The sequence below is a fragment of the Lithobates pipiens genome, unplaced genomic scaffold (genome assembly GCF_037356315.1).
Source record: "Lithobates pipiens isolate NorthernLeopardFrog02 unplaced genomic scaffold, aLitPip1_a1.2 Scaffold_23, whole genome shotgun sequence".
Lineage (NCBI taxonomy): Eukaryota > Metazoa > Chordata > Amphibia > Anura > Ranidae > Lithobates > Lithobates pipiens.
The window spans coordinates 48,547,089-48,619,177 of record NW_027507785.1 but is presented as its reverse complement, the minus strand read 5'-3'; the positions used below and the strand labels follow the sequence as shown (position 1 = coordinate 48,619,177).

The following is a 72,089-nucleotide window of genomic DNA, read 5'->3' as shown; positions in this document are numbered from 1 at the left end:
TGGGGGAACCGTGCGGAAAACTGTGGAGCAGAGACACCCCACACGATCGCACCTTCCGACAACAAAATCCATGGGATTTTTTCCGAAGGATGTTGGCTCAAACTTGTCTTGCATACACACAATGTTGTCAGAAATTCCGAATGCCAAGAGCGCGGCGACGTACGACGAGCTGAGAAAATTTAAGTTCCATAGCCAGTGCGGCTCTTCTACTCGATTCCGTGCATGCACGTCGGAATCGTGTACACGCGATCGGAATTTCCGAAAAACTGATTTTGTTGTCGGAAAAATTGGAGATCCAGAGCTCAAATTTTGTGTGTCGAAAAAATTCCAATGGAAAATTGTCCGATGGAGCCTACACACGGTCGGAATTTCCGACAACGAGCTCCGATCGCACAATTCCCAATCGGAGAATCCGACCGTGTGTACGGGGCATTTAGAATGATGTTGCTGAGTGGCAGGTGGTTGTCTTACCACCCAAGAAAACGCAGATAGCATTTTCACAATTTATATTGCAAATTGGCCAATTAATCCATCACAGTCCTGTATTCCCATCATGCATCGTCAGCTCGCACTCTCTCAGTTCTCCAGCGCTGTGCCGCCTTCCCCTTTCGTGTTTCCAGTATATAGATATATAGAGAAGCTCCGTTACCTACAGGATCCACAGGAACTGACAGATGAGCTGCACATTCACCGGCCATAACCCACAGAGCAGTGTCTGCTTCCCACTTTGGACCAACTTCATTTAAAGGGGCCAAAAATGCGTAAGAAAAAAATATATAAAAAGTTACAATCAAAGTTGTTTATAAAATTTACAAACGCAAATGTTATTTTTATGTGTTTTTATTGCAATTTGTTTATTTGCTACAATGTATTGTACATATACAGGGCCTTGAAAAAGTATTCATACCCCTTGAAATTTTCCACAGTTTGTTGTCATGTTACAACCAAAAACGTCAATGTATTTTATTGGGATTTTAAGGCTCCATGCACACTGAAGCTCAAAAAAGCTATTTCTGGACGCCAGATTGCTGGCAGAAAACGCTGGTTGAAAAACCTGCTTTTAAGGCTCCATGCACACTGAAGCTGATAAACTGCAGTTTATTGGAGTTTGGGCGTTTTTTGTAAAAGCCCATAAACTCCACTCTATGTTAGCCTATGTGTCCATGCACACATGGACGTTTTTCAGCTTTAATGAGCAGTGGAGTTTATGGGCTTTTTTCTGAACGCCAGAAATTCGCGTTCAAAGTGCCGTTTTTCAGCGGCAAAAAACGACAAACGCTCATTAACGCTCATTAACGCTCATTAACGCTCGTTCATTAGTGTTCGGCATTCTATTTTTCAATGCATTGTGGGATTTTTGGAGTGTCCTCTGTGTATTTTTATAAAAAACGCCCATTAACGCTAACGCTGTAAAACGCTCATTAACGCTCATTAACGCTAGTATAAAACGCTGTTAAAAGCAGGTTTTTCAACCAGCGTTTTCTGCCAGCAATCTGGCGTCCAGAAATAGCTTTTTTGAGCTTCAGTGTGCATGGAGCTTTAATGAGCAGTGGAGTTTATGGGCTTTTTTCTGAACGCCAGAAATTCGCGTTCAAAGTACCGTTTTTCACCGCCCAAAAACGACAAACGCTCATAAACGCTAACGCTAATAAACGCTCATAAACGCTCATAAACGCTCATAAACGCTAGTACAAAACGCTGTTAAAAGCAAGTTTTTCAACCAGCGTTTTCTGCCAGCAATCTGGCGTCCAGAAAAAGCTTTTTTGAGCTTCAGTGTGCATGGAGCCTTATGTGATAGACCAACACAAAGTGGCACATAATTGTGAAGTGGAAGGAAAATGATAAATGGGTGTATCACAGTAAAGAGTGCTGCGCTATCTTCCAAAGACAAAGGCAAAGTGCTAAATATATAATATATAAAAAATAAAAAAAAAGTGAGTGCAATCAAAAAAAATGCGTGTTAGATAAAATCATCCCAAGAAGAAAAAAAATATCCAACCATATAGTGGACAATCTATAATCTAGCCAAAACAGCATCCAAGTGCAATGTGCTAATTAAAAGAAAGAAAGAAAAAGAAAAAGAAAAAAAGGGGGGTAAAATCCCTTTTAAAAATGTAAAATTTATTATAAAATATTATAAATAAATAAATAAAAAATATAATATCTATAAGATATAAATAAAAAATATAAAAAAATTAAATAAAAAATATATATATTTGGGGGTCAATCTACATACAAACCCCAGCATAAATACATATAAAAAAAACTGATAAATCCGCGTTGAATTAGATAATTATTGATGTCCCTAATTATAACGGACAATAAGTGAATATATTACACCATAATATGAATCCTCTGTGTCACAAAGGAAGAAAATATTAAATATAAAAATGAATATAAAAAATAAAAATTAAATATTCAAAATTTTTTGCATCTAAATATGTGAAAAGTGTGGGGGGCATTTGTACGGCGCCCCCCCTGAGTCAATACCTTTCACTGCAATTACAGCTGCAAGTCTTTTTGGGGGTGTCTCTACCAGCTTTGCACATCTAGAGAGGAACATTTCTGCCCATTCTTCTTCTTTGCAAAATATGTCAAGCTCTGTCAGATTGGATGGAGAGTGTCTGTGAACAGCAATTTTCAAGTCTTGCCACAGATTCTCCATTGGATTTAGGTCTGGACTGTGACTGGGCCATTCTAACACATGAATATGCTTTGATCTAAACCATTCCATTTCTGTATGTTTGGGGTTGTTGTCCTACTGAAAGGTGAACCTCCACGGGTTGTTTTTTTTGTCGGAATATTGGAAGACGCCACTATTGAATGCTGAACATTTTATTATGGATAGGAAAGGAAGGAGATTACATTCAAAGCAAGCAAAGTCCTTTCTTGTATTAGGAGAGGTATGGACTCCAGAGAGAGAGATCATTTTGCCCCCCTATACAAATCATTAGTAAGACCTCATCTGGAATATGCAGTTCAGTTTTGGGCTCCAGTTCTCATAAAGGATATCTGGGAACTGGAGAAAGTGCAGAGAAGGGCAACCAAACTGATAAGAGGCATGGAGGAGCTCAGCTATGAGGAAAGATTAGAGGAACTGAATTTATTCTCTCTTGAGAAGAGGAGATTAAGGGGGGGAGATGATCACCATGTATAAATACATAAGGGGGGGGATATGATCTCCATGTATAAATACATAAGGGGGATATGATCTCCATGTATAAATACATAAGGGGGGGGATATGATCTCCATGTATAAATACATAAGGGGGGGGTATGATCTCCATGTATAAATACATAAGGGGGATATGATCTCCATGTATAAATACATAAGGGGGATATGATCTCCATGTATAAATACATAAGGGGGGGGATATGATCTCCATGTATAAATACATAAGGGGGGGTATGATCTCCATGTATAAATACATAAGGGGGATATGATCTCCATGTATAAATACATAAGGGGGATATGATCTCCATGTATAAATACATAAGGGGGGGATATGATCTCCATGTATAAATACATAAGGGGGGGTATTATCTCCATGTATAAATACATAAGGGGGGATATGATCACCATGTATAAATATATAAGGGGTCCATATAGTGAACTTGGTGTTGAGTTATTCACTTTACGGTCAAGGGGACAAGGGGACACTCTATACATCTAGAGGAAAAGATATTTTATCTCCAAATATGGAAAGGTTTCTTCACAGTAAGAGCTGTGAAAATGTGGAATAGACTCCCTCCAGAGGTAGTTCTGGCCAGCTCAGTAGATTGCTTTAAGAAAGTCCTGGATTCTTTCCTAAGTGTACAGAATATAACTGGGTACTGACATTTATAGGTAAAGTTGATCCGGGGAAAATCCGATTGCCTCTCTGGGATCAGGAAGGATTTTTTTCCCCTGCTGTAGAAAAAACTGGATCATGCTCTGCTGGGGTTGTTCCTCTGGATCAACTGTGGGTATAGGATTGTGTATATGGGATTGGATGATATTTTTTATTTTATTTATTTATTTTTATGGTTGAACTAGATTGACTTTGTTTTGACTTGTGTCTTTTTTCACCCTAACTGACTAGGTAACAATAAACATAACACCCCCATAATCTGGATAGTAAGTTATAATAATAAACCCAACAAAAATACCTGAAGCACCAACTTTAAAAAGGAATCTATCATAGCGCTGCCTTAGGCTTGATTCACACTAACGCGTTTTTTGATGCATTTTGCAGAAATGCAGGGAAATTTTTTAACATGAGTTCCTATGGAACATGTTCACATCATTTTGTGCCTCTGCGTTTTTGGAAAGGGTCGGGGACTTTTTTTTCATGCAAAATGCAGCGTTTTGCATGTAATAGAAGTCAATGGACCCGCATCCAAAACCCAAGTACCTCGTTCTTACCACGTTCTTACCATGTTTTTACCGCGATTTTGCCGGAATTTTTGTTTTCATTTTTTTACACTGTATATAGCACCCTGTAAAAAAAAATAAAAAAAAATAAAAAACATGGCAAAAATGCGGTAAAAACGCGCGTCCAAAAACGCCGCAAGCACCGCAAAAAGCACTGCAGAAACGCTCAAAAGCAACATGCATAGATGTGAATCGAGCCTTAGAGGTGGACCACTGCTATGTTCTACCTTCTATCAAGAGGTTTATCTAGATATACAGAGACCACCCCATAAAAGGTCCATTTAGTCCAACCAATAGAAAAAATAAATAAATTATTAGAAAACCTCAATTTACACATTTCTATACCCACAGCTGTTGAAGGCACCCCCCCCCCCCCCATATAGCATGGTATGATTTGCCCCCGCAGGGAAAATGAATTCTTCCTGATCCATTGAGGCAATGGGATATTCCCTCGATCAACCATCTCTGGTGTTATTACCTATAAATATTAGTATCCTGTTATATTTTGTAGATTTAGGAATGCATCCAGCTATTTTTAAAACAATCTTCTGAGCTGGCTAGAACTAGTTCTTGGGGGAGTCAATTCCACATTTTCACAGCTCTTACTGTGAAGAAGCCTTTCTAATTGTGGAGGTGAAATCACTTTTTCTGCAGACTTAAAGCGGGGTTCCACCCTAAAGTGGAACTTCCGCTGATCGGAACCCTCCCCCCCTCCGGTGTCACAATTGGCACCTTTCAGGGGGGAGGGGGGTGCAGATACCTGTCAAAGACAGGTATTTACACCCACTTCCGGGCATAGACTCCCACGGGAGTCTATGCCTCTTCCTGTCCCTGCGCGCTGTCTACTGGGACACACACGGGTCCCAGAGACAGCGCGGACAATTCCAATTGCGCTGCGCGACTCGCGCATGCGCAGTATTGAACCGGGAAGTGAAGCCGCAGCGCTTCACTTCCTGATTCCCTCACCTAGAATGGTGGCGGCAGCAGCCGAGAGCCGAGTGAATGATCCGCCTCGGCTGCCGGCATCGCTGGACACCGGGACAGGTGAGTGTCTATTTATTAAAAGTCAGCAGCTGCAGTATTTGTAGCTGCTGGCTTTTAATATTTTTTTCCGCAGTGCAGTCCCGCTTTAAAGAGGTGCCACCTTGTCCTCTGTAATTATGAAAGTGAATAACTCCACATCCAGTTCACTATATGGACCACTCACCGTATGTATTTATACATGGAGATCATAAACCCCTCCAATGTATTTATGCATGGAGATCATATCCCCCCTTTATGTATTTATACATGGAGATCATATCCCCCCCTTTATGTATTTATACATGGAGATCATATCCCCCTTATATATTTATACATGGAGATCATATCCCCCCTTATGTATTTATACATGGAGATCATATCCCCCTTATGTATTTATACATGGAGATCATATCCCCCCCTTATGTATTTATACATGGAGATCATATCCCCCCCTTATATATTTATACATGGAGATCATATCCCCCTTATATATTTATACATGGAGATCATATCCCCCCTTATGTATTTATACATGGAGATCATATCCCCCTTATGTATTTATACATGGAGATCATATCCCCCCCTTATGTATTTATACATGGAGATCATATCCCCTCCCCTTATGTATTTATACATGGAGATCATATCCCCCCCTTATGTATTTATACATGGAGATCATATCCCCTCCCCTTATGTATTTATACATGGAGATCATATCCCCCCCCCCTTATGTATTTATACATGGAGATCATATCCCCCTTATATATTTATACATGGAGATCATATCCGCTCTTATATATTTATACATGGAGATCATATCCCCCTTATATATTTATACATGGAGATCATATCCCCCCCTTATGTATTTATACATGGAGATCATATCCCCCTTATATATTTATACATGGAGATCATATCCCCTCTTATATATTTATACATGGAGATCATATCCCCTCTTATATATTTATACATGGAGATCATATCCCCCCTTATGTATTTATACATGGAGATCATATGCCCTCCCCTTATGTATTTATACATGGAGATCATACCCCCCTTATATATTTATACATGGTGATCATATACTCCCTTATGTACAGTATCTCACAAAAGTGAGTACACCCCTCACATTTTTGTAAATATTTTATTATGTATTTTCATGTGACACCACTCAAGAAATTCTAATGCAATATTCCCAGCACACAGATTCCTGTAGAGATGGCTGAATTTATAAATGGGTGCTAAAGCAACCAACGGCTGGAGCTGTGTGTAGTCAGTGAAAGTAATGTCACCAGCACACCAGGATCTCCAAAAATGGTTCCAGCGATCACATCATTACAGCAGAAAGCGACGTTTTGGAGCCACGCAGGGCCCCTTCATCAAGTATGCATTGTTGCATGCCTGATGAAGGGGTCCTATGTGGCTCAGAAACATTGCTTTCTGCTGTAATGATGTGATCGCTGATTAAAGCTTTGGACCCATTTTTGGAAATCCTAATGTGCTGTTACTTTCTCTGACAACACTGAAGAAATGACACTTGTCTACAATGTAAAGTAGTGAGTGTACAGCTTGTATAACAGTGTAAATTTCCTGTCCGCTCAAAATAACTCAACACACAGCCATTAATGTCTAAACCGCTGGCAACAAAAGTCAGTACACCCCTAAGAAAAATTGAAAAAATTTCCAAATGGGGCCCAATTAGCCATTTTCCCTCCCCGGTGTCAGGTGACTCATTAGTGTTACAAGGTCTCAGGTGTGAATGGGGAGCAGGTGTGTCAAATTTGGTGTTATCGCTCTCACTCACTCATACTGGTCACTGGAAGTTCACCATGGCACCTCATGGCAAAGAACTCTCTGAGGATCTGAAAAAAAGAATTGTTGCTCTACATAAAGATGGCCTAGGCTATAAGAAGATTGGCAAGACCCTGAAACTGAGCTGCAGCACGGTGGCCAAGACCATACAGTGGTATAACAGGACAGGTTCCACTCAGAACAGGCCTCGGCATGGTCCACCAAAGAAGTTGAGGTCACGTGCTCAGCGTCATATCCAGAGGTTGTCTTTGGGAAATAGACATATGAGTGCTGCCAGCATTGCTGCAGAGGTTGAAGGGGTGGGGGAGTCAGCCTGTCAATGCTCAGACCATACGCCACACACTGCATCAAATTGGTCTGCATGGCTGTCGTCCCAGAAGGAAGCCTCTACTAAAGATGATGCACAAGAAAGACCACAAACAGTTTGTTGAAGGCAAGTAGAATAAGGAGATGGATTACTGGAACCATGTCCTGTGGTCTGATGAGACCAAGATAAACGTATTTGGTGTCAGATGGTGACAAGCGTGTGTGGGGGCAACCAGGTGAGGAGGACAAAGACAAGTGTGTCTTGCCTACAGTGAAGCATGGTGGTGGGGGTGTCATGGTCTGGGGCTGCATGAGTGCTGCCAGCACTGGGGGGCTACAGATCATTGAGGGGACCATGAATGCCAACATGTACTGTGACATACTGAAGCAGAGCATGATCCCCTCCCTTCAGAGACTGGACCGCAGGGTAGTATTCCCACATTTTTTTTACATGAAAGGATTTTGCTGGCTTTAGAATCTGCTGGCATTGCACACTATTATTAAATCTATTATCTACCAGGACACCCAGATCCTTCTCCACCATTAACTCCCCCAGCTGTTCTCCTCCTAGTATGTGTGATCCATGCATGTTTTGCGCAGGACTTTACATTTATCAACATTAAACCTTATTTGCTACATAGTTTCCCAATTTCACAGTCCACTCATGTCGGCTTGTAAGTTGGCTTTTACAAGGACATACAGCAATTCCACTGTATAGCTTGGTATCATATTCAAACACTAAAAAAATATTTTTAGTCACCCAAAATGGTTAACAGGCACAATCTGTGAGAGCGGTATTGTTGTGAGTGTCTACAGGTAAAAACCGGATCAATAATCAGGTAGTAGAGAGGAGAATGAATAGTAACCAGTGCTGTGAAGACTGAGGGAAGCAGTTAGGGAAGCAGGAACACACAGGAGCAGTGATAGAAGCAGGGGCACACAGGAGCAGTTGGAGAAGCAGGGGCACACAGGAAAAGTGAGGGTAGCAGGGGCACACAGGAAAAGTGAGGGAAGCAGGGGCACACAGGAGCAGTGATAGAAGCAGGGGCACACAGGAGCAGTGGGAGAAGCAGGGGCACACAGGAGCAGTGAGGGTAGCAGGGGCACACAGGAAAAGTGAGGGAAGCAGGGGCACACAGGAGCAGTGAGGAAAGAAGTGGCACACAGGAGCAGTGAGGGAAGCAGTGGCACACAGGAGCAGTGAGGGAAGCAGTGGCACACAGGAGCAGTAGGGAAAGCAGGAGCACACAGGAGCAGTGAGAGAAGCAGGGGCACACAGAAGCAGTGAGGGTAGCAGGGGCACACAGGGAAAGTGAGGGAAGCAGGGGCACACAGGGAAAGTGAGGGAAGCAGGGGCCCACAGGTACAGTGAGGAAAGCAGGGGCACACAGGAGCAGTGAGGGAAGCAGGGACACACAGGAGCAGTAGGGAAAGCAGGGGCAAACAGGAGCAGTGAGAGAGAAGCAGGAGCACACAGGAACAGTGAGAGAAGCAGGGGCACACAGGAGCAGTGAGGGAATCAGGGGCACACAGTAGCAGTGACAGAAGCAGGGGCAAACAGTAACAGAGAGGGAAGCAGGGGCACACAGGAAAAGTGAGGTGTAGCAGGGGCGCACAGGCGCAGTGACAGAAGCAGGGGCACACAGTAACAGAGAGGGAAGCATCGGTACACAACAATAATGAGAATAACAGGAGCACACACAGGAACAGTGAGGAATGCATCAGCACACAGGAGTAGTGCGGGAAGCAGGAACAAACAGAAGCAGTGAGAGAAGCTGGATCACTCAGTTGCAGTGAGAGGAGCAGGAAGAAGCAGGTGCAGGGAAATCAGCAGGAGCACACAGGTCCACTGATTGAAGCAAGAGCACACAGGAGCAGTGAGGAATGAATCAGCACACAGCAGTAATGAGAGAAACAGGATCACATAGGAGTATTTAGAGAAGCAGATGCACACAGGAGCAGTAAAACAAGCAGGGACACACAGGAGCAGTGAGAGAAACAGGAGCACCAGTAAGAGGATCACAAGCATACAGGACCAGTGAGACAAGCAAGACACACAGGCATATGGAGAGAATATTTAGCAATCACAGACCTGCATTATAATGAAGAATCTCCAAAAACAGAGATCACCGGGAAGTGGTCTGATCAGAGAGTGGACCAGAAGCCTACGTGACATCTCATAAGGTGACCACAAAGAAGAACTTTCCATGCCAGTCACTTCGCCCATCTCAGAGACCTGCCAGTAATGCCAAATATTCAGAGCAACATGAACCCCATCACTGGACTGATCTGTATGCTGGGGGCCCTGCCAGGTCTGAGGGAAAAGATCTATCAATCTATCTATCTATCTATCTATCGCTATCATTCTACGTATATCTAGTACAGATCTTTGTACAGTAATTTCTCCTCTATAGTCTTATCACACTCATCTGTCTTTTCTCTCTGTCAGGATTTCTATCACAGACAATCCATGTATGGCAGACTCCAGTAATAAGGGCCACAGAGGGCGACTCCATAACCTTACCGTGTGACTACAGAATCATCGGAGAGAACGCTTCCACTGGGTCCTTCAAGTGGTACAAATACATAACAAAATTTCGGTCAGAGGTCTATGAGAATCATAAAAATTTCTCCGGAAGACTCTCCAGAGTGGACCAAGATCAGTTCATCCATGGACGATCGGCCGCCATCACCCTGCACCCGGTGGAGTTGTCAGACTCCGGGATGTATTCCTGTGAAGTTATATTTCAGATCGGCCAACAAATATCCGGAGAAGGAAATGGGACGTTGCTCAATGTGACAGCAGGTGAGATCTGTATTTAATGTCCTGGTTGTGTAATTATCAATATCTGATCAATAAAGAGACAGTGAGATGACCCTTCAGAAGATATCAGATATCAAATGTAGATTTTTATAGTAAAAAAAAAAATTACATTAATTAAACCCAATACACAGTCTTCATATTGCTGTAGTAGAACTCCCATTTGACTCCACCACAGATATGAGACGTGGAATGTGTGAGTGACTCTTCCAGATGTCCACGGACATTTTGCCAATATAAGGCCAAGTATAATTATTATGGGACCCAATGTCAGAGTACTGTACTGGCAGTGGCGTCGCTAGGGGGTGGCTTTTGGGGCTATAGCCCCAAATCTGGGACCCATAACCCAGAGTCTCTGCAGAGGTCCTCAAGGGGAGGCTCTCTGGGGACCCTGATGCAAGGGGGAGGCTCTCTGCAGACCCTGATTTTAAGGGAGAGGCTCTCTGGGGATGCTGATTTTAAGGGAGAGGCTCACTGGGGACCCTGATTTAAGGGGGGCTCTCTGGGAACCCTGATATGAGGAGTAGGCTCTCTGGGGACACTTATGTAAGGGGGGCTCTCTGGGGACCCTGATGTAAGGAGGAGACTCTCTGGGGACCCTGATGTAAGGGGGGCTCTCTGGGGACCCTGATTTAAGGGGGGATCTCTGGGGACCCTGATTTAAGGGAGAGGCTCACTGTGGACCCTGATTTAAGGGGGGATCTCTGGGGACCCTAATGTAAGGGGGGCTCTCTGGGAACCCCGATGTGAGGAGGAGGCACTCTGGGGACACTGATGTAAGGGGGGCTCTCTGGGGACACTGATGTAAGGGGGCTCTCTGGGGACCCTGATGTAAGGGGGGCTCTCTGGGAACCCTGATGTGAGGGGGCTCTCTGGGGACCCTGATGTAAGGAGGAGGCACTCTGGGGACCCTGATGTAAGGGGGGCTCTCTGGGGACTCTGATCTAAGGGGGGCTCTCTGAGGACACTGATGTAAGGGGGGGCTCTCGGGACCCTGATGTAAGGGGGGCTCTCTGGGGACCCTGATGTAAGGGGGGCTCTCTGGGGACCCTGATGTAAGGGGGGCTCTCTGGGGACCCTGATGTAAGGGGGGCTCTCTGGGGACCCTGATGTAAGGGGGGCTCTCTGGGGACCCTGATGTAAGGGGGGCTCTCTGGGGACCCTGATGTAAGGGGGGCTCTCTGGGGACACTGATGTAAGGAGGAGGCACTCTGGGGACCCTGATGTAAGGAGGAGGCTCTCTGGGGACCCTGATGTAAGGAGGAGGCTCTCAGGGGACCCTGATGTAAGGGGGGCTCTCTGGGGACACTGATGTAAGGGGGGCTCTCTGGGGACACTGATGTAAGGGGGGCTCTCTGGGGACCCTGATGTAAGGGGGGCTCTCTGGGGATATATACACACATGTATATTACTGTATATACATGTGTATGCCCGCCCAAGCGTATGACTTTTTTTTTTACTACCCCGCTATGGGCTCTAGCCCCAGCTCTTTTTTAGACCTAGCAACGCCCCTGTGTACTTGTTCTGGATGGAGTGTGGAAGTGTTTGCTTCTCTGTCAGGATTCCATTACAGGTGACACGGGGGGTCCCCAATGGGATCAAAGACAGCAAAAAAAAAAAAAATTGGGAAAGGTGAGAACCTCCGTCAGTCAGATTTTGTTTTACTTTCTGTCTTCCTGTCCCAGTGACCCACCCCCCCCCCCCCATGTCTAATTTTTTGCCCCGGTGTCACACAGATAGAAATTTGAGTGAAAATCTCCCCAATGGAGTCAGCAATAAAAACCCAATGGAAGTTCTGACCAATCCTCACTCCATCCAACACTGAACAAAAATATTTAGATGGTGTTGGGCCATATACTAAATATCACACCAATATCCCTCAATGTGAACATTCTCGTACGACAAAGGCTTTTTTTTGTTGTTGTTGTTTATTGTTTCTGATCATGCGCAGTCTCTTTTCTGATCTTTCTTGCATGAAAATCGTACGAAAACGGTACACATTAAATGAAAATCGTTCATTCTGTTCCCGTACGAGAAAAATTTGGGAGTTTGTCCCTTTTCATACGAAAAGTCAGAATCGGTTGTGGAAAAGTTGTGTGCACTCAATAGGTAAATCGTACGTAAATTCCCCGGACAAAAATTTTCACCCAATTTTCTTAAAGCGGAAATTCAGTAATTTTTTCTTCTTTCCATCTATTAAACCTTCTGCCCTTCTTGTTGTTTTAACTTTGGATAGTAAAACATTTTTTTTTTCCAGTAAATTCCTTATACAGCCCACTTCTTGTTTCTTGTCTGGTAAAAAGCCTAGGCTTAGGACAACATGCATGGCTCTCTCTCGTGAGAGTTTTCCTGGAAGGGAGGGGGAGATGAGTCATAAGAAGACCAATAAGAGCTGCAGAGCTGGAGGCGTGTCTCTCTGTGTGTCTGTGTAAATCCAGGAAGTGAACGGGCAGCAGCTTCAGCTGCCCACAGTTAAAATGGATGCAGCCAGACTCAGTGGAGGGTGTTTTCTGCAGCATATTTGGCAAGTACAGAATCACAGTATATATAAAATAATATGCAAAGTGGTTGGAGGGAAGCTTCAGAATGACAGCAATATTTTTATTACAAATTATGTAAGCAGACTGCAGTTCCTCATTAACTGCTTGCCGACTAGCCGCCATTGTTACAGCTCTCCTGCGCTGTATGGTGCTCCGCACAGGTGCGATATTATTATTATTATTATAATACAGGTTTTATATAGCGCCAACAGTTTACTCAGCGCTTTACAACATGAGGGCAGACATTACAGTTACATTACAATTTGGTACAAGAGGAATCAGAGGGCCCTGCTCGTTAGAGCTTACAATCTAAGTGTGCCCGTGGGTCGGGTGGGCTCTATGTCCGCCAGCGACCCACGGCTGCCTATTACAGAGGCGGAACGGGGAACTGCCTTTGTAAACAAGGCGATTCCCCGTTCTGACAGGTGACATGACAGGGATCTACTGTTCCCAGTGATTGGGAACAGTGATCATTGTCTTGTCCCTGGCAGCCCATCCCCCCTACAGTTAGAACACTCCTAGGGAAAACATTTAACCCCTTGATCACCCTCTAGTGTTAATCCCTTCCCTGCCAGTGATATTTACACAGTAATCAGTGGCTATTTATAGCACTGATCGCTGTATAAATGTCAATGGTACCAAAAAAGTGTCAAAAGTGTCAGATGTCGCATTCCCGCTAAAAATAATAGCTCACTGCCATTACTAGTAAAAAATAAAAAATAATAATAATAATAAAAATGGCATAAATATATTCCCTATTTCGCAGACGTATATCTTTTGCCCAAACTATGCAATATAAGCCTATTGCGATTTTTTTTTTTTTTACCAAAAATATGTAGAAGAATATATATCAGCCGAAACTGATGAATAAATTCGTTTTTTTATTTATTTTGGATATGTACTATAGCAAAAAGTAAAAAAAAATGTTTTCAAAATGGTCGCAAAGGCATAATGAGCTAGTATGCATAGCATACTAACTCATTATGAATAACTTACCTGAGAACGAAGCCCCCGAAGCGGTCCTCCGTCTTCCTCTTCGCCGCTGCCATGTATCCCGGAGCGACTTCCGGGTGATTCGCTGGAGCCGAATGATGACGTCACTCCCGCGCATGCGCACTGGAGCGACATTTGTGGCATATCGCCGCGATCTGCAGCCTACCCAGTGCACCTGCGCGCCGCTGTCTACGGCGCATGTGGCATGTGGCTGTCTTCGGGTAAATATATCCTAAACCGTATAGGTTTTGGAGATATTTCTTGGACCTACAGGTAAGCCTTAATCTAGGCTTACCTGTAGGTCAAAGTGGTTTGTAAGGGTTTACAACCAATTTAAGTGAACAAGTCCCCAAGTGCCATTATTGATCAACCCCACTATGTATAATAACACATTTCCAGGCCCCCCTTTTTGTTCTATACAGTTCACTTCTACTTATAAAATGACAGACCGGAGCAAGAAGAAGACATCCCAGGTCTATCCAAGACTAATCCAAGAGTCTGCTCAGGATTTGTTGATAGGTAAACTTAGTAAGAGCCACCAGAGCCACCAGTGATTGGGGTGATCTATCGTTTGTCCAGACACCTTGTAGACGAATGGTTCCCTGATGTTTCTGAAGCTTTTTGATAGAGGATTTTAGGAATACTCAGATCTCTTCTTCAGGCCTTACAGAATTCTAAAAAAACTACACTATCCTTCCTCAGGTTTCATACATTTCTGAAAAATAGTCCCGAAACCCTTACATATTTTTTATAAATGTATATGGGAATTTCAGATCTTTGCTGTAAAAAGCCTGAAGAAGGGATCTGAGTGACCCAGAAATCATGTATCTCAAGCTAGCCAATAAGGGGGATCCCTCATACTCCAAACTTTCAGCATCGGTTGATGGATAACACGGTAGAAGAGCCTTTTTCAACAAGGGTGCCTTCAGGTTTCTTCAGGGCTGCCTTGGCAAAATGCCAAGAAATTGCCCCAAGTTGCCCAAAAATTGTCAACAAGCCAGCGGGTGGATCAAGCTTGCCTTTTGGTTACACAAAGCCACGGGTTTTCATTTTGCACTATTACAACATTCCAGCCACTGGCATCCTAACAACCAAAGGCATCATCGGTTGATAAGGAGGACAATATTGGGCACCTGTACCTCCACTACCCCACTCCGTCACTACTGGGTTTACATTAGCTGAGTGAGGGAGACAAAAAACACCAGTGTGCAAAGGTGTATTTGCTTTGGAAGAATAATTCACCTAACGTTGGGTGTCCTAAATGTGTGGATAATAATGCGATATGTAAAACCATTAGTTTTGTTTTTTTACATTTTTGAATGGGGTGCCTCATGATTTTGCTGAATTTTAAAGGGTGACTTGACTGAAAAAAGGTTGAAAAACACTGTGGTAGAAGACGCTACTGTAGCTCTTTTTTTCTTAGCCCCTGTACACACGGTCGGAGAATCTGTCGGAATGCGTCCTATCGGACCGTGTCGTCAGATAATCCGACTGTGTGTGGTATGCATCGAACTGATTCCGTCCGAATCTCCGTCCGACCCAATTTTCCAACATGTTGGAAATATTTCCCGACCAACTGGGCCGGTCGGACCTAATCCGATCATGTGTAGAGGATTTTGATCGGACCAAGTGCCACGCATGCTCAGATCAAATTCCTACATCAAAGCTATTGGCTACTAGCCTGAATGTAGTCCCATCGTAACGAAATTACGTCATCACGTTCTGAAAGATCGGATTTTTCGCCAACTTGGCCCGACCGTGTGTATGCAACAGTTTCGGACACAATCCGTCGGACTAAATCCGACGGCGAAAATCCGACGGATTTGGTTGGCAAAATCTCCGACCGTGTGTACAGGGGCTTAGACTCATTACTCTTACATTATTTCTAGCCTTATGTCCACTGTGAAAGACTTGGATCCCCCTTTCAAAACTTTCCCTTTCCAAAAAGTTGTTTTTACATCCTGCAGGAAGGTCCATGACTTCTGAAATATGGCACACATGCGAAACATGATTTATATCACAATAGATGTCACTGGTCTGGGAGAGATGTACAGGGGCAGACTCTGTGAACCTCTTTTTCTGACATCGCTGTTGTATATATATATACAGAACTCCCTTCCCTATGAGTGTTACTGTCCACAAATGGTTCCGTCTGTAGCGATACCCCCAGAAGAAACGCTTGATAGTTTGGGTTCTCTGCTCTTCACCTGGACTCTGTGGACGTTCTTAGCCCCTTTGACACAAAGTTAAGCAGAAAGAAAATGCAATGCTGTTGAGAGCACAAAAATGAATACTCTGCAAACAGCTACACTTCAGTGTCAGGATAAAGACACCTGATTAGTGGAAACAGATCTCGATTATTGTTTTTGCACAGAGCAGCCCCGATCCTCCTCTTCTCAGGATCCCTCGCTGGTGATCTTGGCTCCACCTCCCCACCCAGTGCCCCATAGCAAGTCACTCCTGAGCTGACTCTGTGTGTCCATAGACACGCAGAGGGCAGCTCTGCCTCGCCCCCCCCCCCCGCACCCTCCTCACTGGCTTTGAATGACAGAAGCCAATGACTCCAGCCACTGTGTTTGAGCCTATGAGGAGGGAGAGAGCTGCTGCTCCCATGCAGAGTGCTGCAACAAGATTGGCCTCAGAGAATGCATTAAGGTAAAAAAACCTTCAGCCTTTGGAACCTTTTTTATCAACCACAATTCACTAGACAGTATGATCACTAGCTTGTAGCAGTTGGGTGTAGAGCTCAATATAGTTAAATTGATCTATACCTGATAATCTGCAAGTCAACGTATAACAAAGCATAGATAACATTGTAGTGTCACTGTAGTGATGAATGGTGTTGTAATAACTTTCCTGCAAGCGGTGTACTACACTGCTAGAGTGCACTCTAGAAATGACTATGCTTAGACTGGGGTTTACTCCAGTAATACCTTTTACTGTAGGCAGTGGATGAAGATCTTGTAGAACAGCTTATCTAAAGAGACAGTCCTTTGCCTCAGTTCTCCAGTCAGCTATCATTGGGGCCCAGTCTTTATGGTGGTGCACATAAGTACAATCCCAGTAAAGTCTGTATGTAGTGGTAAAGGCTGCTAGTCCAATGCCCAGTCCCTATGTGGCTCTGGTCCTCAGTCCACAGATTTACAGCACTCTCTCTGCAGCAAGAGTCTGTGTCCTGCCAATAGCTCAGTCCTCAGCCCCTGTCTGCTCAGATCCACTCTCTGCAGTCCCCAGCACATAGGACTCTGATCTCTGGCTCAAGTGGCTTGTGTCAGGTGGGCGCATGCCCAGGTAAACAGATGCGCTAACTCACTGTTACCCTTGCAGCAAAGAAGAAGCATTTCCTCTTCCCTCACACTGTCTTCTTGTGGGTACTATAGATCGATGGTCCATAGGATTCCATAACATGGCTTCCATTCTGGATTCAACTCCAACAGGCCAATGCAGCCAGCATACAAGTCCATGGAGCTCCTTTGGCTTGTCTGCTCCTCCTGCAGGTGGAAGGCAGACAATGTTACTAGATTCAGCATGTCAATTCATTGAGGGCATAGAGAGCAGCTGCACTGAGGCTATTTGCTAACTATCAGAAGCTGCTTTTATTGGGGGTGCAGAGTAGAATGTCTGTGGACACATTGTATGGGAGATATCCTGGGCTTTGAGTGGAAATTATTCCAGATACAGAACACATCTATTCATCCATCTTCCATCTTGTTTTTTTTTTTTTAACAGTGCCTCCCTCCTTCACCATTCCAAATGTCATCAAAATGATTCTTGGGGTTATGGTGGTCCTGGCCGCCCTGTCTGTCTGCTGTTGCAGCCGAGGTGAGAAGAAGTTTTTCTGGTGCCCCCTCTATAGAATATCTCCTCCATTGGTGTCAATGTTTTTTATATAGAGAGAGAGATTTACATTTCTGCATATATATTGTCCTACAGATAAGAGGGATAGGAGTCACCATCTGGAGAGCGAAGTGGAATCCAACATGGCTTCCTCACAACCAAATTCTCCACCTTCAGACGTGAATTTGGCTATCGGTATAAACAATATTCAACCCTAGGAGTGTGACAAAGAAACATCAGATATGAGGATGAGTTTGGGGGAGCCTTGAAGAAATCAGTGGAGGAGAGATAACCTGAAAATGATGTTACTGACTGGCAATGGCTGTCTCACAACCCAAGAAAATGAGGATAGCATTGACACGACGAATTATTTTGCAAGAATCTAAAAAAAACACTCCCAGCAGCTACACCGTCTTCTGGCCAAATGATACATAGCAGTCCCTAACCCACAGAAGGATGTCCTGCTGCCTCCTATGGACCAACTTCACTTAAAGGGCCAGATTGTGAAATCATGTCAGTGTTTTTTCCTACCCTACTAAACGTGACCATAAATATGTGTGTGTGTGTGTGTGTGTGTGTGTGTGTTACATGAAATTTGTTTTAAAAACATGTAGTGGTACCCTTGTAAGGGCTGCTAGTAGACTATGTACCCCACTGGTTGCCCCGACTCTGCAAATCCTCCATCATCTCTGACGCCCTGGGTTCAGTCTCTTACCAACTGTATCATTAATAAGAGACTCACACACTATCAATGATACAGTTCAAATTGTTTACTGTATTAATGAGAACACAAAAAAATGCAAAAGACACTGGTAAAAGGTATTTTTATATGAACACTATTTATGAGAGTCAGACTTAGTGATCTGAATCCTTCAGTGGCTAATAAAACACAGAATACACAGTATGATTCAAATAGAACTTGACTTGACCTTACCCAAATCACAGAAACCTTTGTGAACAGGTCAGCAGAAGGGGGGGAACTGACACTTTGTTTCCTATGTCCGACTCACTTTCCTTCTGTTTCCTCAACCCATAGGCCATTAACAGCATTACAATCTGACAAACAATATGCACACTGTTGTGGTAGCCCTTGTACACATGGTCGGAGATTCCAGCAACCAAATCCGTCGGAGTAATTCAGACGGATTAATTCCGTAAGAGGTCCGGAAGTGATGTTGCATACACACGGCCGGACTCAGTTGTCGAAAATCCGCTTGTACATAACGTGATGACGTTATTTCGTTAGGACGGGACTACGTTCAGGCTAGTAGCCAATAGCTTTGGTCTAGGAATTAGATCTGAGCATGCGTGGCACTCCGTCGGAGTAGGCTACACATGATCCGATCGGAGCATTTTGTCGGAAAATTTTACCGGCAAGTTGGAAAAGGTTGGTCCGTCGGATATTCCGACGGAAACAGTCCAATGCAGACCACACACAGTCGGATTATCCGACAAGACGGTCCGATAGGAAACATTCCGTCGGAATCTCCGACCGTGTGTACAAGGGCTTAGAGTTGGCTGGCTCCTTTAAGTAAGGTTCCAGAGAAATTATAACAGACCCTCTGTGCTAAAACTATTTTAGTCACTTGAGCAGAGGAAGAGAGGGTAAAAAGGGGTTAAAATGCTGCTCCTTGAAATCCAGAAATCTTCAGCTAGCTCTGTAATGATGGGTTCAAAGAGATCCTTGACAAAAGGGTATAGCAGATTTAGTGGATTTGGAGTATATCCTTATTTTACTTTAAACTCTTCCTGTAGGAGTTTTACTGTGTGGTCTCCGATCAGATTTAATAGCAAAGATGTGAACAGGCATAGATGTCTGCATACAGTGTCCTAAAGAATATATGAAATAGCTTCTAGTGACACCCCAAGTACCAGCAACTGGGCAGAGCAATAGATGTCTGTATGCAGTGTTCTTAATAATCTAATTGGGCTATGCCCGCTCACCACACTGGATAAAGAAGCTGTTGAAGCAATGCAGGTGATGGATGAGACCCTTCCAGGAACTCCCTCTGGATCCTGGCTCTGGCAAATGGTGTCTGGCATCCACCACACCACGCTGTGGCCTACCCGGATCTGAAGTGCAGGCATCGCTGGATGACCTGGAACAGCCTCTGGTTTGCTGGAGAAGATAAACAATGCTGTCCACAGAGGTCCCTCAGGGTACAGCTGAATGGCTCCCCACTGTGTAGGCCACAAATCAGCAGCAGCTCACAATGACACAGAGCTCCCTGCTGGCAGATTCACGCCGGCATTCAAAGAGAGAGATGCAGGCCGCTCAAGCCCCTTTTATATCCTCTCCCAGCAGTCTGTTCTTCTATTCCCAGATGTCTGGTAGTTGTAGACAGTTCCCGCTGGAATGGAAACTTCAGCGTTCTGAACTACACAGCCCACAATGCTTTGCTCTTAATTATGTCATAAGAAAAAGGAAATGACACATAGAGTCCAGCCAACACATGAGAGAGCCAACCCCACATTAATAACACTGCAAAAATATCTCTGAATTGGAGGCCTTTCTGCCAGCTCCTGGCTACATTCTCCCCCCACTTGAATTCTTTGGTCCCCAAAGAGTCAGAGACATTAAACTTATTCAAACTTTTATGGAAAAAAGGGGTTATTAACAGGTCTATAATGACATTAATCACAATCTAAATTCAACAAATATTGACACACATTTGGGTTTTGCTGAAACCATTTTTATATATTCTTAGTTAATTCAAAATCTGTTTTTGAACAGGCCAGGGCAATTGCCGTCTCCCACCCATTGGTGTCAGAGGTCAGAACAGAGTAGCCCCCTACCCAATTTACAGTAGAGGGATGAGGCATGGGAAATTGCCTTTGAATGGTATGAATTAGTTCATCAGAGTTCTCTCTTAAAGTATCATAAGTCAGTCTTTTCGAAGGGTGTTACTTCTCAGAGGGTTGAACAGAATTTCCTGCTGGACTCCTGGCATGATCAGGACTGCTTGACTCATAAGGGAGATCCATAGCTGCAGACTCAGAACTTGGTCGTGGTGGGAAAAGATCAATTTCTTGAATGAGTCTGGAGATAGGCATCTGACATCCTCTATTTTCTTCATCCATCCGAGGAACTTCAGCCTCCGAAGGGCAATCTGGTTCAGGTATAACAAAGGTTCATCAGAAAAACGAATCAAGTCTCTTACTTCTTTCTTAGAGGTTGGACTGGTGCTCTCAACCTTGATCTGGTCAGCTTCCCTGATTGACGGTAGGATTTCAATGTCTGGACTAGGTGATCTTTGTATTGATTTGGTCAGCCCTCCTCCTTCTCTCACATTTGTTGGTCTGGCATCAGTCTCAGTTTCTGTAAACCACATCCAGTAGGGCATTATTTCCTCTTCATCTTCTTCCTTGTTATCTTCCTCTTCCTCATTATTTTCCTCTTCCTCTGGCAACACAGTGGGAGTAGGGACTTAGCGCTGTGAACAAGTCTTAGGTGGAGTTGGTTTCAGAGGAGGCGAAGGGGGCACTTGAGGCACCCTGACTGCATCAGATGGAGGAAGATGATTTCGATGCCACATCATCAAGGGCCCTTGCTGCCCTTCAGGTCTGATTTGATAAACTGGTAACCCAGGAAGCTGTTTACAATGACATAATGTGATCTGCAACGGTTGGCTAGCCTATGTTTCCTGGGTACCCCCAAGTTCTTTAACAACACACGATTTCCAGGCTGCAAATCTTGTACTCTCACTTTTAGGTCTTTTTGTTCTGTAATTGTCTAGTTGAAGTATGTTCCATGGCTTTTTCAGTTGCTTGCTGCATGTTCTTTAGCAACCTTTTAACATATCCTCGGTGAGAAGTCAAAGAGATGTTATCAATGGAAGTTCCAAAAGCTAAATCGATAGGAAGGCGAGCTTCTCTTCCAAACATGAGTCTTTAGGGAGAATAGCCAGTTGCATCACTCACAGTCCTGTTGTAGGCATGAACTACAGCTGCAATATGATTTCCCCAGTGCTGTTTCTTCTCTGGGGGCAAAGTCCCCAGCATAGTCAACAAAGTTTGGTTAAACCTCTCAGGTTGAGAATCCCTTTGTGGGTGGTAAAGTGTAGTCCGAGACTTCTTTATGCCTAGCAAGGTGCATAGCTGACGGACTAACATGTTTTTAAAGTCCCTCCTTTGGTCAGAGTGGATTCTGACAGGTAGCCCATAATGCATGAAAAACTTCTCAACAAGGACTTTGGCCACAGTGGTTGCTCGCTGATCTTTAGTGAGATAGGCCTGCCCATAACGGGTGAAATGTTCAGTCACCACCAGGCACTACTTTTTCCACCTGCATCAGGTTCCAAGTGCAGGGAGTCAATGCAAACAAACTCTAAAGGCTCTGCAAATGTCCCATGGGAGCAGCCCGAACTGGTAATGTCTTCCGCTGAATACATGTTAACCAGGAGTGACAATAACTTTCTACCTCTCCTCTCATATTGGGCCAATTGAATCTATCTTTGACTAAACGAAAGGTCCTCTCTGTTCCTAAATGTCCATGGTCATCGTGCAAAGCAGTTAATATGGTTGAACAGTTTTTCTCTGGAAGAAATAGCTGCCAATTTTCCTCCCTATCCTCTGAAGGACCTCGCCTATACAGCATTCATCCCTTAAAGTGGAAGTAAACCCATGGATTTAAACAGTTAAAAAAAAAAGGCATGCCGGGAATGCTAACTGCACATTGGCTGTGCTCTCAGCCAAACTATCAAACCATCCAATGGCTGGTGTCATAACGAATCACATGTGCAGCACCATAGCAGATGACGATTAAACAGAGGCAAAGATGGCAGCTTCCTTGGCTGAAAACTACAGGGGAGTTTACTTCCACTTTAACTGCAAGCTATTCCATTCCCGGTGTAAAAATCTTCCCTCCAGCCACAGAGCTCTTCGGCAGCAATCCTGGATCCTGCTTGTTCAGGGCTTGGATAGCCAGATAGGACTGCGGATCCTTATCCTTTCTCAAATCTCTTTTAGACAACTGAGGAAGACCCTCACCTCGGACTTGCGTCAACCCACAGTAGCGCCTGGGTATTCCCAAGGGGTGGACTCTGATGGATTCAGCTTCTACATCTCCCTTCATCCTTCGAGCCATGCCTTGACACAAGGCCCGCACACATTCTGCAGTCACATAGGCCCTCCTATGGATCCTTCTCCTGCCTATGAGGCCTACGAGATAAGGCATCTGCATCTCGATTTCCTGCCCCAGTTCGGTACTTTAGACTGAATTGAAATCCAGTGAGGGCGGCCAACCATCTATGTCCTGTGGCATCCAATTTGGCAAAAGTCAGAAGATAAGTCAAAGGATTATAATCCGTCTTCACTACAAACTCGACTCCATACAGATAATCCTTCAATTTGTCTACTACAGCCCATTTTAGAGTCAGAAACTCCAGCTTGTGAACAGGATCATTTCTTTCTGAGGGAGTGAGACTTCGACTCACATAAGCCACTGGTCTGAGACCACCGTCCTGTTCCTGATAGAGAAGTCCTGCCAGACCATCTCTACTGGCATCTACATGAAGTTCATAAGGCTTGCCAGGGTCAGTATAGGCCAAAACCGGAGCTTCAGTGAGACTCTTCATTAGGTGCCAAAAGGCCTCTTCACACTTATACGTCCATTGATCTTCTCCTTTCCTACAACAACCAGACTTCTTCTCTTTGGACTCATTGTCAGGTCACCTTGAGGCGAGGTGACAGATGCACACCGTAGGGATCAGGAGTGCACCGCAAGGTTGTGGACCCTACGGCTGACTGCTGCAGACGGGGGACAGATCCCACTGGGGTTAGAGCGTAAGATTCCCTGGGGCGCGGAGTCTAAGAGCCAGCAGGTGTTCACCAGCGCCTCTGGTGGTGAGGGTGGACTTGGCTGCAACTGGCTCCAGGTCGCGACCCCCAGGGTCCCCCAGCTCACACCCACAGTAGGCAACAGGAGGATAGGGATGGTGAGCGACAAAGCCAAGGTCGGGGCCACAAGCAGACAAGAATAGTCGGGTACACGCCAAAAGGTCAGGATCACAGGCAAACAAGGATAGTCAAGACACGCCAAAGTCGGTAAGGGAAAACAGTAGCAGAGCACATGGCAGGAGGCAGGAAACAGGAAGCAAACACACAAAGAATACACAATGGTTGATCAGCACTGATGGCTTGCAGTGCACAGGTTAATATAGGGCTCCCTGATAGGGCCTGGGGTGGAGCCATGCTTAGAGGAGAGGTTATAAAAACCACCAGGTGGAAGTAGCTGGCTTCTTAGTCTGAAGACATGGGGGAAGGTAAGCAAACACAGGAATATCACTGCATAACCATGACACTCATTCTATTTTTCCCCCATAGCCACTTGTAACAGATCATTAAGGGGCCGAGCAATCCTGGCAAAATTTGCTACAAACCTTCGATAATAAGAGCAGAATCCCAGGAATGATCTTAATTATGTCACCATCCTTGGCCTAGGCCATGTAGTGACAGCCTCCAATTTCTTTGGGTCCATTGCAACCCCTCCTGCAGAGACAACATGACCCAAGTACGTAACAGAAGTCCCGTAGAACTGACACTTTTCCAGTGACAGTTTTTACAGACGCTTTTGCTCTAGAAATAGCTTCCGAAAAGCACCTGTAAAATTGACTCTTCTCCAGCTCCAGTGTGAAAGACTAAGTGCATTCACACTGGGGAGGTGCGCTTGCAGGACATAAAAAAAATTCCTGCAAGCAGCATCTTTGGGGCGGTGCGGGAGTGCTGTATTAAGCGCTCCAAAACCACCCCTGCCATTGAAATCAACGGTCAACCTGCAAAGCACTTCGGCAGCAGCGCTTTGCGGGCGCTTTCAACCTTTTTTTGCCCACTAGCGGGGGGTTAAAAGCACCCCGCGAGCGGCCGTAAAGAGCCTCTTAAAACAACGGTAAAGCGCCGCTAAAATCAGCAACGCTTTACGCGGTAACACGACCAGCGCCTCTGTATGAAAATTGCCCTAAATGTGATGGCTGCATTTGTTTTCTTTTTTAGGCTTGAGCTTTCTTTATTCTGATTTTAAATTTGCATTTCTTTTACTTCTCTCCTGGTGATCCAGCCAGTAAGTCTGATGTTTTATAACAGAACAAGCTGTAATGAAGATGTAACAGAGAGCTTCTATTTATTTATGTAAAACCTTTATCCCAAATCTGGTAATCTAAGGCAGGCGAGCTTAGAAGGTCCATGTGTGGACCTCTTGGTTAACTGGTCACTCACCATTTCTCTTGTGAGGGACAGTGGCAGTTGCTTCCCAAGGCCAGGCACCATATCGTCCGGTAGCCACCATCTTCAGGATCCCCCCCCCCCCAGGAGGGGAGACCCCTACCCCAACCCACCTCTAGGACCTTAGACCTGGGAGAGACACAGACAGCTTGACACCCTTCACTCAGTGTTCCAGGAAGGTCAATAAAGCCCATCACCAGGCCATTTTAGTAATTGGGTTGTGGAAGTGTATCTAAGGCTGGGTTCACACCATAGCGATGCGGGAACGCCGCGAATCCGCGGCGTTTTCCCGCATCGCATGCCTCCCGCCGGCAGTTCACACTGCCCTATGCGAACTGCTGGGAGTGTCAATGAAATGTTAATAACACCCCCAGATCCGTCCGCATATCGCAGTGCGATCTGCACACTCGCACAGGAATCGGATCGCATGGTGTGAACACCCATGCGATCCGATTCTGCTGCGGACCAAAAAAAGGGTCCCGTGCGAGTTTGCGGCGGGTGCGATGCGAGTTCAGCCATACTATCTGTATGGCTCAACTCGCATCGCTACAGAGATCGGATGTGATTTGCACTGCAGTGCGGTGCGAATCACATCCGGATCTCCCACCCGCAGCAGTGTGAACCCAGCCTTAACCAGAAACATTTTATTTATTTATTTCAGCTTTCCAGTCCTCAGATGTGGTGGCTGCATTTGTTTTATTTTTTTCAGGTTTTTTTTTTTCTTTTAAATTGTGATCCTGCCAGTAACATACTTCCTGTAGTAGGGTGACAACGCTCACTGTACTGTATCTATGGGGAAGAAGTGTTGTCACCCTAGGAGAGGATGACAGAACACTTCCTCCTCTTCATAGCATAGGAAAGCCAATAACATTAAGATTTCAGTTCATTGCTCAGAAAGTTAGAGGGATACAACATTTTTGGCAGGATCAACAAGGTATATTTTGTGCTGGCAGGAAATATAATTAGCCTTAGACAAGACACTGTATGCAGCCGTCACTCGGATGGACTGAAAAGATGCAATTTGTTATAGTTTTGTTTTTGGGTTTAGATCTATTCATAACACGGACAGTGCAGGATGCCAACGTGTGATCAACAGGAAGAGAAAATAACATTCGGTGCTTGGGGAACACACACATGGAGAAGTATAAAGAAATGACTGCAGCCCACTGCTTCCTTTTCTGCAAATGACACAAAAATATGAAAATACAAAAAAGAGAAATTAGAAAAAAAGAAAAATATATTCTTTATTAGGTTCCCCCTTGCTAGTATCGGGTTGGACCCCCTTTTGCCTTCATTCTTGGTGGCATAGATCCAACAAGGTGTTGGAAACGTTCCTCAGAGATTTCGCTCCATAGTGACCTGATATCATCACGCAGTTGCTGCAGATTTGTCGGCTGCACATCCATGATGCCAATCTCCCGTTCCACCACATCCCAAAGGTGCTCTATTGGATTAAGATCTGGTGACTGTGGAGGCCATTAAATTAGAGTGACCTCATTGTCATGTTCAAGAAACCAGCGGTGAGATGATTTGAGCTTTGTGACATGATGCATTATCCTGCTGGAAGTAGTCATCAGAAGATGGGTATCAGTAGCAGCTGGTGCTCAATATTTTCCCAAATATAATTTTATTGATTTTTCATAACAAATATACAAAGACAGTTCCCAACAGTTGGGCCCACATGCGGGATTTACATACGTTTACTCACAGCAGCACATAGAAATACGCATATACCTTCCCTAGAGGATCAAGCGTTACCAGGTCAGCCGACTGGGAAGCAATGGCACATGAGTACTACTTATATACTGCCTAAAAACCATAGTATATAGCCCAGCATAGGATATCACTTTCCTCTCCGAGTATTGTCTGCTATCGAGATTCGGTAGCCTGCAGGTCCAACCACAAGGAGAAAAGTAAAAGCATAAGAAAAGGTAAAGAGCAAAAGACAAAGGGGGGAAATGGTGGGGAGGGGGGGTAACAGGGTGGGGAGACTAAGGGTAAAGAAGGGATGGGAAACGGCCACGGTGCTCAATATTTTAGGGGGGGGGGGGGTGGCAAACAACCGGGTCGGACAGGAAGGTGGCGATCTGTGGCCTTACCTTTCGGTGATGAGCTGGTGCTGGATCCGGGGTAGGGCTCCTCACTCCAGCTTCCCGAGGGAAGAGCCGGGACCATTACTTCTTCTCCTAGCTGAACAGGAAATGGGTCCTGGGACTCCCTGGAAGACCGCTTTCTGATTGGCCAGGAGGAGAAGCAGGAAGATGTTAGCGAATATAAATTTTCTCATGTCACAGAACTGGGTGGGCTCAGGGCACAGTATTCTGCGCCCCGAGCCCACCCTTTTTTGAAGCCAATTAGAGCTTTAGGTTCTAATCATGTGCTTCTAAAATAAAACAAAAAAACATTGAAATCCATGCGTCCATTGCCCTGCATGGAGATTAGGGGTCGGCAGCATGGGTTAGGGGTGTTGTGCCCCTGCATCCCTAATGGACGGGATGCCACTGATGGATACACTTGAGTTATAAAGGGATGGACATGGTCAGAAACAATACTCAGGTAGACCGTGGCGTTTAAACCATGCTCAATTGGTACTAAGGGGCCCGAAGTGTGCCAAGAAAACATCCCCCCACACCATTGCACCACCAAAGAAATTTCCAAGCTCAACTTACCAACCAGCCTGCAACCAAACAAACTGACCTGTCTTAGCTGTCTTGTACACACGGTCGGACATTCTGACAACCAAATCCGTTGGATTTTGTCCGACGGATTTTGTCCGAAACTGTTGCATACACACGGTCGGACAAAGTTGTTGGAAAATCCGATTGTTCAGAACGTGATGACGTTATTTTGTTACGACGGGACTACGTTCAGGCTAGTAGCCAATAGCTTTGGTGTAGGAATCTGATCTGAGCATGTGTGGCACTTTGTCCGATCGGAATTCTCTACACATGATCGGACAAAGTCCGATCGGATCATGTTGTCGGAAAATTTGCTCTAAAATTTTGTTGGTCGGATATTCCGACGGAAACAGTCCGATGGAGCCCACACACGGTCAGATTATCCGACAACACGATCCGATCGGACATTTTCCGTCGGCATGTCCGACCGTGTGTACAAGGGCTAACAGTATGCGTTTAAAACAGGGGTTTAGTCTGCACACATTTGCAAACACATGCGTAAGCTACAGGCCCCATCAAGGCACCCCATTTTCTGTAGTCCTTCTAACTCTAACTTCCGAGGGTCTCCACAATGGAAGCACATGCATTTTAATGAATAAGAAGAGGGCAGGTGAGCCTAGAAGAGCACATTGAACACCCAGAGTTATTAAAATTGCAAACTTTCAGAACAGCTCAGATCTGTTCTTCAGGCTTTATACAATTGTGAAATTGGTTCTGAAACTCACCTGTACTCAATGAGTATAAATATACTGTGCAAAGCAAGTCAATATCCACGCTACTAAATAGTGTTAGCCCTTGTACACACGGTCGGACATTCCGACTGAAAATGTCCGATCGGACCGTGTTGTCGGATAATCCGACCGTGTGTGGGCTCCATCGGACTGTTTCCGTCGGAATATCCGACCAACAAAGTTTTAGAGCAGGGCTATAAAACTTTCCGACAACATGATCCGATCGGACTTTGTCCGATTGTGTGTAGAGAATTCCGATCGGACAAAGTGCCACGCATGCTTAGATCAAATTCCTAGACCAAAGCCATTGGCTACTAGCCTGACCGTAGTCCCGTCGTAACGAAATAACGTCATCACGTTCCGTACGATCGGATTTTCCGACAACTTTGTCCGATCGTGTGTATGCAACACAAGTTTCAGACAAAATCCGATGGATTTCGTTGTCGGAATGTCCGACCCGTGTGTACAAGGGCTTAGAGATAATGTTATGAGCAGCCAGCACAATTTGTTTATCAGCAAAACATAAAAAATATAAAAGTCCACAGTGAGAAGTGAGAAGTGAGAATTTTCATATTAAACAATATATTTGATGTTATTCATATTAATTTGCATTATTTTATTGATAAGATAATTATTATTTATATTATTATTATTATTCTTATTATATAGTAGTGGTCTTATCAATATTATAATTCTATAGCAGTGTTTCTCAACCGGGGTTCTGCGGAAGCCTAGGGTTCTTCGAGAAGTCCCCAGGGGTTCCGTGGCGATCTACCCATCAATCACAGACAGCTGAAGGGTAGATCGAGTCTAAGCCACAATGCAGAGTAGCTGTAATAAGACCTCTCATAACGTGATCCTTTCCTCCCATCTACCCTAGGCAATGTCACATACAAGCACAGGTCTTATTACAGCCGCTTCCCACGCCACTCTGCATTTGAAACTGCTGCTGTTGCCGCCATGTCCTGTACCCTGCTGTATACCCGTGCCCTGTACCCTCGTGTTTCCTGTGCCCTGTACCCTGCTGTATACCAGTGCCCTGCTGTGTGCCCGTGCAATGTACCCTGCTGTATACCCGTACCCTCATGTTTCCTGTGCCCTGTACCCTGCTGTATACCAGTTCCCTGCACCCTGCTGTATACCCATACCCTCCTAATGTTTCCTGTGCCCTGCTGTATGCCAGTGCCCTGCTGTGTGCCCATGTCCTGTACCCTGCTGCCACCCATGTCCTCTACCCTGCTGTTTATCCATGTCCTGTATCCTGCTGTATACCCATGTCCTGTATCCTGCTGTATACAGTGCCCTGCTGTATACCTGTGCCCTGTACCCTCATGTTTCCTGTACCCTGCTGCATATTGTGTCCTGTACCCTGCTGTATGCCAGTGTCCTGCTGTGTGCCCGTGTCCTGTACCCTGCTGTGTGCCGGTGCCATGTACCCTGCTGTATACCTGTACCCTCATGTTTCCCTGCTGTATACCGCTTTCTGTACCCTGCTGTATGCCAGTGCCCTGCTGTGTTCCCATGCCCTGTACCCTGCTATATACCGGTGACCTGTACCCTGCTGTAAAGCCGTGCCCTGTACCCTGCTGTATGCCAGTGCCCTGCTGTGTTCCCGTGTCCTGTACCCTGCTGTGTGCCCAAGTCCTGTATCCTGCTGTGTGCCCATGTCCTGTACCCTGCTGTGTGGCTTGTGCCCTGCACTGCCCTGTAGCATGTTATGTGCCCTGTACCATATTGTGTGCCCTGCTATGTGCCCTGTACCATGTTGTATACCCTGTTGTGTGCCCTATACTATATTGTGTGCCCTGTACCATGTTGTATACCCTGTTGTGTGCCCTGTGCCATATTGTGTGCCCTGTACCCTGCTATGTGCCCTGTACCATGTTGTATACCCTGCTGTATGCCCTGTAACCTGCTATGTGCCCTGCTGTGCCTTGTACCATGTTGTGTACTCTGCTGTGTGCCCTGTACCATGCGGTGTGCCCTATACCCTGCTGTGTGCCCTGTACCATATTGTGTGCCCTGGTGTGCCTTGTATTATGTTGTGTACCCTGTACTCTGGTGTGTGCCCTGCACCACCCTGTATCATGATGTGTGTCCTGTACCATGTTTTTTGGCCCTGTTGTGTGCCCTGTATGCTGTTTCATGCTCTGTGACCTGTGTAATATTGGGTGCCCTGTACCATGTTGTGTGCCCTGTGCCATGCTATGTACCCCACTGTGCCCTGTACCATGCTGTGTGCCCCATGCCTTGCTGTGTGCCTTGTGATATGCCCTGCTGTGTATCCCATGTTCTCCTGTTTACCCCATGGTGTACACTATGCCCTGCCATTAGCACCATGATGTGCCCCATGTTCTGCTGTGTGCCCTGTGCCCTGCTGAGTGCTCGTGTTCTGCTGTGCGCCCTATGATGTGCCCAATGTTCTGCTGTGTGCTCCATAATGTGCTCTGCTGTGTCCCACCGTAATTTGCCCTTATGGTGCTCCATATTGTGCCCTGCTGTCCCCCCTGTATTGTGCCCTGACCTCCTGTGTTCTGTCCTGCTGCCCTCTGTACACTGCTTATCTCAAGTTAAACCCAGAATCGAGCATTTGTGCAGAAGAAAAACAGCACAAGTCTCACATAAAATAGGTAAGTTCTAATATTTATTTCTATTATTTAATACTATTTCTTAAAATGATTGTTGTCATATAACAGGTCGCTAATCACAGCAATGTTCTGTGAGCTGTAGACCTGAACGCTATTTTAGGGGTTCCCCGAGATCTCAAACCTTTTGCCAGGGGTCCCTCAACGGTAAAAAGGTTGAGAAACACTATAGTTATTAATCTTTATTAATGTACACTATGTTATTCCATAAATATAGAAAGTCTTCATTTTTAAATGTTGAACTTCAGATGACCTCTCTGCTTCATGCTGATATTTTTACTGGGTGAAAGTTCATTAGGATAGTTCATTTTTAGTTTTTAAGTAAGTGCTAATTAGAAAATAAACACTTTGACAGCAGTTGAACTATAGTCTGATAAGATAACATTCCTTAAAGCGGAGGTCCACCCTAAAGTGGACCTTCCGCTCATCGGAACCCTCCCCCCCTCCGGCGCCACAATTGCCACCTTTCAGGGGGGAGGGGGGTGCAGATACCTGTACAGTACAGGTATCTGCACCCACTTCCGGGATAGCTCTCTGCGGAAAGGGGCGTAGATTACGCCCCTTTCCGCAAGTGCCCCGCTGCCTGCTGAGAAACACACAGATCCCAGAGGCAGCGGGGACCATCCTTATTGCACAGCGCGACTCGCGCATGCGCAGTAGGGAACCGGGAAATGAAGCCGAAAGGCTCCATTTCCTGATTCCCATACCCAAGATGGCGGCGGCAGCACCCGAGAGACGATCTAGAGATCGGCTTCGGGTGCCGACATCGCGGGCGCGCTGGACAGGTAAGTGTCACTATTTTAAAAGTCAGCAGCTGCAGTATTTGTAGCTGCTGGCTTTAAAAAAAAAAAAAAAAAACGCAGAGTCCCGGCGGACTCCCGCTTTAAAGGTAATACATAAACATTGTCAAGTATAAGAAGTTTTATGTGGAATATGGGAAAGTTATGTATATTAATTTAGTTTGACAAGGTCAAAAAAGGTCTGCTTGCACCCTCATTAAAACTGTTAAAATACATTGAATAAGATAACACTGATGTGTATGTATATATTAATAATTAGACAATATTGAATAAAGTAGTTAGCTTTGTGTATGTACTGTATGAGTATATATATATACATTTTAATAAACATGTAGGAATTCTGGGAATGAATAAGTTTGTCTGCCAAAGTTTGTCTGAAAAGTGCCAGATTTATAGTTAGTTAAATTGACGTAGATCTTAGCAACCAATCATGTTGTACCTAATATGCTTGCATTGTAAGAAACTGTATAAATTAGACCTGCATCTTGTAATACTTTGAACATAAACCTGTATTTGATCATCTCTGCTGGTTTTTATTTTTTGCACTATAAACAGAAAAAGAGTGACGGTTTTCAAAAAAACACAATATTTTTTTTACTTTTTGCTATAATAAATATCCCATTAAAAAAAAAAAATGTTTCCTCAGTTTAGGCCGATATGTATTCTTCTACAATAAATATAAATAAATAATTGTATGTGATACTGAAAATTAAGTCCTGCTGGATCACTTGAGGCTGACCCCTTTTGCAGGTATAGCTATTAAACACAATAAAAAAATAAGTGCCTATACTGTTTAAAATCCACTCTTCCATCCTGTTCTGCACATGCCTAGTTGTGCTCTATTTTTTATTTTTATTAAAATCTAGAGGACAAGTCTGCTGACAGCCTGAATTTTCTACTGCTGCTCAAAAGTTTTGGGCTTCAGTAAAATGGTAGCATAATAATTAATGTGGAATGTTTTTTTTCTTGCTGATGAACATTATTTTTATCACATTTTTTATGAGTAGAGTTCCACTTTGAGAAAATGTTCAATCATTGTAAACAAATAGTTTTATCATTTTTTTTGAGGAAAAAAAAAAAAAAAGTGGGGAGGTCTAATTTAATGAGTATGACATTTCACTAAGGCCGCGTACACACGAGAGGATTGTCCGTCCAACTTAGTCCGCTGAAACGTGTTTCAGCGGACAATCCGCTCGTGTGTGGGCTTCAGCTGACTTTTTCAGCGGACAGTCTGGCGGACTAAGTCTTTCGGAATTTCCGTAATTTTGTCCGTCCAAACTTGGTTTCAGCGGACAGTCCGCTCGTGTGTAGGCAAGTTGGACGGACTAAGTATGGCGCATGCTCAGAAAGGATTTACACGGCCGAAGGTTGCATTGCTGTGTATTGGACGTCGTATTTCTAGTCCCGTCGTACGTGCTGTACACGTCATCGTGCAAGCTTTCAGCGGACTGTCTGTTCGTCGTGTGTGGTCAAGTCCGTTCATTTAAAAGTTGGACGGACTGTCTGTCGGATTGTCTGACGAACTTAGTTGGGCAGACAATCCGCCCGTGTGTACGCGGCCTAAGAATGTATGTATGTATTGATGCTTTATAAGATACGTTATGTTATTTATCTTGTTATAAGATCTTGTTGTCTTATTTATTTGCATGATGAGCGCCAAGAACTCTCATTTATATGTTGGGGGATACTTTTATATATATATATATATATATATATATATATATATATATATATATATATATATATATATATATATATATAAAATAAATAAATAAAAAATATATAAAATAAAAAAACAAAATAAATAATAAATAAATAAACAGCAAGATATATATGTGTGTGTACAGATTTATTTAATATGATGTTTTATAATTCATGTTTTAAGACATAAGAGAGGTAAAAAATAAACCATAGTAATTCAAATGAGGCTACTGACTTAGACAGTATAGTAGTGACTGACAGAAGAGACCCACGCTGACTGTTATTGTATAATATTCTACATGGACAAAAAGTGAAATGGTTTTGGGTTTAGCAAACTTCGTGGGAAGACTAAAGAATTAAAACGAATTCAATATCTGGACTGTCTATATTGATCTACCACATGACCAGAGTAAGCCCCTGTACACACGGTCGGAGATTTCGACAACCAAATCCGTCTGATTTTGTCCGAAACTGTTGCATACACACGGTCGGACTAAGTTGTAGAAAAATCCGATCATTCAGAACGTGATGACGTAATTTCGTTACGATGGGACTACATTCAGGCTAGTAGCCAATAGCTTTGATGTAGGAATTTGATCTGAGCATGCGTGGCACTTGGTCCGATCAAAATTCTCTACACATGATCGGAGTATGTCCTATCGCACCAGTTGGTCGGAAAATATTTCCAACAAGTTGGAAAATTGGGTCAGACGGATGTTCCGACGGAATCAGTCCGATGCATACCACACACAGTCCGATTATCCGACAACACGGTCCGATAGGACACATTCCGACAGATTCTCCGACCGCGTGTACAAGGGCTAATAGTGACTGGTAGGTGGAGTCAAGGTTAAGAAATTATAAGAATTTCAAATGTATTGTATGGGAAATAGTATTGGCTGGAAACTAGGAAATAGAATGTAAAAGAATAATCTATATAAAATACTTCATACTGAAAGCATGTACTAATAATGTACATGTACTAATAATGTTGATCGCAGTTTTCCGTCGGAAAAATCGTGGATGGTTTTTACGACGGAATTCCACTCAAGCTTGGCTTGCATACACATGGGTCACACAAAAGTTCTCTGAACTTTCGACCATCAAGAACGCGGTGACGAGCCGAGAAAATTAAGTTCAATGCTTCCGAGCATGCGAAGGAAATTTGCACGTCGGAATTGCTACAGACGATTGGAAACTTTTCGGGAACTTTTTCCGTCGGGAAAAATAGAGAACCCGCGCTCGCAATCTTTTGCTGGCGGGAATTCCCGCCAGCAAAAGTCAGATGGAGCGTACACACGGCCGCAATTTCTGACCAAAGCCTCACGTCAGGACTTTTTGCTGGCGGAATTTCCGATCGCGTGTACGGGGCATAAGAGTATTGTATTGTGATAAAACTATATAGATACATGTATATTGTTTTAGCGGATGTAGAAGTAAAAGGAACGCACTAAATTAAGTTATTAGATGAAGTGATAGTATAGGAGCCATTGCTTTGTGGGTTGCCCTGAAATGCTTGCCAGAGGCCTATTGTATCCTGACACTGACTATTTTTTTATTTTTTACAACTATCATTTTGAAGTGTATTTTAGACAAATATCAGGTGATCGCAGAAGACATGATGCAACTCGTCACAAATGTTAACTACTACAAATGAAGGAGGAACTGGAAAACCTGAGACCTGAGAGTATCTTTGCAGAACAGGTATGCACTGAACTTGTGTCTTACAGCATCCAAAGCAGCTTGTGCTATGATACTGGACCAGCAAATGATGATGAAGTCCGTAGGGTTCAATATTGAGTTGGCTTCGCCCTTTGCAGCTATAACGGCTTCAACTCTTCTGGGAAGGCCGTTCACAAGGTTTAGGAGTGCGTCTATGGGAATGTTGATGTTGCGATACTGATGTTGTACGAGAAGGCCTAGCTCGCATACTCCGCTCTCAAGGGTGTTCAATTAGGTTGAGGTCAGGACTCTGTGCAGGTCAGTCAAGTTCTCCCACCCCAAACTCGCTCATCTCTGCCTTTATAGATCTTCCTTTGTGCACTGGTCCAAATCATTTGGTGGAGGGGGGCGATTAGGGTGTGGGGGGTTGTCTTTCAAGGGTTGGTCTTGGCCTCTTAGTTCCAGTGAAGGGAACTCTTAGCCCCCGTACACACGGTCGGAGAATCCGTCGGAATGTGTCCTATCGGACCATGTTGTCGGATAATCCGACTGTGTGTGGTCTGCATCGGACTGTTTCCGTCGGAATATCCGTCGGACCAAATTTTCCAACTTGTTGGAAATATTTTCTGACAAACTGGTCCGATAGGACATACTCCGATCATGTGTAGAGAATTCCGATCGGACAAAGTGCCACGCATGCTCAGATCAAATTCCTACATCAAAGCTATTGGCTACTAGCCTGAACGTAGTCCCATCGTAACGAAATTACGTCATCACGTTCTGAAAGATCGGATTTTTCGACAACTTTGTCTGACCGTGTGTATGCAACAGTTTCGGATACAATCCGACGGACAAAATCCGACGGATTTGGTTGGCAGAATGTCCGACCGTGTGTACGGGGGCTTAAGGCGTCACCATACCAAGACATTTTGGACAATTTCATGTTCCCAACTTTGTGGGAAGAGTTTGGGGATGGGCCCCTTCCTGTTCCAACATGACTGCTCACCAGTGCTCAAAACAAGGCCCATAAAGACATGGATGAGCGAGTTTGGGGTGGAGGAACTTGACTGGACTCAACCCGATAGCCCACCTTTGGGATGAATTAGAGCCCAGACTGCGAGCCAGACCTTCTTGTCCAACATCAGTGCCTGACCTCACAAATGCGCTTCGGGGAAGAATGGTTAAACATTCCCATAGACACATCTCCAAAACCTTGTGGACGGCCTTCCCAGAAGAGTTGAAGCCGTTATAGGGTTGGGATCAGTGGCGTAACTAGAACCTTCAGGGCCCCGAAGCAAGAAACCACAAAGGGCCCCCCTGAACCCCAGCCAGGGCCCTTCCCTCTGAGTCCGGCGGTGGAACTCCAGGGTGTGGTAACAGTTATGACCTTTGTGAGCCCTGTAGTTCCACCACTGGTATCAGTAGTTTTTATTTATTTATTTTTTTACATTTTTAGGTGCCCCATTGGGGGACTGTCCCTAGGCAGGATTGGGTCCCCGTCCCCAGAAGAGATGAGGTCCTTTTCTCCAGGGCAGATGAAGTTACTGCCCCCAGGTGAGAAGGTGTCCTTGTCCCCAGGGGAGGTGGAGGTCCCTGTCCCCAGGGGAGGTGGGGGTCCCTGCCCCCAGGTGAGAAGGTGTCCCTGTCCCCAGGGGAGGTGGGGGGTCCCTGTCCCCAGGGGAGGTGGGGGTCCCTGCCCCCAGGTGAGAAGGTGTCCCTGTCCCCAGGGGGATATGGAGGGGGTATGTAATAGTGTGTGCTAGCTGCCTATGCTGCTGCCGGCCATATGTAGAGGGGGCTGCATGGGCCCCCTACATCACAGGGCCCAGTTGCTGTCGCGACTGCTGCACCCCCTATAGTTACGCCCCTGGTTGGGATGCCAGTAAAGTCCATGTGCATGTAAAGGCAGGCGTCCCAATACCTTTGGTAATATAGAGTATGTACAGTTGTATTAACACACGTCAAAGTTGCAAAATTGGGCTTAGTCATTAAGATTTGTTTTATTCTTAGGTGCGAGGGGGTTAAGTAGGTGGTGGGCAGCGAAGTCTATAATTCGGCAAGAAAAGAGGGGGCGGGGTTAGTTAAGTCTATAATTCATCATACGTTTTGTTCATAGATCCACGTTGTGACCCCGGGGCCATTGTTCTCGGGTCAGCCTGGCCTTTTCCAGCTCCGTCTGGCTCCAGTCAATTCATAAGAACACACATATTTCATCGTTACGTCTCTCCTGGGTCTTGTGTCACAATTTTGATCACTTATAATTTTCTTCTTTTTTTTTTAATCATCACTTAAACTTCAACATTCATGTCCGTGAAGTTGTTGTCACTGTATATAGCTGGAGATTGAGTCCTTGTGTGCCACACCAAAATCTGCCGATTGAACAAGAATTGTCAAGATGTAATTCAAATTCTCATCAAATCCTGCTGTAAGTTATATTTTTCATAGTGGAATAGCAAAGAACCCCCCCTCCCCCCCCCCTCCCCCAGTGTGGAGGAGTATTGGGGCATCTGGCGACTTACCTTGGTGCAGTTGTCAGCCTTGGGCTCCAGCTCCTCCATTATCACCAGGTCCTGCAGTAGACTGGGCTCTTGGTACCCCCCAGGTACATCCAGGCGAAATATTGCTTTGCGCTTCTTCAGGATTAGCTTCAAGTTAATGGCGAATCCGGCCATGTCTATGGCGAATGGCCGCTCTGGGGCATATTTCACCAACCACCCGACCACCTTCCCCTCCGCGTTGACCTTCACCGATTCATAGCGGAGCGCCCCAACAAAAGCCACGGGCCAAACCGAGACCTTCTTTGTGTATCTCATCTGTAAAGAGGACCAGTCTGAATGAGCTTACCAGCATTATAAACATAATCATTCAATTGTTTGCTTAAAGAGTAACTCCACTTTTGTTGAGAAAAAAAAAAAAATTCCCCTTTCATGTGACCCTCGCACCTCTCCTGCAGCTGCGGCAACACCCCTCATTGTTGGCCCCACCTTGTCTCAGCAGTCAGCAGCCGAGAGGAGGACAGAACTCCTCCACCAGATCCTGCACTTTTCCATGCAGCCACAGAAAGGCTTGTATCGCCCCCCCCCCCCTCCCTTTTCCCGTCTCAGTAGTTGGCAGCAGAGAGGAGGACAGAACTCCTCCACCAGATCCTGTACTTTTCCATGCAGCCACAGAAAGGCTTTTATCACCCCCCCCCCCCCTTTTCCCGTCCCAGTAGTTGGCAGCAGAGAGGAGGACAGAACTCCTCCACCAGATCCTGCACTTTTCCATGCAGCCACAGAAAGGCTTGTATCGCCCCCCCCTCCCCTCCCTTTTCCCGTCTCAGTAGTTGGCAGCAGAGAGGAGGACAGAACTCCTCCACCAGATCCTGCACTTTTCCATGCAGCCACAGAAAGGCTTCTATAGCCCCCCCCTCCCCTTTCCCGTCTTAGTAGTTGGCAGCAGAGAGGAGGACAGAACTCCTCCACTAGATCCTGCACTTTTCTATGCAGCCACAGAAAGGCTTGTATCGCCCCCCCCCCCTCCCTTTTCCCGTCTCAGTAGTTGGCAGCAGAGAGGAGGACAGAACTCCTCCAACAGATCCTGCACTTTTCCATGCAGCCACAGAAAGGCTTGTATCACCCCCCCTCCCTTTTCCCGTCTCAGTAGTTGGCAGTAGAGAGGAGGACAGAACTCCTCCACCAGATCCTGCACTTTTCCATGCAGCCACAGAAAGGCTTGTATAGCCCCCCCTCCCCTTTCCCGTCTTAATAGTTGGCAGCAGAGAGGAGGACAGAACTCCTCCACCAGATCCTGCACTTTTCCATGCAGCCACAGAAAGGCTTCTATAGCCCCCCCCCCCTCCCCTTTCCCGTCTTAGTAGTTGGCAGCAGAGAGGAGGACAGAACTCCTCCACTAGATCCTGCACTTTTCTATGCAGCCACAGAAAGGCTTGTATCGCCCCCCCCCCCTCCCTTTTCCCGCCTCAGTAGTTGGCAGTAGAGAGGAGGACAGAACTACTCCACCAGGTCCTGCACTTTTCCATGCAGCCACAGAAAGGCTTGTATAGCCCCCCCTCCCCTTTCCCGTCTTAATAGTTGGCAGCAGAGAGGAGGACAGAACTCCTCCACCAGATCCTGCACTTTTCAATGCAGCCACAGAAAGGCTCATATCGCCCCCCCCCCCCCCTTTTCCCGTCTCAGTAGTTGGCAGCAGAGAGGAAGACAGAACTCCTCATATAGATCTTACCCCTCCCTGTGCAGCTGCAGCACCTCCTTCTCTTCACCTCCCCCAGTCTCAGCATTCAGCAGACAACAGCCCTCCACTGGTCCTTCTCCAGACTCTGCACTTTCTGCTTTCCAGCTCCACCTCCAGCTTCTTCCCGGCAGCAGCACACGGGGCTGCTGTTAGAAATCAGGGGGGGTTCCATATAGCTTACCTGACAGTGCCCCTCCCCCAATCACCTCCCCCCAGAACCAAAGTGACTGAGAACATACATTTTATCAGCCCCTTTCGTTGCAGCCTCAGTTGCAAAGATAAATGATTTGGAAGCCCCCTGAAGCTCTTTGCTCATTCACAAACTGAAGTGTAGTTAACACAGTTTACTAGGCTTCAGTGATGAATGGACACAGAGGTGACTGGTACAGATCGCTCACTGTGTTCATTCAGGAAATGAAGAAGCCAAGAAATTACATATTTAGCGGACCCTTCTCCCGCTCTCCATCCTGAAACATCCCCCCCCCCCCGAGTGAGAGCCCACAGCAGCTGCCAACAGGAGAGGAGAGAAGGAAAGCTGACAGCTCTGCGGGGGGAAAGGGGCACATAGGGGGGCCTGGACAGCAGATGGAAGGAGGGGTGCATGTGCTAAAACCACTCCCCTGTAGTGCAACCGGAGGGAGAAGCTGGCAGCAGGAGGCAGAAGGAGATCAGTGTTTTCAAAGGACAGTACAGCCATCCCTCCCTTTGGTAGTATCTCATCAAAAATGACATTTTTGTTGCAGGGGATGCCTGAAATCTGACTTGCATCTTAGTGCAGACTTCTGGGAAATTTTCCTCTAATTTCACTTTAACCAGTTCCCGACCGGCGCACGCCGATGTAAGTCGGCAGAATGGCACGGGCAGGCATATTGGCATACAGGTACGGCCATTTTTATATGCCGCCCTGCCATCGCATGCCGGCGCGCTCGCGTGCCGGTCGGGACCCCCGTGAGTCCGGTCGCGGGTCTCGCGGACTCGATCGCCACGGGGATACCCGCGATCGTCTCACGGGGGGCGGCTGAACGGGGAGATGCCATTGTAAACAGCATCTCCCCGTTCTGCCTAGCAACAAGTGACGCTGATCTCTGCTCCATGTGATTGGAGCAGAGATCAGTGTTCACTAACACAAACCCTACACTGCCACCCACTGGTTAACCAACCTCACTGCCAGTGTCATTTACACAGGAATCACTGCATTTGTATAGCGCTGATCGCTGTATAAATGACAATGGTCCCAAAAATGTGTCAAAAATGTCCGATGTGTCCGCCGTAATGTCGCAGTCACAATACAAATCGCTGATCGCCGCCATTACTAGTAAAAAAAAAAAAATTATTAATAAAAATGCCATAAAACTTTCCCCTATTTTGTAAACGCTATAACTTTTGCGTAAACCAATAAATAATCGCTTATTGTGATTTTTTTTTTATCAAAAATATGTAGAAGAATACGTATCGGCCTAAACTGAGGGAAAACATTTTTTTTATATATTTTTGGGGGATATTTATTGTAACAAAAAATTCAAAAATAATGCGTTTTTTTTTTTTTCAAAATTGTTGCTCTATTTTTGTTTATAGCGCAAAAAATAAAAACCGCAGAGGTGATCAAATACCACCAAAAGAAAGCTCTATTTGTGGGGAAAAAAAGACATACATTTTGTTTGGGAGCCACGTCGCACGGACGCGCAATTGTCAGTTAAAGCATCGCGGCGCCGAAACGTAAAAAGTGGTCTGGTCTTAAGCCAGCAAAATGGTCCGGGGGCTGAAAGTGGTTAACCGGTTCCCAACCAGCGCACGACGATGTACGTCGACAGAATGGCACTGGCAGGCATATTGGCGTACATGTACGTCCAATATTCAATGCCCCCCCCGCCATCGGGAGCACGCCGGCGGCAGCGTGCTCCCGCGCTGGTCGGGACACCCGTGAGTCCGGTCGCGGGGCCCGCGGACTCGATCGCCGCGGGCATCCCCGCGATCGTCTCACAGGACGGCTGAATGGAGGAAATGCCGTGTAAATAGCATTTCTCCATTCTGCCTAGCAACTAGTGACGCTGATCTCTGCTCCATGTGATTGGAGCAGAGATCAGTGTTCACTAAATGAAAGCCCAACCCCCCCACAGTTAGTAACACACCCCTAGGAACACTTAACCCCTACACTGCCACCCACTGGTTAACCCCTTCACTGCCAGTGTCATTTACACAGGAATCACTGCATTTATATAGCAGTGATTGCTGTATAAATGACAATGGTCCCAAAAATGTTTCAAAAACGCCCGACGTGTCCGCCACAATGTCGCAGTCACAATAAAAATCGCTGATCGCCGCCATTACTAGTAAAAAAAAAAAAATTCTTAATAAAAATGCCATAAAACTATCCCCTATTTTGTAAACGCTATAACTTTTGCGCAAACCAATCAATAATCGCTTATTGTGATTTTTTTTTAATCAAAAATATGTAGAAGAATACGTATCGGTCTAAACTGAGGGGAAAAATGTTTTTTTTGTATATTTTTTGGGGGATATTTATTATAACAAAAAGTAAAAAATATTGCGTTATTTTTCAAAATTGTCGCTCTATTTTTGTTTATAGCGCAAAAAAAAAAAAAAAAAACTGCAGAGGTGATCAAATACCACCAAAAGAAAGCTCTATTTGTGGGAAAAAAAGGACGTCAATTTTGTTCGGGAGCCACGTCGCACGTCCGCGCAATTGTCAGTTAAAGGGACGCGGCGCAGAGTCGTAAAAAGTGGTCTGGTCTTAAGCCAGCAAAATGGTCCGGGGGCTGAAAGTGGTGAAATAGACAATTTTGTGAAAAAAATAAAAAAAAAATAAATCCTGTCAGGTGAAAGGATTTTTTTTGCCCACTTTACCAGGGCAATTTTTTTTAATTTGTTACATACATGTTAAAAATCCGCATTTTTACGCGAGCGATTACTATAAAGCCCCACACAATGCTGTATATTCTCTGAATGGAGAAGCTCAGGAGAATAAAACGGTGGTAGTTGCAATTTTTTATGCTGCATGATAAATGTGCAGCTATTTATCAAATGCATATTTTTAGGGGAAACAAATCAAGGGATCATTTAAAATAAAAAATAAAATAAAAAAAACTCTTCCATCACAGATGCTTTTCTGCACACTTAGCACAGGAATTGAGTTAATACTTTGTATCAGTCTACTTTAATAAAGTGATATTAAAGTGGTTGTAAAGGATCGTTTTTTTTTTTTGTTTTTTTTGTTTTTAATAAAATAACAAGCATGTCATACTTACCTCCACTGCAGTTAATTTTGCACAGAGTGGAGTCCTCCAATTCTGGGGTCCCCCGGCGGGCACTGGTAGCTCCTCCCCGCATCGTATAACCCCCCTAGGACAGTGATGGTGAACCTTGGCACCCCAGATGTTTTGGAACTACATTTCCCATGATCCTCACCTACACTGCAGAGTGCATGAGCATCATGGGAAATGTAGTTCTAAAACATCTGGGGTGCCAAGGTTCGCCATCACTGCCCTAGGAGATGCGCATCCCTGGGGAGGGGCGGGGGTTACCTTGCGAGCGCGCTCCCGAGTCTAGACGCCGAATGTAAGACTCAGCCCCGCCCCCCCCCCCCCCCCGGCACCCGCGTCATTGGATTTTATTAACCACTACAATACCGGGCACTTTCACCCCCTTCCTTCCCAGCCCAATTTTCAGCTTTCATCGCTCTCGCGCTTTCAGTGACAATTGCGCGGTCGTGCTACACTGTACTCAAATGAAATTGTTATCATTTTGTTCACACAAATAGAGCTTTATTTTGGTGTTATTTATTCACGACTCCGTTTTTTATTTTTTGCGATATAAGCGCAAAAAAAAGCGGAAATTTGGAAAAAAAACAATATTTTCTTTTTTCTATTTGAAAAGAAATCCAATAAAATCAAATTTTGTCATAAATTTAAGCCAAAATGTATTCTGCTACATGTTTTTGGTAAAAAAAAATCCGTTAAGTGTATAATAATTAGTTTGTGTGATCACGGACATATGTACGCAAATGATCACGTACATATGTGTGCAGATAATCATTGGGACATGTGATTTTAGTGGGACATATGTGGGGGACATGTTTTTATTATTAGGGACATGTGTTTTTATTATTTGGGGACATATATGTTTTGGGGACATGTGTGTTTTGGGGACATATGTGGGGACATTGTGTTTATACTGTGTGGTGTGTTGTGTGTTTACACTAGACTGATAATCAGTGAGTAAAAAGCTGTAAAAAACAGCCCATACTCACTGATCACCAGCCGGCTGCAGCGATCTGCTCTCCTCTCCTCAGCGATGACTTCTGTGTGAGGAGAGGAGGAGCCGATTGCCTAGCAACCGGCTGTTTGTGTGATGCGCCGTGTCCGGATGACACGAGCACATCGGGATCGCGCCGCTGCGCGGGCACGCGCGCGCGCGATCCCGCTACTTCTGAAGGACGTTCCTGAACGTCCTATCAGGAGTAGACGGCTCCCACCCGGCCGTTTATATGCATTGGCCGGGTGGGAAGTGGTTAAAAGCAGCAGGAGCCAATGGCTGTGCTGCTATCAATCTATCCAATCAAGAGCTGAGAACCCCGGGCAGAGAGGAATAACGCGCCCCCGGGGGGGGGGGGGGAATACAGGGCTCAGGTGAGTAAAACGCAGGGGGGGGGTGCATTAAGGTGAAAAAACATGAGGTTTTACAACCCCTTTAAGCCCATTTTACGCAATTTCAGCGGCTGATTTAAGCACTTACTGAGTATGCAGCTTCTTTATCTTTTAATCCTTGCCTATGTTCCAGTTGAACTACTTGCAGACCACCCACCGCACATTTACCGCAGCAGGACGACCACCAGTGGCAGCTGGTGCTCAAATTTGTTTGGGGGGGACGCAAACAAATTGAAAACTTCAAATTCAAACTTCAAAACATCAATTGCAGCCTCACTGTGCCAAACACAGTCATTGTGCCCATCGAATGCTGCCACTGTGCCCATCGAATGCTGCCACTGTGCCCATCGAACGCTGCCACTGTGCCTATCAAACACTGCTACTGTGCCCATCAAACGCTGCCACTGTGCCCATCAAACGCTTTCACTGTGCCCATCAATCACAGTCATTGTGCCCATCGAACGCTGCCACTGTGCCCATCAAACGCTGCCACTGTGCCCATAAAATGCTTCCACTGTGCCCATCAAACGCTGCCACTGTGCCCATCAAACGCTGCCACTGTGCCATCAAACGCTGCCACTGTGCCCATCAAACGCTGCCACTGTGCCATCAAACGCTGCCACTGTGCCCATCAAACGCTTCCACTGTGCCCATCAAACGCTGCCACTGTGCCCATCAAATGCTGCCACTGTGCCATCAAACGCTGCCACTGTGCCCATCAAATGCAGCAGGACGACCAGTGGTGGCTGGTGCTCAAATTTGTTTTGGGGGGGGGGGCGCAAACAAACTGAAAACTTCAGAAAAAAAACATCAATTGCAGCCTCACTGTGCCATCAAACACAGTCATTGTGCCCATCAAACGCTGCCACTGTGCCATCAAACGCTGCCACTGTGCCCATCAAACGCTTCCACTGTGCCCATCAAACACTGCCACTGTGCCCATCAAACACTGCCACTGTGCCCATCAAACGCTGCCACTGTGCCCATCAAACGCTGCCACTGTGCCCATCAAACGCTGCCACTGTGCCCATCAAACGCTGCTACTGTGCCCATCAAACGCTTCCACTGTGCCCATCAAACGCTACCACTGTGCCCATCAAATGCTGCCACTGTGCCATCAAACGCTGCCACTGTGCCCATCAAACGCTGCCACTGTGCCCATCAAACGCTTCCACTGTGCCCATCAAACGCTGCCACTGTGCCCATCAAACGCTGCCACTGTGCCCATCAAATGCTGCCACTGTGCCATCAAATGCTGCCACTGTGCCCATCAAACGCTTCCACTGTGCCCATCAAACGCTACCACTGTGCCCATCAAATGCTGCCACTGTGCCATCAAACGCTGCCACTGTGCCCATCATACGCAGCAGGATGACCACCAGTGGCAGCTGGTGCTCAAATTTTGGGGGGGGGGGGGGCGCAAACAAACTGAAAACTTCAGAAAAAAAACATCAATTGCAGCCTCACTGTGCCATCAAACACAGTCATTGTGCCCATCGAATGCTGCCACTGTGCCCATCAAACGCTGGCACTGTGCCCATCAAACGCTGCCACTGTGCCCATCAAACGCTTCCACTGTGCCCATCAAACGCTGCCACTGGGCCATCAATTGAGGAAAAGGACCTCTAAGGTGGTATTCTCAGGAATACTACCGGTAGATCGAGCCACACCAGAAAGGCAGAGGGAGATTAGGGAAGTAAACCAGTGGCTGAGGAGCTGGTGTAATAAGGTGTAATAAGGAGTGGTTTGGATTTCTGGAGAACTGGGCCAACTTCTCAGTTGATCATCATTTCTACAGGAGGGACGGACTGCACCTAAATGAGGAGGGTGCAGATTGGCTGGGGGTGAAGATGGCCAAAATGTTAGATGGGTTTTTAAACTAGGCGACGCGGACGGGGGGGGGGGGGGGGTCCAGAGGTATAGATAGTCAGCGATGAACATATTCCAGAAAGTAGTATTGAGGGCGTTAGTGGTAGGTTGACTAAAGCACATAAACCTGGGGTAAGTATAGAAACAAGTCCTATTTGCAATCTCGGAACACCCAATAAGACAGGGATATGCAATTAGCGGACCTCCAGCTGTTGCAAAACTACAAGTCCCATGATGCCTCTGCCTCTGGGTATCATGCTTGTGGCTGTCAGAGTCTTGCTATGCCTCATGGGACTTGTAGTTCTTCAACAGCTGGAGGTCCGCTAATTGCATATGCCTGCAATAAGAGAACAGTAAGCAACCGGTCTAAACTACGAGGCATGCTCACCAATGCCAGGAGCCTGGCGGACAAGATGGGTGAACTAGAGATACCGTTGAATGAGGAGGATTTGGATTTTGTGGGAATTTCAGAGACTTGGTTCAACAGCTCTCTTGATTGGCTGGCAACCATTCAAGGGTATTCCCTGTATCGCAGGGATAGAGAGGGTAAAAAAGGTGGAAGGGTATGCCTATATATCAAGAATAATGTACAAGTGAATGTGAGAGATGACATCACTAAGGGAGCTAGGGAGGACTAGGACTGCATCTCATAGTAGCCCATTATGTGTCACTTACCTGACACAGGAGCCAGCGAAGTCACCGCCGTCCCCTGTAGTCCGGAGCATCCATCTTCTTGGTGGGTCTCGCTGCTCTGGCGCTGTCATTCGTTGGAGCCGCGATGACGTCACTCCCGTGCATGCGCACGGGAGCCGCCACTCGCGGCATATCGCCGTTAACTGCGGCGCGCTCAGTGCGCCTGCGTGGCGCTGTTAGAGGTGCCTGTCTTTCGGACCTACAAGTAAGCCTTAATCTAGGCTTACCTGTAGGTCAAAGTGGTTTGTAAGGGTTCACAACCACTTTTAACAACTAGCCACCTGGACAATGTTGTGATTAATCAGATATCCAGGTCAGACTGGCCGGCATCGAGCTCACAAAGTACACTACACATTATCAGGCCCTTAACATGGATCCCAGGCCTAGCTTCCCAGAGTCTGTGTGTTTTGGGGAGACATGGACTTGAATCCAAAGTAACATTACTCCAAGGCTCCCCCAGGCATAAACCTCCCAAAGAATAGTGTTCCTCCAAAAGCCAGGGCCCATAGTCAGTGGGTAAGAGCCCCTAGTCCTCTCCATAAGCTCCTGTACTGGTTAGGTCTGTCACAATGGGGAAAAAAAGGAAAACATTTTTATTTAGGTACAATGTCGCACGACCAGCACAAATGTCAGTTAAAGTAACGCAGTGCCGTATTGCAAAAAATGGCCTGGTCATGAAGGGGGGTAAATCTTCTGGAGGTCAAGTCGCCGCTGCCTCAGGTTTCCTGTTTCAGGGTGGCTCCTTTCCAAAATCCTACGGAGTCACCCTTGCATGCAGGGACTAGAGTTGTGTCTCTCTACACGGTGTGCACGCAGTCCCAAAGCCTAGGATGGCAGTGCGCTTCCCTGCTCCTCCCCCTCTTTCTCCAGGCTAACAGACTGACTGGAGACTGCACTGTCCACTGTGAAGACCAAACGTTCAGGAAGGCAGCAGTGAGAGAGCAGGAACCAGCATCACTGAAAGCTTAAAGAGGAAGTAAACCCTGATGAGTTCACTTCCTCTTTCATTCCCTGTAAAGGCAAAGCATAATGGACTACTATGCATCGCATCGCATCGCATTATAGTCCATTATGTGTCCCTTACCTGACACAGGAGCCAGCAAAGTCACCTCTGTCCCCTGTAGTTCCGAGCATTCATCTTCTTGGTGGGTCTCCGTGGGTCTCGCTGCTCCGGGGCTGTGATTCGCCGGAGCAGCGATGACGTCACTCCCGCGCATGCGCACGGGAGCCGAGACTCGCAGCATTGCCGTCATCGACGATGCCCCGCTCAGTGCGCCTGCGCGCCGCTGTCTACGGCGCATGCGCCGTAGATAGCGGTGCCCTTCTTCGGGCAAATATCTCCTAAACCATGTAGGTTTGGGAGATATTTCTTGGATCTACAGGTAAGCCTTAATCTAGGCTTACCTGTAGGTCAAAGTGGTTTGTAAGGGTTTACAACCACTTTAACACTGCATGTTTTGAGGTAAAAAAGTTTAACAAATAATTTACTGGGGAATGATTATTTTATTGTGCTCCATGTGTTAAAGCGGCAGTAAACCCGCTGAATTATTATTTTTTTCATACCTGTAAGGGAAAAGGCATAATGCACCGCATACTAGCTCATTATGAAATACTTACCTTAGAACGAGGCCCCAACATCACGCCCGATACACACCGAGGGAGCTGACGTGTTCCTTTCGGCGTGTCTTCCAGATATCGCGGCTATGGCAATGTGAGTGGCTGGAGCAGCGATATCGTCACTCCCGCGCATGTGCGCGGGAGATTTCTCTCTGGCAAAGTCCGGCGTCTGCTGGGCTTCCAGCCGAGAAACCCCTGTGCGCATGCGCTGCTGCAGTCAGAGGCTCATTGCCAGGGGAATATCTCCTAAACCATACAGGTTTAGGAGATTTTTTTTTTACCTGCAGGTAAGCCTTATTATGAGCTTACCTGTAGGTAAAAGTAAAAAAATAAATAGAGTATACAACCGCTTTAAGTTAAAACTGAGGGTTTAATACTAAATTAAAGAAGAACTTCAATAAAATTATTGGGGACTAAATAGCAACCAGTAACCATTAAGACAATTAACACCTTGTTCAGGAGTATGTAATGTACATCACAACTTACAGAGTGCAGCCTCAGAGTTATGTAATGGACATCTTGGTGTATAGAGCCCAGAGGTCATGAGAATGTAAAGTATAGCACAACATACAGAGTTCAGTGATCAGAAGTATGTAATGTACAGTACAGTGTACAAAGGGCAACAGTCAGGAGTATGTAACATGCAGTCCTATCCAGTACATGGTGGTCAGTGAGAGGAAGAGTCCTCAGCTTTTGTGATCATTGGAAGGAAAAGTTCAACACTGGGGCAACTCAGTGGAAGGGAAATTGTCCTTTATGTTGGTGGTCAGTAAATGGAAGAGTTCACATATTTGGTGGTCTATGGGAGGAAAAAAAATCCCATAATTGGTGTGTAGTGGGAGGAAGATTGTTCATTACATAGGTGGTCACTACAGGGAAGACTGTCCATTACATTGGTGATCTATAGGAAGAACAACTCTCTGAACAGGTGCTTGGGAGAATGAAGACTTTCCCTGTCCTTTGTTGGGTCTTGTATAATTTTCAAAGACTTTTCAAGTCGAAGACTGTGTTGTGGATGGACCATAAACGAATCCAGTAAATATATCCCTATTATATAGAACAGTGAGCTCCAAACTGCAGCCTGTGGGCCATATGTGGCCCTTTGCTCGCCCTGGGGCATTGTTCCTCCCATTGATATAAGGCACTATTCCTCCCTCTGACACCAATGATGAGGCACCAATCATTCCACTGACATCAACAGTGGGGCATAATACCGGCAACTTTCACCAACAATGGGGCACTATTCCTCCTCCTGCTGACCACAGGCGCTATGCATTTTTTTTTTCTCCCACTGACCACCAAGTCTGAAGCATTGCCTACTCCTACTGGCACCCCTCAAATCTAAAGGACGGTAAACTAGTCCTTTGTAAGAAAGTTTGGAGACCCCTGATGCAGCTACGACTAAGGCTATTGCCAAAATGCGTCAGTTTTATTGTTTTACTGTCACTCTGATGTACCAATAAATGACACTTCAAGGATTACAGTGTCGCCGGCTCTTCTTACTACTGTTGCATTGGAGTGTGTTGGGACACATTGAGCCTCGGCACCTGTGAGTGGATCTGGTGTATGGATTGAGTTGTCCCTGCAGGGAGCGCTGTTACTTTTCTTCTTTTCCACCCCTGATGCAGAGCATAAGTGTTACCTACCTCGTAGTAGCCTGACTTGTAGGAGGAGACCTCTCTTACAGCCCTGCCTCAGGAGCCACTGGATTTGGGACACTGGCCTCGAGAGCGCAGTGAGGTAGGAGTGTCTGTGAGATCTGTGGTAGCTGGCATGGATGGACGGATGATGAACCACCAGGAAGGACCGGGATGCGGATGACAGCAGAGGCGGATGCAGGTCAGTGACCCATTGAGCTGGATGGTGCAGGATCAGCAGCAGGCTGGAGCAGGATGAGACAAGCCGGGTCAACACAGGTAATCAGGCAGAGCAAGGCAGTAAGATGGAGCAGGGTCAGATGAACAGAAAGTGGTTGGCAACGGGATATCAAGAAGAAAGTCTTTAGAGTCAAGGGAGGCAGAGGTCAGGATTGGAGAGATCAGGTAAGATCAAACAGCACTGCACAAGTGCAGCTGCTGTTCTTTTAAAGGCCCATTGGTGCCAAGCAGTGTCTAGTGTGCACGCACGCGCATCTGGTGCGTGCCCCCACGCACACGCACGTGCCGCTGCCCAGCTCGTTGGACTGGAACCCGTGTTTCCTCTCTGCAAATAAATCCTGTTAAACCATTTTACCTATTTGGGTGCTTATTTTGTTCTACTCACCAAAAATGATTTAGAAAACAGTTTAGTGTTTGCCAACTTATTGCAGCTAAAGATGCCCAGAGTGGTCCCACTAGTAGCACAAACTGGTGTGTATTTGGGCCAAGGCTTACACTTGGTTGCTTTTAGAATTAGGCAGATCAGTGCAGCCTCCCTAATGCCCCCCTGTGGATGGCACCCAGGTAGTTTACACGTCCCCACTGCTTACCTCTTCAAAGATCTCCAGGCTGTAGGTATTGTCATCATCTGCAAAGTATACCACTCCCTCTGGGTCATCTTCAAGGTAAAAGGTCTCCCGCAGCCAGCTGAGGCCCAAATTCCTTTGGAAGGTCCCACGGGCTTTGGTCACCCCTTCCATGGTCTGGACGCAAAGGTGAGTGTAGGGGATCCCCGAGTTCTGCAGGAAGTTCGTGACCAGCTGAGTCTTTTGTGTGGCATCTTCCACCACAATCCAGTGCAGGGCTGGGACTTGCCGAAACGTTTGGGAGAGGCGAGTCAGCTCTGCTTTCTGGACTAGACGGGTGTACGTTGGGGTGATGAGGAAGATGGTGGGAATTGTGACCTTCTGTGACACAAAACTCAGGAAGTTAAGAGCTGAAAAAAATTAAAAATATAAATTAATCCCAAGAACTTACATGTTTTTTTAAAACCTGCCAATTTTAGTGTAAAATGTTGAGAAATATAAAAGAATTAATAAGCTCCTGGCTGGACTCAAATTGGTTAAAATTATAGTTTTTCAATAGATTTTCAATGTTTGTAGTTGGGCCCCAGGGTTGGACCTTTAAGGACCCCCCCCTCCCGTAATGTTTTCCCGGGAATCACCATCAATGAGCAACTTATCATGAATTGGGGCTTTAATTCCAGTTCTCATCTGAACCCAATTTCTTTTTTTTTTTTTTAAATAGGAAGGTGTTTATTGTAAACTTAGAAAAGAGAAATTGTACAGTAGAATAACACATCTCCAGGACATACAAAGCCCGAACCCAACTTCAAACCTTGCCCTAGTCCTTAGTCTACCCATCACCCTAGTTTTAATCCTTATTCTAACCCTAATTCTAGTTCTAATCCTCACATTACTTCTTATGCCGCGTACACACGGTCGAACTGTTTGACGTACTTAGTCCGTTGAAACACATTTCAGCGGACAATCTTTGATCTTTTTAGCTCTCTGTAAGGGGGTAATTCTTCCCAATGACCACAAGTGTGAGGAGTCGGACCATTCTTCCCACTGACCATCACACTAATGTATCATGGGTTGTAGACTTCTAATTTTTAGCAGCTGTTTCCCCGAGACCAGAGAACTATTTCAAGGGTTCCTCTGTGTTGAAAAGGTTGAGAAAGGCTGTTCTAAATACTCTAACTCTAGTTCTAATCCTAGTCCTAGGCCTAGTTCTAACATTCCCCCTAGTTCTAACGCTAACACTATTTCTAATCTTAGTTTACACTTTAGTTCTGACCATGAACCACGTACTAACTGTTGTTCAAATGTTAACCCCAGATCTTTATTCTAAGCCCTTGTACACACGGTCGGAGTTTCCGACGGAATGTGTCCTATCGGACCGTTTTGTCGGATAATCTGACTGTGTGTGGTCTCCATCGGACTGTTTCCTTCGGAGTATCCGATGGACCAAATTTTCCAACTTGTCCGTAAAATTTTCCGACAAAATGCTCCGATCGGACATACTCCGATCATGTGTAGCCTACTCCGACGGACAAAGTGCTCAGATCAAATTCCTAGACCAAAGCTATTGGCTACTAGCCTGAACGTAGTCCCGTCGTAACGAATTAATGTCATCATGTTATGTACAATCGGATTTTCCGACAGCTTTGTCCGACCGTGTGTATGCAACAGTTTCGGACAAAATCCGTCAGACAAAATCCAACGGATTTGGTTGTCAGAATGTCCGACCGTGTGTACAAGGGCTAAGACTACCCCCAACCCAAGCTCTGCCCTATCCAAAATTTTAACCATAATTGTAATTCTAACCCTATTTCTAACACAAATTCTAGTTAAACCTCAAATACATTTCTCATCCAAACCTAAGGTCAAACCTTACCCTAGTTCTAAATTTTCCCCCACTAATTTAAATCCTTATTATAACCATAACTCTAGTTCTAACTTGTTCTAACCCTAGTTCTAGCTCTAACCCTAGGCTGAACCCTAGCTTTAACCATCATTTTATGAATAACTTTAGTTGAGCTAACTATTACTAGATGTATCGTGACCTGAATAAATGAGAATCTTCGGAGATAGACTGGCAATCATTTGTAGATGTATACCTTGAAACTAGTGAGAAAGGAACAAGTGGCTCAAATAAACTACAAAACGTCTTTGACATTACAGAACCAAAACAGAAGTCCAGTTAAATGTGACTAACAACTACTAGATAGACCATGACCTAGATATATGGGAACCATCTCAGACACATTGGAAAAATACGCTAAAACTGGTGAGAACTGGAGAAGTAAGTGGAGTAAGCTACAAAACATCTTCAACATTTCAGAACCAGAACAGAAGTCGAGTTGAACCTGACTAACTATTAGTAGATATACCATGGCCCATATAAGTGAGATTCTTCACAGTCAGAGACACCTTTAAATTAAATAATCAAAAAATATCCGCGCTTAGGAAAGTGAACTGCAGCCTCCCTATAAAACTACACCAAAGTGAAGCCAAAAATATATGTGAGTCACCAAAGGGATAGTGGTGCTGTTCTTAAGAAATAATAATAATAATAAGTGCACCATACACTAAAACAATATATGTATCCTATCCACACCTCTACATAAAGATGCATATATGAAAAATATCACTATCAATAAAGTGCTAATAGCATGGAGATAATAAAGTGCATCAAATATATAAAAAGTGCAATGGTATATAAAGTGCAAGAAAATCTGTGTAAGATTATAAGTGAACAAATGGCAATAAATCTTAGAAAAAAAATTGATGAATTAATTATAAACAAAATACATGTAGATTAATAGATACATACTGCTGAAGTGCAAATAAATAATTAATAAATTAAACATATAAAAAAAGTGCATAAAAAATATAGTAAACTTATATGTATATATAATAGTAAAGTGCATACAAAATTATGAATATAATGTCCACAATGTAAATGAAATGTCCAAAAAATGTGAATCTCCAAAAAATATAATAATGATTGGAAAAAAAAAAAAATTATTTTTATATTCTTTTCCAATCATTATTATATTTTTTGGAGATTCATAGCAATGAGCAATTTCTGCCTCTCAGATAAGTTCCCACTGATACCATTGATCTTTTTTAGCTATCTGTAGGGAGGCATTTCTTTCCAATGATCACATGTGTAAGAAGCATTATTCCCATTGATCATCACACTAAGCCCTTGTACACACGGTCGGACATTCTGACAACCAAATCTGTTGGATTTTGTCCGAAACTGTTGCATACACACGGTCGGACAAAGTTGTCGGAAAATCCGATTGTGCAAAACGCGATGACGTAATTTTGTTACGACGGGACTACATTCAGGCTAGTAGCCAATAGCTTTGGTCTAGGAATTTGATCTGAGCATGTGTGGCACTTTGTCCGATCGGAATTCTCTACACACAATCGGACAAAGCCCGATCGGATCATGTTGTCGGAAAGTTTTACAGCCCAGCTCTAAAACTTTGTTGGTTGGATATTCCGACGGAAACAGTCCGATGGAGCCCACACATGGTCGGATTATCTGACAACACGGTCCGATCAGACATTTTCCATCGGAATGTTCCGACCGTGTGTACAAGGGCTAATATATCATGAGTTGTAGATATAGTCATTTTGAGCAGGGGGTACCCTGAGACTGGAAAGTTATTTCAAAGGGTTCCTCTGTGTTGAAAAGGTTGAGGAAGGCTGCACTAAGCTATCACTGATAGAACACGAATGCCGCATACACACGATCGGAAATGCCGCCAGCAAAACTCAGATGAGAGCTTTTTGTCGGAAAATGCGACCGTGTGTACGCTCCATCTGTGTTTTGCTGGCGGAATTCCAGCCAGGAAAAGATTGAGAGCATGTTCTCTATTTTTAGGTTGGGAAAAGTTCCTATCCAAAAATGCTCGGAAACAATTTGGCGCATGCTCGGAAGCATTGAACTTCATTTTCTCAGCTCGTCGTAGTGTTGTACGTCACCGCGTCCTTGACGGTCGAAAGTTCAGAGAACTTTTGTGTGACCCGTGTGTTTTTGCAAGACGAGTTTGACCAGAATGCCTGTCGGAAAAAAACATCCAAGATTTTTCAGACGGAAATTCCGCTCGTGTGTACGCGGCATTATATTTGGAATTTTTTTCACAGCACCTTTGTGAAATTTGTGTGCGATTTTTTTTTTCCCGCGATTTTTGGTGTGCATTTTTGGTTTTTGACATTCCACAATAGTGATTACCACATTATTTTAATGTTTGAATATATATGCACATGCAAGTTATCACTGATAGAACACTGGTATTACCGAAAAAGGTTTTTACACGGTATCTTTGTGGAATTTTTTGTGCAAGTTTTTTGTGCGATTTTTTTTTGTGTGCGATTTTCTGTTGTTTTAGGTATTGCAAGCCTTTTCTTGCACAATAGTGATTATCACAGCGGGTGTAATCTTTATTACTTAGCTGCAAATGCCAATTTTAGAAAGCATGTAGTTTAATTAGTGCCTACTTAGTATTTTGTACGGTTTATTAGTGTTATTCACACTTAAAGGGTCAGCTGTCATACGTATTTACATAGGGTTGGCGCCTTTTATATTTTGGAATAATTTCAGTAACGATTATTAGACATCTGCACACTGAAATATTTTGTTTCGGAATTTCATTTTCGTCCGAAAAATAAATTTATTTAGTTACTCCCAAAATTTGTTTCTATTTATTTTGTTTCGTTAAAAAATGTATTCGTCCGAAAATCCGAAATAATTAAGGTCGAATCTGTCATTGAAGGCTTATGGTGTCTGTCTATTGTTCTAAGAAGATTCGACGGAGAGGCTCACCTGTACGGTGCCGCCATCGTACATTTCCGGTCGAATGTTCCGCCTACAAGCTATAGTAGAATTCTAATGTTGTATGACACTAGTAATAATTATATTTAATAATTATTATTACTAGTCAACCAACATTAGAATTCTTCTATAGCCTATGGGTGGAGGATTTGACCATAAATGTCCACTCGCGGCATCAGCTTTGTCGAATCTTCATGTCGAATCTTTTCTCTCTATGTCGAATAATCTTGGACTAATAGAGTTAGGTTAGGCACATTCAACCTTTTTTGCTATTGTCTCTCTATGTCGAATCTTTTCTCTCTATGTCGAAGCTTTTCTCTCTATGTCGAATAATCTTGGACTAATAGAGTTAGGTTAGGCACATTCGACCTTTTTTGCTATTGTCTCTCTATGTCGAATCTTTTCTCTCTATGCCGAATCTTTTCTCTCTATGTCAAATCTTTTCTCTCTATGTCGAATAATCTTGGACTAATAGAGTCAGGTTAGGCACATTCAACCTTTTTTTGCTATTGTCTCTCTATGTCGAATTTTTTCTCTCTATGTTGAATAATCTTGAACTAATAGAGCTAAGGTTAGGCACATTCAACCTTTTTTGCTATTGTCTCTCTATGTCGAATCTTTTCTCTCTATGTCGAATAATCTTGGACTAATAGAGCTAAGGTTAGGCACATTCAACCTTTTTTTGCTATTGTCTCTCTATGTCGAATTTTTTTCTCTCTATGTCGAATAATCTTGAACTAATAGAGCTAAGGTTAGGCACATTCAACCTTTTTTGCTATTGTCTCTCTATGTCGAATCTTTTCTCTCTATGTCGAATAATCTTGGACTAATAGAGCTAAGGTTAGGCACATTCAACCTTTTTTTGCTATTGTCTCTCTATGTCGAATTTTTTTCTCTCTATGTCGAATAATCTTGAACTAATAGAGCTAAGGTTAGGCACATTCAACCTTTTTTGCTCTTTTCTCTCTATGTCGAATCTTTTCTCTCTATGTCAAATCTTTTCTCTCTATGTTGAATAATCTTGGACTAATAGAGTTAGGTTAGGCACATTCAACCTTTTTTGCTATTGTCTCTCTATGTCGAATCTTTTCTCTCTATGTCGAATAATCTTGGACTAATAGAGTTAGGTTAGGCACATTCAACCTTTTTTGCTATTGTCTCTCTATGTCGAATTTTTTCTCTCTATGTTGAATAATCTTGGACTAATAGAGCTAAGGTTAGGCACATTCAACCTTTTTTGCTATTGTCTCTCTATGTCGAATCTTTTCTCTCTATGTCAAATCTTTTCTCTCTATGTTGAATAATCTTGGACTAATAGAGTTAGGTTAGGCACATTCAACCTTTTTTGCTATTGTCTCTCTATGTCGAATCTTTTCTCTCTATGTCGAATCTTTTCTCTCTATGTTGAATAATCTTGGACTAATAGAGCTAAGGTTAGGCACATTCAACCTTTTTTGCTATTGTCTCTCTATGTCTAATCTTTTCTCTCTATGTCTAATCTTTTCTCTCTATGTTGAATCTTTTTTCTCTTTGTAGAATAATCTTGGACTAATAGAGCTAAGGTTAGGCACATTCAACCACAGGTTTCGATGGACACAGATCGCTATTGTCAGTGTCATGTTGAATCTCCTATCTATATTGAACTGTTGACACAACGAAAAGGAAAATAAAGCATTTCTTTATGTCGGATATTTCGGTTTTCGGATTCTGCACGTTCGTTATTGTTTGTTAAAACGATAATGAAAATACCCGGAATTCCGACGAAAATGCATTCGAACCAAGACGATTGCACATGTCTACGATTGATACATTTTATGTGAAGAACTGCCAACCCAACGCACCCAAGATATTTAAGTTTGTGAATGAAACATTTTTACCAGAAAATTATTGTGCAGTGAAAAATAATACATTCATCCTCGTGAATTGGTTGTAGTCATTTTGGCTTTACCGATCAAATATGTATAAATCAGATCTGACAAACACCTGATCTTCCGATTATCGAATGCAAAATGAAAAAGCTTCACAATTTTCCCAATCCCCCGAATCTCCACCTACTGCGGTACTTTCGTTTATTATGTTTCAAATTGTTTATTAGTTTTGTTCCCTTTGTGAATAATTCTGGAAGAACTTTGGAAGAAATCACTGAAGAACACAAGCAAAGAGAGGGAACACACCGCGACCGAGTACAAGGATTGCCGCGTCTGGGCTGTTTGTAGATTGGCAGTGTTTTTATGGGGGATCTTTATTGAGGGTGCTTTTGGGGGGTATATATTGAGGTCTTTATTGGGGTGTTTTGGGGTTTATTTAGTGTGGGTGCTTTTCGGTGCGTTTTAGGGGTGTTTATTGGTGGTGTTTCAAAACACAAAAGTGGATTGGATGTCTATAATTAGCAGAGGTTAAATGTCACTTATGGTCCTGGTCATACCTACAGAAATGTCTCATGTGGTATTGAGGTATAGATGGAGGTTCGCAGGCTCACAACACAGGGTCCAAGGATGCCACCCATAATCTGGCACCAGCAGAAAATTAGCCCCATGATAAAAAGCCAATTATATGGATCAGCATAGAACACATCCAATGTAGAACCTAGGTAGTCCCATTGCTTCAATAGCAGCACACAGCAGGCATAGAACTATAAGACCTTATGCTCCAATGAGCAGCCAGATCCTGGGAAAAAAACTGGCCCCCTTTCAATTCTGACCCCCCATTTTCCCTTTGACCCCTCTTCCTAGTACAGGTCAGACATGTGAGGTTCCTTTTGTTCCGAATAAATATTCGGTCAAATTTATCGTTATTCGGGAGTTCAGATATATCCAAATACCCGAAATACAGTGTAAACAAAGTTTACCGAATGTTCTAAATAACAAAACGAAATTCCTCTAAATTTCTAAAATTCGTAAAAAATCGAATTTTACAATTTTCCAGTCAAATTCGAACTGTAAACATATTTTTGAAATCAAAGGCTGTGTGTGTTATTAGAGGTACCATTTCGGAAAATTTTATGTTTTTGTTAAGCCAAAGGTGATTTAGAGTCTTTATAATCATTTGATGAAGATTTTTCTTTTGTTTGTTGACTTTGCCACATTCAAATCAAAAAAAAAAAGAAAAAAAGTTTTTGATTAGAATTTATCGATTTGAACCGAAAAAAAAAAATCTGTAAATTCGAAGAAAATTTTAAAAAGACATAAAACGAATTCCGAATACGAATCTCGAATGTGAATTAAAAGAATCAACTGAATTTAATTAAACAAAATACCTAGATTAACGATTCTAACTGAAACAAAACAAAACACATTTTTTCATTATGCACATGTCGAGAACAGGTCTCGGACCCCCCCCCCGACCCCCTTTTAATTCTGACTCTCCCCCCTATTTTTCCTTTGACAACTCCCTCTAGTACAGGTCTCGGACCCCCTGACCCCCTTTTAATTCTGACCTCCCCCATTTTTTCTTTGACCCCTCTCCCTAGTACAGGTCTCGGACCACCTGGTCCCTTTTTTTATTCTGACCCCCCATTTTCCCTCTGACCCCTTTCCCTGTCTCTGGGTCACATTGCCAGTATTGGGATATTTGTCCATATGCTGCGTAATCCAGCATGCCAGTTTTGTGGTCTCCACACCCCCCTGTACCGGTACAGCCATGCCGATCAGCTGACTGATTTACACTCTGACTGTTGATTAGTTCTACAAGTAAAATATGTAGTTGTTGACTAAAATTGAAGTGACATAGCAGTTACTCTTATAGGTACCTACCTAAATCTACATAAATACCCACCTGGGAGGTTTGCTGCATTCAGTGTAATATAGCGCAGAAGACCCAGAGAGAAAAGACTCAGCAAGATGAGCAAAAACCTCTGTGTGTTCATTGTGATGGCTTTACTCTGCAGAGTACGCCAAACAATGCAATATAAACGGATGGGTCATATTTAACTTCTGTGTGCCAAAACATAATGACGTGACATCTGCTTTACTCAGTGTGTAAAATATGAGACTCAGAGTTCCAGAACAATGACGCACTGACAATTGGGGGTCAAGAACATGTACATGAACAGCCAAAAGATTCCAAAGCTAGTGGTGGAGATCCAAATTCGTATTGTTACTACACCATCCAATGACACATGGCACTCTGACATTTGGGGGTCGCAGAACAATGACACACTGATACTTGGGGTACCCAGAAAAATGATTTACACTCAGGGTCCCAGAACAATGACACAACATTTTGGGGCCCCCGAAAACAATAACTGACACTCAGGACTCAAGAGCAATGACACACTAACACTTGGGGGTCCACAACAAAGACACGCTGACATGTGGGGGTCCCAGAACAATGACACGCTGACACTTGGAGGTCCTGGAGCAAAGATCCATTGACACTTAGGAGTGCAGAACAATGACACACTGACACTTGGGGGTTCAAGAACAATGACAAGCTGACAATTGGGGTCCCAGAACAAAAACATACCATACCCTGGGGATATATATATCTCCCAATAAAATTAATAAGTAAATCATTTTATTTTATTAATTTACAAGTATAATTACACAATTATATACAGAGCCGGAATATTCTGGTGATTAATATTTCATACACCCTGCCAAAGACATCAACACGGCAATAAAACAATTTTTCTTAATATTTGACAAATAACCCATGGGTAGTCAACAGATAGATATTATCAATTTGAAGGAAATGTTAATTTAACATAGCTACCAGATTGAATGGGGCAATAAATAATTTCCCTGGGACCATAGTAGCCAAATTTGTTTTAATAGAGGTTGAGTTGGATTTCACCCAAAAAAAAGGCTTCAACACACGGGGCCATTAATGTGGGACAATTATTAAATACTAAACTACCCTTCACACAGTATTGGATAAGATAAAATGTAAACAGTAAGATACAATTCCTATGATTTTGGGAAGAGAAAAATATTCTAATAATTATATGATCAGTATCTCACCACCGTTTAAAGGAAAGGATGTATATTCGATCCATCCTAGCAGCGATGTCCAGCGAGATGGGGGGGTGGTCGCTTATCACCAAATTTGTGTTCGTCCAGAGGGTGTATGTCAGCGTGTGGGTCTGTGGTCCTCTCCCCATGGCACCTCACATACTTTATACCATCTGAGACAATAAGCTCATAAAATTATAATAAGCTTAGCCCAGAAGGTATGGCTAATTTTCCATTGGTTGGAAAACTCTAATTTACTTTGATGAGTTCAGGTGATATCACCTTCAACCACTAGGCATGTCTGAAGGCAGAAAAACATGTTCTGAATTATCTGTTAAATAATATGTTCTATTTTCATAATGTGCAGGGCCCTCCTGTACCTTTTGTATTGTACTGTAATTGTGTTGTCCCCCCATACATTGTAAAGCGCTGCGTAAACTGTTGGCGCTATATAAATCGTGTATAATAATAATAATGTATAATAATAATGTGTATCTGTTTGTATATCGGTGCTGGAATATATATATATATATGATTTAAGTACTCTGGTAACTGGTCCATTATAACATCTGCTCAGTATTATTTTGATTAATCAATATCACATAAAATGGTTATATATATGGATAAATGTATAATTCTCATATTATCCTGTGAATACTTGTTTAGCTAGGAAAACACATGCTACAGGTATATTTTTATACAGTTATAGTCACGGTTCATATGTCTTTCATAACACAGATTGCCATTTTAAAACAATTCTTACTTCTAATTTATTCTTACATCTAATGCCGCGTACACACGATCGGAATTCCGGCCAGAAAAAGACCGATGAGAGCTTTTCATCGGAAAATGCGACCGTGCGTACGCTCCATCGGAATTTAGCTGTCCGAATTTCCGCCAGCCAAAAATTGATAGCATGTTCTCAATTTTCCAGACGGAAAAACTTTCTATCGGTAATTCCGATCGTGTGTATGCAATTCCGACACGCCAAAAATCACGCATGCTCAGATTCAACGAGACAGAAGCTATTGGCTACTGGCTATTGAACTTCCTTTTTCTAGTCCCGTCGTACGCGTTGTACGTCACCACGTTATAAATCATCGGAATTTGATGTGACCGTGTGTAGGCAAGACAGCTTGAGCCGAATTCCGTCGGAATTCCGTCGGGAAAACCATCAGAGCTTTTTCCAACGAGAATTCCAATCCTGTGTATACGGCATAAGTCTTATGTTTTTACCCTATGACAGATTTATCATCGGGTCAGTAGACACAAAAATCATAGTTGTATCTATGACCTGGAATATAATATATAACTTGAGTGACTTATAATCAAATATAGGTATTTTAAAATAATACCGAATGCACAACTTTCAAATGTCTTCCTAAAAGTCTTTTGAAGTGAACTTTGGACAGACTCAATGAATATTTAGATAGAGTTTAGCTGTATACACAATTCCTAGAGACTAAACAATGGGTTCCATTAGATAAAGGTGATTTCTCTGTGAGAACAATCTAGTTACGTGTCTGTGTAACTTTGGCAGTTTTGGGACTATCCTTTTATCTACCCAACAACGAGAGGTAATAAAAAACATCTAGAAATACTCCAAAACTATTCAGAAAGACAGCTCATTGCAGGAGGTGACCTGAACATTCCCCTGAACCCCTCAGAAGACACTTCTACGGGGACATCCTCAACCTCCCGAGGTACACGTAAACGATCCATACAGCTCTCCACGCTGCACGGCTGATAGATGCCTGGCATCTTTTTCACCCCAACAAACGAGATTACACTTTTTTCTCTTGTGCACATCAGGCATATTCACGCATAGACCACTTTTTGATACACAACCAACTACAGACAGTAAGGGACACGACCATAGGACCCATCACCTGGTCAGACCATGCCCCAGTTACAATGCAATACGCCCTGACAGATTACCATGGGAGACAGAGACAGCCATGGAGACTTAATGAGAGCCTCCACCAAGACCCAGAAGTAATAGCAGATGTCACAAAAGAAATAACTAACTATTTTCACATTTCACACCAAAACTACAGTTGAATGTGATATGGGACTGGTCTGGGAGGTGCATAAAGCGGTGATCCGTGGGGTACTGATAAAGCACGGTGCGAGGATTAAAAGACAGAAAAATGACCAAATAACATTAATACTTGACAAACTCCAGAAGTTAGAAGCCATACACAAGCAGACACTGACCGGTACACTGGGAGGCGAACTTGATACAATACGCACACAGTTGACTGACCTACTCCAATTCTTATGAATCGGGAAATAAATGCAGGAAACTATTGGCACGTTCCTTAAGATCTCAGACCCTGGCTTCTTACATACCGCATTCCCCAACGGGACAGAAAAAAATCTCTACCCCAACAAATAACCCAAGAATTGACGTCCTACTACGAGTCTCTGTACAATCTGAACAAAACACAGCCATCCTCGGAACGCATAACAAAGTATATAGCTGACTCTACAATGCCCACCCTACCGACCGGGACGCGTGACCTTCTAGATGAATCTATAAGACTGACCAAAATACAGATGGCAATAGGAAACACTAAACAAGGGAAAGCCCTGGGACCTGATGGACTCACGGTTCAATACTACAAAACTCTACTCCCATCACTAGGAAATCACTTAGTCAAACTCTTCAACGGCCTTAGCACAGGAAACAGGCTACACGACGCTACATTACAAGCCAAAATAGCGGTGATCCCTAAGGAAGGTAAGGACCGGACCCAGTGTGGGAATTACCGCCCAATATCCTTATTGAACATGGATCTTAAGCTGTTCACTAAAATAATAGCCTCTAGACTGCAGATCCATATACCACACTTAATACATCTGGACCAAGTGGGTTTTGTCCCATCTAGGGAGGCGAGGGACAATGCCACCAAAGCCTTGAACCTGCCCACCGGGCCACCCTAGCCGACACACCGAGTGTCTTTCTCAGCACTGATGCTTAGAAGGCCTTCAATAGGGTAAACTGGGCTTTCATGTTTGCCACGTTGAAACATATGGGTCTGGGAAGCAATATGATGAAATGGATTTCAGCAATATACACAACACCGTCTGCGTGGGTTAGGGCCAACGGGGTGCTTTCAGACCCCTTTCTAATTACTAACGGGATGTGCCAGGGATGCCCGCTCTCACCCCTCCTATTTGCATTATCTCTTGAGCCCTTTTTATGTCTCACGTAAGGCGGAATCCGAACATTATGGGAATTGCAATTAACCAAACCCAATACAAGGTGTCGGCTTATGCGGACGATCTGATGTTTTCCCTCTCGAGTCCAACAACTTCCCTCTCGAATTTATTTCGAGAATTCACAATATATGGAACGCTTTCCAATTTAAAGACTAATTTTGCTAAGTCAGAGGCGATGGGCGTGAAGATCCCTTTGACACAACTTACGCACCTCCAGTCCAGCTGAAATGGACGAGTACCGCTTTAAAGTATCTAGGTACATACATCCCCCCAACACTATCGAAGCTGTACGAACTCAACTTCCCACCCCTTCTAAAAAATGTAAAAGCACTACTAATTAAATGGCAATCCGGTTTACACTCCTGGCTAGGCCGTTGCAATATTCTAAAAATGAATATACTCATGAAATTTTTATATCTAATGCAGGCCCTGCCCATACACATATAATTCAAACAGATACAATCGATATTCACAGAATTCGTATGGGCTGAGAAAAGACTTAGGCTAGCTAACTCACTGCTCGTTCTTCCCAAATCATGCGGGGGCCTGGCACTGCCCAATGCTTACTATCAGGCAGTACACTTGGGGAGACTGATAGATTGGTGTCGTCACCAGGAAACCAAGCTTTGGGCTCAATTAGAACAGGAACAAAGTACAGTTGCTCTCCGAGGTACCCTGTGGTGTTACCTGGGATTATCGCCAGAGGTCAAGCAACACCCACTGATTGGCAACACGTCGCGAGTCTGTGCCCGACTCATTTCCCAGACCTCTCTCTCCTCCCAGAATTCACCACTGTATCCCATAGTGGGTAACCCACTATTCACACCAGGTATACGAGATGGGCCCTTTCGGACTTTAGCTGACTCGGGCATTCATCAAGCATCCCACGTTAGCTCTGGAGGATGATGGAAATCGATTACAGAGCTTTCTGATCCCACAGCCCCGTTCCGCCTAGATTTTATGCGAACACTTCAGTTACGCCCTTTCCTTAACTCCATCCAACCTCCTACAGATAGAGACCAAATGCTCACAACATTTGAGGAAATCTGTAACACTACGGGGAACCTTCCACACACACTCTCACTGACATACACTCTTGTAAATACACCCCCGGGACTGCTTAAATGGGAAGCAGAACTGAACTCCCAATTTAATGATACAGAGAGACAACATATTCTTAGATACACACATAAATCCTCTATCTGTGCCAAAACCCAAGAAACCAATTATGAAATTCTCTCACGGTGGTATAGGACCCCCGAGCTACTGCAAAAAATTCTTCATGACAGCATATGACCGTTGCTGGCGTTGCCTAACAGAGAAGGGGACCCTATTACATATTTTTTGGTCATGCCCCAAACTGACGCACTTTTGGAAAGTAAAACACGAGACAATACAAAAACGTACAGAATGGACCATTGCAGCAGACCCGGCATTTTTTCTTTTTTTCATGCATCAAGCATCCCCGACAGAATATACAAAAAATCGGTGATTCGCCACTTGCTGGATGCAGCTAAAGCCTGCATCCCACTTTGCTGGAAATCTGCTCTCCCGCCGACCATTGACTTATGGCTCCAAAAAGTGGAGGAAATAAGGAAAATGGAAGATCTGGTCATTTCTACACAAAAAAGACAGGAGACATTTACAAAAACCTGGCAACCATGGACTTCCTTTATGTACTCAGCTGAAGGTCAGGCCCTGAGAAGTTCCGTATTAGACACACAAACACAAAATGGATAACACTGAGTCTCTGGGATCCCCAAGTAGCATTATGGCTTATTATAGCTAGAACCCACCATTAATCCGCTACGTCCTAGGTAGTGGGTAGCATCCCCCCCCCCCCTCCTCCCACACCCCATCCACCTTTCTACCTGCTCTATCACTTCATTTCTTACTATTTTTCAATTTCTGGTCCTATGTTCCACACCACGGTTGCTCCCCATATTAAGGGGACTGTGGGCGGGGAGAATATGGGAACTTAAAAAATAAAATAAGGAAGTGGGACTCACGGGACTGGAACACCCCATAACTCCTACAATACCTGACAAATGTACTGGATATAGAAGAGAAGTAATTGAAACCTCCCTACACAAAAGTCGTCCCTTAGACCAGTGGTCATCAACCCTGTCCTCAAGGCCCACTAACAGGCCAGGTTTTATGTATTACCTTGGGGGAGATGCAGACTAGAATACTGCAATCACTGAGCAGCAAATTATATCACCTGTCATGTATTTCAGTTATCTTGCAAACCTGGCCTGTTAGTGGGCCCTGAGGACAGGGTTGATGACCATTACCTTAGACCATACCGTACATGATCTACCCCACCTAGCCCTTGAGAAGGTGGGAGAAGATACTGGAATCTAGCGCAACACCTACCACTAATCTGTTATATATTACCTTTATGTTAATGTTCTAGGGACATAGACTGTTATGTCTTTCACAACCATTATCTGTATTGTATTTTACTTTGTAACCTGCCGGCCCTTGTGGGCCCTGTTCCTGTTATAAATAAAAAACAAACAAAAAAAACAATGACAGGTAATTATCTTTGATTTCTGCTTCGCAATAAGTTGATTGTCTGAAGAACCAGTTTCTTTCTATTCTTGTTTTAAGTGGTTTCAAAAGGAGAACAAAAAACAGGTAAGCATCGTTTGGTTTCATGAAAAGGACGCAATTGTTCAGCTGACTTTGTTTCAACATAAGGTTTGTGTATTGACCTAGGTTGAGGGATGATCGTCAGCATTCAGACTTTACAAAGAATGCAACAAGAAATGTAAAGGTGCAATAAGGATGGCTGAGATAGAACATGAAAGACACATAGTGGAGGAGAGCAAAACATAACCCAAGAAATTTTTTAACCGCTAGCCGACCAGCCACTACGCCGGTAGCATAAACAGCCACTAAGGGGCGCTTGCATGCCGCCCGCTCGCTCCCCGAGCCGATGCAAGTGCCCAGTGGTCTCGATCACCGCCGGGCTCCTGTGATCGCTCTGGGACACATGGAGAACCGGGAGCTGTGTGTGTAAACACAACGGTTCTTTGAGCAGTGAACTTACAGATCGTCTGTTCATACAGAGTATGAGTCAAAGTTAGGCCGCGTACACACGGGCGGACTGTATGGCGTACTTAGTCCGTCGAAACACATTTCAGCGGACAGTCCGCTCGTGTGTGGGCTTCAGCTGACTTTTTCAGCGTGCAGTCTGGCGTACTAAGTATTTCGGATTTTTCGAAATTCTGTCCGTCGTACTTTGGTTTCAGCGGACAATCCGCTCGTCAGTAGGCTAGTTCGACGGACTAAGAATGGTGCATGCTCAGAAAAGATTTACACGGCGGAAGGGTGCATTGCTGTGTATTGGACTTCCTATTTCTAGTCCCGTCGTACGTGCTGTACACGTCATCGCGCAAGCTTTCATCGGACTGTTTGGGTATCCGTGTGTGGTCAAGTCCGTTCAGTGGAAAGTATGACGGACTGTCCGTCGGATTGTATGACGGACTAAGTACGCCATACAGTCCGCTCGTGTGTACGCGGCATTAGGGTTCCTGTTAAAGTAGGAGTACCTATTAAAGTTGGGATTTTGATTCAAACTTGAGTGTTGGTTGTTCTGGGACCCCTGCGGATATCCCCTCTGGCTGTTTTTGTGCCTGGGGCCTCTTTCACCCTCACTACCGTAACCTTGCTTGTTGATTGTCTAAAGAACCAGTTTCTCTCTATTCTTGTTTTAAGTGGTTTCAAGAGGAGAACAAAAACAGGTAAACATTGTTCGGTTTTCGTGAAAAGGGCGATATTGTTCAGATGACTTTATTTCAACATAAGGTTTGTGTATTGACCTTCATTTGGAGATGGCGATTCCCTCAACCGTTTCTGGTGGTGGTGGTGAGGGGGCGCTCCTCTGGTATGATGACTCCTTAGCTGAATTTTCAAGAATTATGAAAATTGTTATGTATCCTGGCCATAACAACTGACATGTGGGGGTCCCAGAACAATGACACAGTGACACATGGGGTCCACAACAAAGACACGCTGACACTAGGGGGTCCCGGAACAATGACGCACTGATACTTGGGGTTCCCAGAACAATGACACAGTGACACATGGGGTCCACAACAAAGACACGCTGACACTAGGGGGTCCCGGAACAATGACGCACTGATACTTGGGGTTCCCAGAACAATGACACAGTGACACATGGGGTCCACAACAAAGACACGCTGACACTAGGGGGTCCCGGAACAATGACGCACTGATACTTGGGGTTCCCAGAACAATGACACAGTGCTGATATATATACAGATAGATACAGATAAGCATATTTTTATTTTTATAACACGGGCACAAGGACACCTATTGGTATATTAGTAAGGGAATGGGATGAATTTATATAAGTGGGTTAACAACCACTTTAACCGCTTCAGCCCCGGAAGATTTTACCCCCTTTCCTGACCCGGAAGCGCGTTTTTTGCGATTCGGCACTGCGTCGCTTTAACTGACAATTGCACTGATCGTGCGACGTTGCACCCAAACGAAATTGACATCCTTTGTTTTTGACCACAAATAGAGCTTTCTTTTGGTGGTATTTGATCACCTCTGCGGTTTTTATTTTTTGCGCTATAAACAAAAAAAAAAAAAGAGCGACAATTTTGAAAAAAAAAAACCCATTCTTTTTTACTTTTTGCTATAATAAATATCCCCCAAAAATATATATAAAAAAAAAATATTGTTTTCCTCAGTTTAGGCCGATATGTATTCTTGATAAAAAAAAGTACACCGTGCTAAATGCGAAAAAAAAAAAAAAAATGACATACAGGTAATAAATGATACACCGGTAACAATTAATACAATTAATCAAACAGTCCCCAGTGAAAAAAAAAAGGTGCTTGTGAAACAATATCCAGTGCTGTGACTTGAATAGTAGATGGATGATTCCATGCTTCTTAATGCGGGCCATACACGGTCAAATTTCGAACGAATTTTCTTTTCAAAATCAGAAAGTTTTTTTTTTTTTTTTTGTGATCCAATGGCGCCACCATTGATTTTTCGAAATTCGGCCGACCAAGCCTTCAATTTCACCTCCATGTTGCTACAGAAAATAATTTTCGTGGCCGGGAATCTTCTTTTCTTTCCGTTTTTTTTCTTTTCTTATTACATTTCTCGCGCGATTCTCCCATCATTGATTAGAATATCGTTTGTTTTTTCCAAAAATTTCCAACATGTCCGATTCCTCAAATTTGATTTCCCGCACGAAAACCGGCTGTTGCTGCTGCCCCACTAATGGTGCGAAATTCATACGAAAATTCTTAACCACTTAAGGACCAGGCCTCTTTTTCAGACTTGGTGTTTACATGTTTAAAACATTTTTTTTTGCTAGAAAATTACTTAGAACCCCCAAACATTTTATATTGTTTTTTTTTTTCTAACACCCTAGAGAATAAAATGGCGGTCATTGAAATACTTTTTTTCACACCGTATTTGCGCAGCGGTCTTACTTTTTTTTGGAAAAAATTCACTTTTTTGAATAAAAAAATAAGACAACAGTAAAATTAGCCCAATTTTTTTTTATATTGTGAAAGATAATGGTACGCCGAGTAAATTGATACCCAACATGTCACGCTTCAAAATTGCGCCCCGCTCGTGGAATGGCATCAAACGTTTAGCCTCAAAAATCTCCATAAGCGACATTTAAAAAATTCTACAGGTTGCATTTTTTGCGTTATAGAGGAGGTCTAGGGCTAGAATTATTGCTCTCGCTCTACCGATCACGGCGATACCTCACATGTGTGGTTTGACCACCGTTTTCATATGCGGGCGCTACTCACGTATGCGCTCGCTTCTGTGCGCAAGCTCGTCGTGACGGGGTGTTTTAAAAAAAAAAAAATTTTTCTTATTTATTTTAATTGATTTTATTTATTTTTACACTGTTTAAAAAAAAAAAAAATGGATCACTTTTATTCCTATTACAAGGAATGTAAACATCCCTTGTAATAGAAAAAAAGCATGACAGGTCCTCTTAAATATGAGATCTGGGGGGTCAAAAAGTCCTCATATCTCATATTTGGGCTAAAATGCAACAAAAAAAAGAAAATCTGACATTTAAAAAAAATATACCTTTAAGAGGTATGGGCGGAAATTACGTTTTGACGTCGCTTCCGCCCTCCTATGGTATAGAGACGAGTGGGGGTCATCTTAGCCTCACTTGTCTCTATGCCCAGCAGATGAAAGGACCCGATCGCCTCCGCCGCTACCGACGGCTCCGGTAAGCGGCGGGAGGTGCGGGAGGGCGGCGGGAGGGGGGGTGGCACCTCTCCCGCTGCCAATAGCGGTGATCTCGCGGCGAATCCGCCGCGGAGACCACCGTTATCGTACAGCCAACCGCCGCCTGAAGAGATGGATATCTCGGTTGTGGCAGCAGCTGCTGCCGTTACCGAGATATCCCTCTTCAAAAATAGGACGTACATCGGCGTGCGGCGGTCGGCAAGTGGTTAAGATATGATTTTCGAAAGAAAATTCTTTTTCGAAATTCGAACCGTGTGTGGCCGGCATAAGTGCTTTTAAATAGGGTGCCCCCCCTAAGACCCCTTTCACACTGGGGGCGTTTTTCAGGCGCTTTAGCGTTAAAAAAAAAGCGCCTGTAAAGCGCTTGAAAGAAGCCTCATCTGCAATCCCAATGTGAAAGCCCCGAGTGCTTTAAGAGCCTTTTCACAATGTCAGCGCCCGAAAAACACTCGTAAAGCGCCGCTTAAACTAGCAGCGCTTTACCAGCGTTTTTTGAGCGTTATTGGGGCGCTTTTAACCCCTGCTAGTGGCCAAATAAAGGGGTAAAAGCACCCACAAAACGCTGCTGTCAATAGCGCTTTTCAGGCGCTTTACAGGAGCTTCCCATTGATTTCAATGGGAAGGGGCGCTTTAGGAGCGTTGTATTCACCGCTCCAAAAGCGCTGCAAAGAAGCTGCTTGCAGGACTTTTTTTGACGCCCTGCCAGCGCAGCGCCTCAGTGTGAAAGCACTCAGGCTTTTACATTGGGATTGCAGTTGCGGCTTCTTTCAAGCGCTTTACAGGCACTTTTTTTAACGCTAAAACGCCTGAAAAACGCCAGAAAAAACGCCCGAGTGTGAAAGGGGTCTAATAGATGTACACTCCCCTGGGACTGGACCAACTATCGCTAGTTAGGCACCTTGCACACTGGGGCGGTGTGGGCGTCTGCGCTTTTTAGCTGCGCTTTACCGTTGTTTTAGCGGCAGTCTGCGGCCTCTAGCGGGGTGGTTTTAAGCCCCCGCTAACGGCCGAAAAAGGGTTAAAACCCACCCCCGCAAAGCGGCGCTGCAGCGGCGCTTTGCCGGCGGTATAGCCGCGATGTCCCATTGATTTCAATGGGTAGGAGCGGTTTAGGAGCGGTGAATACACCGCTTCTTTCACCGCTCCAAAGATGCGGCTAGCAGGACTTTTGTCCCCGTCCTGCTAGCGCACCGCTCCAGTGTGAAAGCCCTCCGACTTTCACACAGGAGTGAAGGGGGGCGTTTTTTTCAGGCGCTACACATGCGCTATTTTTAGCGCTGTAGCGCCTGAAAACCGCCCCAGTGTGAAAGGGGTCTTAGGTCAAATGTATTCTTCTACATATTTTTGGTAAAAAAAATCTCAATAAGCGGTTTATTGATAGGGGATAGTTTTATGGCATTTTTATTTAAAAAAATTTTTTTTTATTAGTAATGGCGGCAATCTGCGATTTTATGACTGCGACATTATGGCAGGCACGTCGGACATTTTTAATCACTATTTTGGGACCATTGTCATTTATACAGCGATCAGTGCTATAAAAATGCACTGTTTACTGTGTAAATGACACTGGCAGTGAAGGGGTTAACCACTAGGGGGCAATGAAGGGGTTAAGTGTGTCCTAGGGAGTGATTCTAACTGTGTGGGGGGGGGGGGGGCTACTAGTTACATGACAGAGATCACCGCTCCAGATGACAGGGAACGGTGATCTCTGTCATGACATAAGCCAGAACGAGGAAATGCCTTGTTTACATAGGCACTTCCCCGTTCTGAGGCTCCGTGACGCGATCGCCGGGAGACACGGTCAGGCTATCCCCGGCTCTTAAAGGGGACGTACAGGTATGACAATTTGCCCACCGTAGGGTTGCCACCTTTTCGTCAAGCCAAACCCGCACACTTTTGCGGCACAGGCCAATTTTTTTTTTTTTTTGTGCAGTAAACACAATAGGATTATAAAAGACCTGGGACACATTTGGGTGCCCCAAGGGGAGTAGTAATGTAGTGCACAGAGCGTGCCAGTGGGTGTGGCCAAATTGCTCTTGCTGACATCATCACCCCACCCTTCAGTGATGCCAAAGCGACCCCCAAACAGCTGCCCGCAGCGGCAACAGATTTGT

General features: G+C 44.5%; 1 protein-coding gene across 1 annotated transcript; it reads right to left on the bottom strand.

Moving 5' to 3' along the window:
• Positions 1-37,469: 37,469 nt before the first annotated feature.
• LOC143926947 (galactosylgalactosylxylosylprotein 3-beta-glucuronosyltransferase 1-like) lies at positions 37,470-50,937 on the bottom strand. The gene is made up of 3 exons (XM_077450977.1): positions 50,725-50,937; positions 37,701-37,994; positions 37,470-37,550 (listed from the first exon to the last, which is right to left on the bottom strand). The coding sequence occupies exons 1-3, from the start codon at positions 50,872-50,874 to the stop codon at positions 37,470-37,472; spliced, it is 525 nt and encodes a 174-aa protein (XP_077307103.1). The 5' UTR covers positions 50,875-50,937.
• Between the last annotated feature and the right edge of the window lie 21,152 nt (positions 50,938-72,089).

What these genes read in the sequence shown, in the direction of transcription:
- LOC143926947 (XM_077450977.1), bottom strand. Translation starts at nt 50,874, where the DNA reads ATGGAAGGGGTGACCAAAGCCCGTGGGACCTTCCAAAGGAATTTGGGC. An exon ending in GCCTGGAGATCTTTGAAGAG is followed by an intron (nt 37,995 to 50,724) that starts GTAAGCAGTGGG and finishes TCCTCTTTACAG; the next exon opens with ATGAGATACACAAAGAAGGT. An exon ending in AGGCTGACAACTGCACCAAG is followed by an intron (nt 37,551 to 37,700) that starts GTAAGTCGCCAG and finishes TTCAATCGGCAG; the next exon opens with ATTTTGGTGTGGCACACAAG.